This window comes from Amaranthus tricolor, chromosome 10, assembly GCF_026212465.1.
Source record: "Amaranthus tricolor cultivar Red isolate AtriRed21 chromosome 10, ASM2621246v1, whole genome shotgun sequence".
NCBI lineage: Eukaryota > Viridiplantae > Streptophyta > Magnoliopsida > Caryophyllales > Amaranthaceae > Amaranthus > Amaranthus tricolor.
The window spans coordinates 10,753,717-10,825,805 of NC_080056.1; the positions used below are offsets into that span (position 1 = coordinate 10,753,717).

Below are 72,089 nucleotides of genomic sequence, written 5' to 3' on the forward strand. Positions count from 1 at the left end.
TCTTAAAATATTCTCATATACCAAGACTTGCTGCTCTATTCAAGTTTACTATCCTGTCGCGGGGTGTCCTTTACGTCCACGTTCCAGTTATCCTACATTTAAAAAATAAATAAAATATTTTTTTCCATTCTATAAAATTATTCTCATTTGATATTTTAAGTGTCTTATTTGTTGTTTCGATTAAAAATATTTGTATTTATATAACAAATTTTGTTGTTTCGATTAAAAATATTTGTATTTATATAACAAATTTTGGACATAATTAACCGTGTTCATCCTCATTTTAATATTTTAATAATGTTTATGGTCTTCACATATTTTTGACTAACTTTATTTTAACATTTTTTTACATTGCTTATGACCTTCACATGTTTACCACTAACTTTATAATTGTGTTTCTCTTTTTTTTTTTTTGCACTAACTTTATGTTAATACTCCCTCCTATTCATCTTAAATGTCCCATTTACTTTATGCACTCTATCCAATGCACTTATTTAATTCTTAATATATCGAGTTATGTATAATTAAAAATTATAAAAAGTTGATATTAATAATCTTTACATCAAAACAAATCAAATAAGATCCCACATGACTATGTTTTAACTTATAGATAAATAATAAAATGCAATTTAAGAGTGATAGATGAACAGTATCTCAAAAGTAAATGGGACACCTGAGCTGAATAGGAGGGAGTATGTTTTTAGTGCTTATGGTCCTTATTTTTCCTTCATCAAATATATCACTATCTAAAAGATTATCTTTTTTAAAAAATCTAAAAGATTCTAATTTTCTTAATTTATATGAACATTCCTTGTAGGTAAGGAAATATTTATAAGAGAAATAAAAGTCAAATTAAAAAACCGAGGTTATTTATAAAAATAAGAGAATGTTATTGTTGACAAAAGTAAAAAATAACTACAAAGTAATGAAGAATAAGAAATAAAAATTTTAGTACCCTCATTGTCGAGAAAAAGATTTATTTGGACTAATGATATTAAAAATCTAAATTTGGATCATTGACTAATCAGAAATACTGGTAGATTAATAAAAATATTTCTAGGTCTAAATTTGGGTTATTGACTAATCAGAAATTGTATAACAATTTAAAGTAATCACAAATCGGGAAAATTTTCTTTAGACATATTAAAATGGTGGAATATTTTGTAAGTAGCGTATAAAAATTGGTGGAAGACATGGGTATGCTAAATATTAGGGGTTTTCCTAAATACCCGATTCGAATCATTCAACCTATAAAATCCGTATTCTGGTTTTAAAAATCAGATAATTCTATTTTATAAATCGGATGATAAGGACCGGATATCCATTATATATATAATTTTTTAATAAATTTTTTTTTAGGTTGTTAAATTTACTAATATATGCATAGCTAAGTTATTCAAAGTTTAGACTTTTGAAAATTGCAACTAATTTTATGATAAGTTACATAGCTAATTTATTGTTAATTAATTCAAACATTTGAAAATTCAACCATATTTCCAAAATGATTTGTATTTAAAGTTTTAAAAACAAGTTTGAATAAAGAATGAAAACGAACTTAGCTTAAATATTTACGTGTTGAAAAACGTGAATTTGTTAAAGAAGCCAAAAAAATTATGAAAATTGCAACACCGAATATACGATATTTGATCCAGATTGAACCGGGTAACCGGTATCCGATGCATACTAAACCAGATATCCGAAAAGTGGATATCCGATTTTTTCGGGTCAGAACCTAATCATGATTTTCACTATCAAGATATTTGGATATCTAGATTACCAGATTCAGATCGATCCAGTATTCGATTTTGAACACCACTATTAAATATTGTGCAAAATTTCTTAGAAAAAATTACTTAAGCAATCCAAGCAACCTTATCATAATTTTCCTACCATGATTATATACTCAAATATAAAATTACCAATCTCGTCGCTCAAAGTGCCCTGAATCACAATACCTTCGGGTCGTGCCATATTCCTCACTTTGTTTTGTAAAACTCACATGTGTCTTTCAAAAGGATAACACCATCTTAAACTGGATCTAAATGCTTGATTTCACGAACAAGATGGACAATCAGATGAACCATTATGTCAAAAATAGGTGGAAATGCATCTCAAATGTTCACAAGTTAAAGTTTCATTCACATCGATCAAAGAGCACTAACTTTTAAGGGATCAAACACTTTATTAAATATTGTGTTGAAGAACGAACTTTGTTTCGTAATAGCATATCCCACATGTTCTGGCAGCATTCTATAGATTGCAATTGGTAAGGACACTTGCATCATGATATGACAATCGAGATGTTTCATGCTTCTCATAACTTACCATTTTGGGAGACAAATCCTTTTATGTTGGATGAGTATCTCGATGCGACCTTAATGTTATACAAATACTTACAAAAATGCGGTCTTCTTCTTTGGACAATGCGTAGCAAGATGGAGGTAAGTAATCATTTTTAACATCTTTACCAACAACCCTTTTCAATTAGGAATCCATGTAGATTCCATGTCATCGATACAATTTGACATGATTTCTTCACATTGTTCTTTATATCTTGATAAGTTGTCAGATGCTAAAATTTAATTGACGGTGAATAAATGCATTATGTGAACTCCTTATTAGCATGTGCACCAAACACCAAAATTCCTTCATCCCACATCTTTCTCATATCTGCAACGAGAGGTGCAATATATACATCTATATCATTTCCAGGCTATTTAAGATCCGAGATTAGAAGTGAAAGCATTATGTATTTACGCTTCATGCACTATAAAATAATATAGAGTACTAGCCATGTACTATGTTGAGAACTATGATTCCTAAATGGGTTCATTCCATCTATACACAGTGTAAACCTTAAATTACAATCTTTATCCTTAAATATCTTATACAACTTATTAAGAGTCTTCAACCTGGGAGAATCAATGGGATGCATGACCAAATGACCTTGCTTCACCCAACTTGCGTACCACATTAAATTTGACGCATCTTTATTTTAGAAAACAAGTGCTTGAATTGAGGTATTAATTGGATATACCATAACATCTTAGTCGAGGACCCTTTAGCATCCTAAACCCTTTAGGCTTGTAACGCGTTTATGACAAGCATTAATCTTTTAAAACTCTTACTCAAAAGGAAACATGAGATTTTTTTGCATAATATATCAACTTTTAAAGTTCATTTCCATTTGGAAGCATCTCACCTAATGCTTCCATTATGTTGTGAAACTATTGTCACTCCAATTGAACGTTTACTTAATATAATCAATACGGCTGTACCTGTACGTTTGGTGAATTTTGTACATCTAACGTATAAAGACTTTTGAGAAGCCTTTATCAAAAAGTCAAAAACAGTAGGACTTTTGCTTAAACTCATCCTCTATCCCCTCCATAATCTCATCAACACAATTTACGTCTTCATCGACATCTGTTCCTCAGTCTTATACCCATTATTATTCCCTATTGTATAAGCAAAACCTTCTTCTTCGTGCATGTTCTATGGTAGGGTTTTTCCTTTGTAAACTCCCTCCTCACAAAGCCAAACCCAAAAATGATAATATACCATGTTCCATGGTATAGTTATTCCTTGGCACATTGGCAAGAAAAATTGATTCCTCTTTTCTTAACTTGATGTTCGACAACAATATAATATTACAAAATTCCAGGATCTAATTCACCCATTTTGACGATTCAATGGTACGATTTTGTAAATTTATTTTTCAGGAGCAAGAGCGTCAAGGGACGCCCTCTTCGTATGAGTTATTTACTCGTACTTATCAAGCGCAAGCCAAAGATGGTTTCCAATGGGCAACCGAGAAAGCCAAGGCAATAAGAGTATCATGCTGACTTTGTGATGTCTTAATCATAACACTAAAGTGCTCTTCCTTCCCATCAAATGAAGAATGAAAAGCTTGATCATCTGCAGCAGGCCGATTATATGTCAAATTGATAATCGCCTCAAATTCCTTTTTTCGAGATCAACATGAGGCTCTTATGGAGGAGCAACCACAAATAATTCTATTTTTTGAGAGAGGATAATGAGGCTCCATTTTCCGGCAGTATGAGTGTTAGAGTATATAACATATCCTGGGGCCTCAACCATCAGCTTAAACTTTTGGTTGAATTGGTTCCTTGACATGGTATCAGAGCCAACGTGAGAGGTCACGGGTTCGAATCTCAACCACCCCTCATTTAAAGCGGAATATTCAGCGCCTATGCGCATCCACACTTCTAGCCCAATGGGGTCTCGTGTGAGGGGGCGTGTTAGAGTATATAACATATCCTGGGGCCTCAACCACCAGATTAAGCTTTTGGTTGAATTGGTTCCTTGAAAGCTTAAGCTGATGGTTGAGGCCCCAGAATATGTTATATACTCTAACAATGAGCCTCCTCAAACACCCCATCTTAGATTTATCAATCTATTTTTATGTATTTGTTGTATTGTATTTGAAAATTTTATTTTGTTTTATTTAATTATAAAACAATTATTAAGTTAATGAATATTATTATATATATATATGATTAGTTATTTTTATATATAAATTTTGTTTTATATTAGTCGTTTATATGTATAGTTTTATATATCTTTAATTAATATAATATATATATATATATATATATATATATATATATATATATATATATATATATATATATATATATATATATATATATATATATATATATATATATATATTTTATTAATATCATTAATATAATATATTATATTATTAATATATCAAATGAGAATAACATAATATACGTGTAACACCCTGATATTTTCCCGATATTTTTTCTTCCCGATATATTTAATAATTCACTAGTAATATTATTTCTATATATATATTTTATTTATTATTGGGCTTGGTCATGAGATTTGCAATCCTTTTTGGCAATTAGAATTATTTAGCCCAAACTTTTCCTTAAACCATCTTTTATTTTCAAAAAAAAAAAAAGAAAATAGGAGGGACTCTTGGTGGAGCTTGTAACTCCCTTAGGGTAATGAAGGATCAAGGCATTAATCCCATATAATTAACCCTTCTTAATTCCTTAATCATTTTCATTTTGACATCCTTTCATTTCTAAAGTTTCCAAGGACAAAAAAAAAACATATCCTTTCAAAATTCCTCCTAATCCACATTCCTAACTCCATTACATTTGATCATTAGGTGTTTTCCTTTACAATTGTAAGTGTAATTCTTAATCTATATTGATTCTTAAGTTTTAATTTAAAATTCTATGATTATTATATGTTTTATCTTATAATTCATGTTTAATTTAAGAATTTAAAATTTCATGTATGATTTTGGGCTGTATTTTTCTATCTAAATTGATGAAGAATGTTTCTTTTTAGAGTTTTTAGATATGTATATATGTGAAGAATAGGATTGGTTTGTGTGATGGGTGATTTTGAAATTTATATATAAAAATGAATGTTCATGTAAAAAAAATGTGTGTGGTTAAAGAAATTATTGTTGAACAAAGAATTTAATCTCAAAGATAGTTCATAAGAATTATATAAATTTGGTCATTGATATTTAATAGGCAATGTACCATCTGGGCAATGACTAGCAGTAAGTTAAGTTGCAGGTCTGGGGAGTGAGGATTGACCCTCGAAGAAATAAATCTTTAGAATATAGAAGTTTGATAAGAAATAAATCATTAGAATTTCTAGTTAAGTTTGAAGAACATTTGGTTTTTATGAGGCGATTTTCGTTCTCAAGTTGTAATAAGTAGATTTAACCTTTCGTTCTTATCCGCTGCTAAGAATTTCTTATTATCGAGTAATTCTTAATAACGCTAATAGAACTCGATCCGCAAGCTTCCCTAAATTTCAAATCCGTTTTTAACTGCCTTCTAACATCCTGGTTTGACTCGGACGATATATACTTGTTTTTAAAAGGTCATCTTCTCTTTTCGTACGATCCGAGTTATTCCGAGATGTTACAATTGGTATCAGAGCGGGAGTTTTATTTAGTGTTATTTATCTAAATTGATAGACTAACGCAAAAAAAAATGATGACGAGAGTAAAGGGGTAGACATTAAGGGGATATGATGTGTTTTGCTTGGTGTCTTTAAACATGATGTTATGGATAATTTTGTTGTGTGCTTGTTAGATATTTTGTTGATGAATTATGATATTATTTGAGCTTGGAAATTGATTGTTCCTTTGCTCTTTCTTTCATTCGTGAGTCATGGATTACGAACATTTTTTTTTATCTGTCATGGATAAAGGAAAAAGACCTGCTGAAGGGGAAAGTAGTACCCTAGAAGAACCATGGAGAGCCTTAGTAAATGTACCAGTCTGGGCAGAGATAGAAACATTAAAAATTTGGGACAAGAAAGAAGGAGAGAGTGAGCTAGATTATAAGCGCAGGATGGAGATGATCTATAAAAAGTCTCAACAAGTTTATGAGGGAATAATAGCTGAGGAAATTGCGGAGTTGAATGAGAGAATTGCTCAATTGGAGCGAGAGTTTGATAGATGGGATAGAGGAATGGATGTTGTAGACAATGAGAGATGTAAGAATGCTGAGGCTAGTGGGGCAAGGGCTGAGATTGTTGAGGAGGATGTTCCAGTGGTCGACCCTAACTCAGTTCTGCAGATAGATTTTGATAAGGAGGATCCTGAGGAGGATCTAGGAGAAGATCCTGAGGAAGTCCCCGAAGAAGGTCTGGAGGAAAATACTTGGGGAAATTCCGAGGAGGAGGCTGAAGAGTTTTATGAGGATAGTGCGGAAGGGGGATATAATGCTGATATGGAGGTAGAAGTAGATGATAGGGAATATATTATGAGCGAGAGTGATAGTGATATTACAATGTGGGAAGAAATATTACCCGAACCAGAAATTGTTGAGCTTTCAGATTCTGAGGAACAACTAGATATGAGTGACTCCCTACCCATAGAGACACCCACTGATTCTGATAGCACATCCAGTGACGACTCCGGGGATGCTGATTTTGACCCTGACTTATGTGAGGAAGATCGGGACCGTATGGATGCATCGCCTTTTACTATATGATCTTGCTTTTGATTGTAGTATTTATGCTTATGATTTTATATGACTATTTTCACGCTAATAATGATGTATGCATATTCTGTCGAGAAGTTTCTTCTGTTTTGTTTTGACAATATGGTTATGAAGAACGGTGATTATTTGGGATTTTGTACCCAAGTATTTTGGAATTTAATAATATGTTATGGCAGAGTATGCGGGTTGAATTATAATATCATCTTGATTTTCTGTTTAATTATTTATAACCTTTTCTCATTAGCTGAATTTGTGAAGTTTGATATATCATGAATTTTGAAATGTTTTGAATATTGAGCATTAGTATAATTAATTAAAATAATTATTTTTATTTGGTGGAAGCTTAGGAGCTGATTAACAGGCCAAACTTTTTAATTCTACCAACTATTAGGATAGACTTCCTTATCTCTAAGAAGTTATATTAGCCTAAGTTTTGTTTAACCTCGATGATGGAAATAGAATATTTATATATACCTTGTTTATTAAAATGTAGTATACCTTCCATCATGCCTCCATTCTTGAGAAAGAACGAAAATAGAGGTGATTCTTACCGTGTACTTCGGAACCTAGTGAAAGCCCTAGTTGGTACAAGAAACCCCAGACAGAAATCCTTGGAAGAGAGGGCTTCATCGATTAGTAAGAGAATAGCCCAGAGTAAGCCCTTTACTTATGATGGGAAAGGACAACCTTCTGCGCTGGAAAACTAGCTTCGAGAGTTTGACAAACTCTTTAGTGTAGTTCGATGTCCCGCGGAATTTATGGTCGACCAGGCTGCATTTTATCTGGTCGAAGATGATGACTGCTGGTGGACACATAGTAAGGCGAGGCTGATAGAGGAGAATGATGGTGAATTAAGCTGGGAACGTTCTAAGGGAGTGTTAAGGGATCAATTCTACCCCCCCTCACGTGAGGACAGATAAGTCAAACGAGTTTTCTAGGTTTGAAATGGGGAATTTAACAGTGCATGCGTATTATCAGAAATTTACGGAATTTCTGAAGTTTTGCCCTGAGGACGTCACGACTGAAACAAATAAAATGCAACGCTTCGAATTGGGTTTATTGTACGAGATTCAAAAACACATTGAGATCGATAGGTACGATACTTCAGACCGGTTATATAAGAGGGCAGCCCAGATAGGAAATGTTATTAGGAAGGAGCAGGAGAAGTTGGCCCATAGTGGGGACAAAAGGAGGGAACCTATGTTCCAGAATGCAGAGAGCAGGAGTAATCATGCACAAAACCACTTTAAGAAACACAAAACCTATGGGGTTATCAAGAAAAAGTGTACTAGCCAGGACAGTCAAGTAAAGGTGGGAGAGGTTCGATTTTTGCGGCCAGGGTACAGAAACCACTTAATGACCGCAATGGAAAGGAAAGAATTTATAACTGTAAGAGATGCCAGAAAAATCATCCAGGAGAGATTGTCGAGGAGCATTAGTGGACTGTTCATACTGTGGTAAATCGTGTCATAGAATGTATGAGTGTTATGCTCGATTGGGACAACAAGAACCTCAAGGGGGAATCACAGAGGTTTTCCACAACAACGCTTCGGTAATGGTCGGAGTGGCAATAACACGGGAAATGGAAATCAAAACGGTGTTTGTTTTGGTAGAAACCCTGGGGGTGTCTCAAACCTTAGGTTTTAAAGAAATCATGTCGGAATTCAGCAACCTCAAGGGAATGCTAGGATTGAGAACCTTCCTGGACAAGAGGTAGTCAAGAAGGCGCTACCCCAGTCTTTCAAAATAATGGCAGACTATCAGAAGTTAACGCTAGGGAAGCAACACAAGTGTCCGATGTGGTCACAGGTACTTTTTGCATCAATTCAAAGTCTGTTAAAGTTCTTTTTGATTCTGGTGCATCGTACTCGTTTATTTCTAAGTCTAGAATTAATGACTTAGGATTGGAAAATCCCGAGAAAACATCTTTCTCAGACGCTATCCCTTCCGGAGAGACCTTTCATTGTAGTATATTATTTCGTGGGGTGTCGGTCAATATAGGAAAGACAAAATTCTCGAGTGATTTGTTTCTTTGGAAATGGAAGGTCTAGATGTAATCCTTGGGATGGATTGGTTGGGTAGATATAAGGCAGTAATAGATTGTGAGGGGCAATCTGTAACGCTAAGCGGACCCCGAGGAGAGAAAGTTAAATATAGAAAGCTTCCCAAGGACCCAAGGTAAAAATTGTATCGTCATTGAAGGTCCAGAAGTTAATCAAGCAAGGGCAACCGTGGTTTCTGTGTAGTATAGGTAAGGTGAAGGAGCGGGAGGTGCGACTTGACAACATTCCGGTGGTCTGTGATTTTAAGGATGTTTTTCCAGAAGAACTTCCTGGTATGCCGTCAAGAAGGGACATGGACTTTTCGATTGACTTAATCCCTGGGACAGGGCCAATTTCAAAAGCTTCTTACCGAATGGCCCAAAGGGAGATGGAAGAATTGAAAGTCCAATTGGAGGAGTTGTTGGAGAAGGGTTATATAAGACCCAGTGTGTCGCCCTAGGGAGCCCCGATGTTGTTTGTAAGGAAAAAGGACGGAACGATGCGTCTCTGCATTGATTACAGAGAACTTAATAAGGTCACTGTTAAGAATAAGTACCCATTACCACAGATCAATGATCTTTTTGATCAGTTACAAGTGGCAGGAGTTTTTTTTCCAAGATTGATCTGCGGTCATGGTATCATCAGTTACGTATTAAGGAGGAGGATATTAGTAAATCAGCTTTTAGAACCAGATATGGACACTTTGAACTCACCGTGATGCCTTTTGGGTTGACCAACGCACCGGCGGCGTTTATGGGATTGATGAATCGGGTTTTCAACGCGTATCTCGATAAATGTGTGGTGGTGTTCATTGATGATATCTTGGTATATTCTAAGAGCCCAAAAGAACATCGAGAACATTTAAGGATAGTCTTGCAGATTCTGCGAGAGAATCAGTTGTATGCTAAGTTTTCGAAGTGTGAATTTTGGTTAGAGCAAGTGGCTTTTCTAGGTCACATTGTTTCTAAGGAAGGAATTTCCGTTGATCCAGAAAAAGTAGCAGTTGTTCGGGACTGGTCTACACCCCGAAAGGTTACAGATATTCGAAGTTTCTTAGGTTTGGTAGGGTATTATCGTCGTTTTGTGAAGGATTTTTTTTTTCATGCCGGTCGTCCGCTAACATCCTTGATGAAGAGGGAAAAGAAGTTCGAATGGATCGAGGAGTGTGAGAAGACATTTCACTTGTTGAAGGAGAAATTAACTACAGCTCCAATGTTGACCTTACCTGATCCATCTTTGGAATATTCCGTCTACAGTGATGTTTCCAAACATGGATTAGGTTGTGTTTTAATGCAAGATAGGAAAGTAGTGGCGTATGCTTCGCATCAGCTGAAGACTCATGAGGTGAATTATCCAACACATGACTTGGAATTAGTGGTTGTGGTTTTTGCATTAAAAATCTGGCGTTATCATCTCTATGGTGTCAAATGCAAGATCTTCACGGACCATAAAAGTTTGCAATTTTTGTTCACTCAATTCGAGTTGAATTTGCGCCAACGACGTTGGTTAGAACTTATCAGTGATTATGACTTGGATATTGCTTATCATGATGGCCGTGCGAATGTGGTCGCTGATGCTTTGAGCAGAAAATCGAGGCACTCAGTCTCAGCATTAATAACCTCTGAGGAATTGCGTAAGGAGTTTGAGAGAATGAGCTTAGAGATAATCCAAGAAGGGGAGTTGGAAGCCAAGTTGAGTGCATTGTCCATTCAACCTACATTTTTCGAAGAGATTATGGCTAAGCAACTGGAAGACCCCAAGTTCATTAAACTTCGGGAGTAGATCAGTGAAGGGAGAGCTGACGGTTTTACAATTCATGAGGATGGTAGTCTTCGTTTTAAAGGACGGTGGTGTGTACCGGATGGGTGTGACTCTTTGAAGGAAAAATTATTGAACGAAGCTCATAATTCTAGATACTCAGTTCATCCTGGTGGAGACAAGATGTATCAAGATTTAAAATGCATGTTTTGGTGGTCGGGTATGAAAAAAAATATTGCAGAATTTGTTGCTAAGTGCTTGACGTGTCAAAAGGTCAAGAGTGAGCATATGAGACCTCCCGGATTATTACAACCTCTAGAAATTCCGATATGGAAGTGGGACGACATTTCCATGGACTTTGTGTTGGGTTTGCCTCGAACAAGAGCCGGTAATGATACTCTTTGGGTTATCGTGGACAGACTTACTAAGTCGGCAAGGTTTATTCCAATGAATTGTAAGTGGGATATGGAACAACTTGCTTGTGCTTATATTAAGTACGTGATTCGCTATCATGGAATACATCGTACTATTATTTCTGATCGGGATACTCAATATTTGTCACATTTCTGGAAATCACTACAACAAAGCGTTGGGGACCACCCTTCTTCATAGTACATCCTTCCACCCAATGACCGATGGTCAGACGGAACGCGTCAATCAAATACTGGAGGACATGTTGAAAGCAATAGCCATGGAATGGCAAGGTTCATGGGATGAACATTTGGATCTGGTAGAGTTCTCTTATAATAACAGTCACCAAGCTACGATTCAAATGGCTCCGTTTGAAGCACTTTATGGTCGTAAGTGCCGTAGTCCTGTATGCTGGGATGATTTACTGAATCTGTCACCTTAGCACCTGAAATGCTTGTTCAGATGACTGAACAAGTAAAGTTAATTCGCGAGAAAATGAAAGAAGCCCAAGATAGACAAAAGTCGTACGCCGATCTCCGACGTCGGCCTGATGAATTTGAAGCGGGTGACAAGGTTCTACTTCGTGTGTCTCCAATGAAAGGAGTAGTTCACTTTGGTGCTCGTGGAAAGTTAAGCCCACGTTTTATAGGTCCTTATGACATTGTGGAGAAAGTAGGGAAGTTAGCCTATCGGTTAGCATTGCCTAATGCTCTGGGTAAGGTGCACGACGTTTTTCACATTTCTCAGTTGAAGCGTTACGTCGCAGCCTCTTCTCATGTATTAGATCCAGAGCCATTAGAACTTGATGAGAGCCTAACCTATGAGGAACAGCTTGTCCGGATATTGGATAAGAAGGTCCGTAGTACTCGTCGGAGGGATATCACCATGGTTAAAAGTATTATGGTCCAATCACCGCTCACAAGAGGCAACCTGGGAGACGGAAGACTCCATGCGAGAGCAGTATCCTCACATTTTCTCTCGGGATAGTAAGTTACGGGGACGTAACTTCGTTAAGGGGGGTAGAAGGCGATAGGATTTTCGCGCGATTTATGTTTTGGGTTGATTTGTGTATGTGTGTATAGTGATTAAGTTCGTTTTACTTGTTTTGTGGTTATGTGTTATGATAAGTGTGGTTTTGGGGTCAAAACCTTTTTAAGGGGGGTAGTCTGTAACACCCTGATATTTTCCCGATATTTTTTCTTCCCGATATATTTAATAATTCACTAGTAATATTATTTCTATATATATATTTTATTTATTATTGGGCTTGGTCATGAGATTTGCAATCCTTTTTGGCAATTAGAATTATTTAGCCCAAACTTTTCCTTAAACCATCTTTTATTTTCAAAAAAAAAAAAAAGAAAATAGGAGGGACTCTTGGTGGAGCTTGTAACTCCCTTAGGGTAATGAAGGATCAAGGCATTAATCCCATATAATTAACCCTTCTTAATTCCTTAATCATTTTCATTTTGACATCCTTTCATTTCTAAAGTTTCCAAGGACAAAAAAAAAACATATCCTTTCAAAATTCCTCCTAATCCACATTCCTAACTCCATTACATTTGATCATTAGGTGTTTTCCTTTACAATTGTAAGTGTAATTCTTAATCTATATTGATTCTTAAGTTTTAATTTAAAATTCTATGATTATTATATGTTTTATCTTATAATTCATGTTTAATTTAAGAATTTAAAATTTCATGTATGATTTTGGGCTGTATTTTTCTATCTAAATTGATGAAGAATGTTTCTTTTTAGAGTTTTTAGATATGTATATATGTGAAGAATAGGATTGGTTTGTGTGATGGGTGATTTTGAAATTTATATATAAAAATGAATGTTCATGTAAAAAAAATGTGTGTGGTTAAAGAAATTATTGTTGAACAAAGAATTTAATCTCAAAGATAGTTCATAAGAATTATATAAATTTGGTCATTGATATTTAATAGGCAATGTAGCATTTGGAATTCATTTGTTGATGAAATTTTGGTGAATCCCGTAGGGTTAGAAAAATGTTAAAAAAAATCTGTTTTTGGAACATTTTTGCCTTTGAAATTAAGTTAAAAATACTTATACTATGTTATAAATTATGAAAATTGGTACCCGGGGGTTTTGACGCCTTCCGGACGCAACGGTGAAATTGGATTTTCAGTTTGACAATTTTAAGTTGAGTTTCTGGACAGATTGTATAGGCTGTCCGGTTTTGTGTATATACCATGTTATAGTAGGTGATGGATGTTCATGTTGTGTGTAGTATTCTAGGTATGGATGTGATTGTATATGTGTGTTATGGATGATTTGAGGAAAATGTGTATGTGTGCTTATTTTCCGAATACGATTGAACCTTGTAGGAAGTCGATTCGTGACCGGGAATTGATTAAGACGCTTGTGAGTTGGTTATCTTGCTTAAGGTATGTACACGCAGCGTGGTTCGCATTAGTCTGATGTATCATATAATAATGATATACAAAAGTGAAGCATGGATATATAGTACGAATAATGTTATCTTTCGAATCAATAATTTTTAAACATTGTTTTGATAAGTAGAGGTAGTATGACCTCACTAACTTTAAAGTGGACGTAGTATGACGTCAATTGGTGGAAAAGAATTACTCGCAGTATATGAGGGCATTATGAGCCACCGCGGGGGTATGCATACTTAACCATAGGCACCGAAGTAAGGCGAGTGTCTATGGTAGAGACTTGCTTAGGGGTTAGCTCCCCCTAATGTATTGTCTCACTTATGGAGTTTGGAGTGTACCGGCAGTATGGCTGGATAGTACAGCAGTATGGCTGACTAACCTTTACATGAAAATAATTATTCTTAATAAGCATGATCGAAGCGTAAGGTTCTGTGAATTGTCAACTAATAAATTAAAACCTTCTCTTATGTTATTATTTATTTGGTATGCGACGTTTGCTGACGTGTACTTTTGGTCTTAATGACCCTGCGATGATGTTGTTTCCTATCTGGGCAATGACTAGCAGTAAGTTAAGTTGCAAGTCTGGGGAGTGAGGATTGACCCTCGAAGAAATAAATCTTTAGAATATAGAAGTTTGATAAGAAATAAATCATTAGAATTTCTAGTTAAGTTTGAAGAACATTTGGTTTTTATGAGGCGATTTTCGTTCTCAAGTTGTAATAAGTAGATTTAACCTTTCGTTCTTATCCGCTGCTAAGAATTTCTTATTATCTAGTAATTCTTAATAACGCTAATAGAACTCGATCCGCAAGCTTCCCTTAATTTCAAATCCGTTTTTAACTGCCTTCTAACATCCTGGTTTGACTCGGACGATATATACTTGTTTTTAAAAGGTCATCTTCTCTTTTCGTACGATCCGAGTTATTCCGAGATGTTACAATACGTTGATTAATTCTACCGACTTATTTCCGACTAACATTTACAATCAAAGATACTCAATTCTCTTTCCACATGCTGTTTTCCGACTGAAAATTTGTTGGCATTCAGTTGGGAAAAAAATTAGTATTTTAAAATCTGTGTTTTTGAAAATCAGATGAATTTTAGAATTCAAATTTCTCCAACTAAATTTCTACTAAATATTTAGTCGGAATTCAATCGAAAAAAAAATAGTATTTTTGAAAATCAGGTGAATTTTGGATATTTAAAATTTCTGATTGTTTGACTTGTAACTATTAGTCGAAAATTTTCAACTGATTATTAGTAGGAAAACAACTGGAATTTCGATAAAAAAGACAGTCGGAATTTCAACTAAACACTTACAAACAAAATGTTAGTCGGAATTCCGACTAAAATTACGACTGATTAAATTTTCCAACTACAGATCTTCTGACCAACAAAATAAGTTGAAATTTAATTGGTATAGATATTGAGTCTCACAATAAAATATTTTATAATAAAAAAACTAAAATAAACAAACAAATGTTAAGTAGCGCATTTTGTGGGACTACACTTAGGTGGAGTGGCACAAAATGTGCGACTCTATACCTAGGTATACTCGCACAAAATGTGTGATTTTCCCTATGTTGAATATGCAAGTTTTTATGAGTCCATTAGAGAGTTTTCTGTGAAAAACCTTTTTTAATAGTGCTTAATTGTAAAATTGTTAAAAAAAATATCAAGATAATGAAAGCGATTTTTACTTTTCATATAAAGCAATATTTAAATTTTAAAGTGTTTAATAAAAAAAATGCTACCAACAAAATCAAATGGCGAAAGTAGAAGTATAAAGTACGTATGCTTCATGAAATGACACCATTTTTTGGAAAACATGGTGTAAAATATAGTTTAGAGTTGGAATTCTTACTCGTTGTCATTAGCTACTTGTTGACCTGTACTCGCTCCGTAATAAATAAAGTTTTCTCACAGGAATTAAAAAAAATAAAAATTTTTAAATAGTAGATACTCTTTTCATTTCCATTTGTTTGTCCAATATAAACTTTTTTTCATTTTAGGAGAAATAAATTAAAATTTAATTTTTGACCTATATGTTGAAGACAAAATATATTCACGTGGGATTTTATTAGATTCATATTTGAAATGCGTGTAAAAAGTAAAGTGGACAAACAAAAAGGAACGGAGGGAGCATATTATACAATTGAATAATAAATTTGATGAAAGAAAATGAAGGACCTTAAACATACTTCATATGTTCTTCTAAAGTAGAATTTACGAATTTTAGTGTCAAACTTTGACTATGATTTCTTATTGATGTATATGAAAAAACATGAGGACCACACCTTATAAAAAATATTTTTATAAAGTTAGTGGAAAACATGGAGACCATAAAGAATATAAAAATATTAAACTGAAGGTAGTGGAAGTTACCTAGATTTATCAAACATTTTTATGATTTTTCTACAACAATCTCACCAATTGATCAATCATACTTTAAAGGGTATTTTCCTATAATGAACGTGACAATCGGATGACTTAATATAGCAAGTTTTATTTATAAAAAAAAGATAAATTAAAATAAAATGTCGAAAAAATTCTAAACCTCAACTCAATTAAAAAGAAAATATATACAACAATCTACATTTATAATTATAAACCTCAACTCAGCATGCATTTTTTATCAAGTAAATAATTATTTTATCAAATTAAAAAAATATATATACAATAGTCTACATTTATAATTATAATTATAATATACATCATCGAGTTTTTTTTTTTTTTTTTTTTTTTTTTTTTTTTTTTTTTTTTGTCAAAGACTCAATATCATAAACAACACTGATCATGACAGAAAACTCCAGCCGCTTGGAGGTTATATATATTGTGCTAAGATTACATGATTTTTATGAGCACAATCTCTTCTTTATATTTTATCCTATAATTTTATATACAGCTCCCTGAAAATAGCTGATCATGGGCTCCTTGGCAACTCAAATAGGGGAAAACGAGGCGTTCTCTTTCGCCATGGCAGTGGCAACCGGTTCGGTTCAACCCATGGTCCTGCGAGCCATATATGAGCTTGATGTACTTGAAATCATCAAACGTGCAGGACCGGGTGCCCACCTATCCCCTGTCGAGATTGCTGCCCAATTACCTACTAATAACCCGAATGCTGCACCCATGTTAGACCGGATGCTCCGGGTTCTAGCTAGTAATTCCATCCTTTCGTATACAACTCATAACCGGGCTGATGGTCAGGTAGAAACACTTTATGGGCTTACTCCGGTTTGCCAGTTCTTGACTAAGAATGAGGATGGTATTGGTTTACGCAATCTTACTCTTGTTAATACAGATGAGGTTTTAATGGAGAGCTGGTAATTACCCTTTCAGTTGCTCTTCTTTACTTCACGTAACTTAATGCTTATAATTTACAATTAAACTTGTTAAAAAGGTCAGCCAAATGAATTTTAAGTAGTGTAATCTTATAGATCAAAAAGATTTTGAGTTTACTCGAGTTAGGATCGACCCAATGGGTTAATGAATTTAATTTTTTTTAAAAAATTATATTTATTTTTTTTAATAAAATTAGGTAATAAAATGCCGATTTAAAGGCTATAGAGGTGTTTGGCAAAAATTCTTATTAGGCAACTTTAGTTTATTTTGATATAAAAAGAGGGTTTTATGGTCAAATTATCTAATGCTAGTATTTGGCAAATTAGCAGCGAGTTCAATATCAAAATCAGCTGGTCAAACTAGTCAATAAATTAGCTGGTCAAATCAGACAATGTAATCAACTACCAGTTATCAGCTGTTTGTCAAACATCACTCATATAGAAAAACTAGTGACTAAAAATACAAACATTTGATTAGAAACGTAATTAATGGACCCTGATGAAAAAAATATTAATTTGGAACCCAAATAATTGACAAAATAAAGGAAAATGGTCAAAACGGACTGATTAATTTTACAACTAATTTTTACCTAGATTTCTTTTGTATATTTTTTAGCCATGTCATTTCAGGTCAATTTCGAATCGGGACAAAATTTTACATATCCATTTACATATTTAATTAATGTTACATAGAAGTATCAATTACCAAAAAGAATGTGATCCCTAATAACGAACCTTATGTTGTGTGGTAAATTATGTTAATTAGTTTAGTGAAATATTTAATTACATTAGTATTAGCACATGTAGCTACAATCATCCTGAATTTCCTTTAATTTTTAGGTACCACTTAAAAGATGCAGTACTTAATGGAGGGATTGCATTCACTAAAGCCCACAATATGGAGGCATTTGAATATCATGGAATAGATCTTAGATTTAACAAAGTTTTCAACAATGGAATGTTTAACCACTCAACTATTATTATGAAAAAAATTACTGAAACCTACAAAGGATTTGAAGGTGTTTCTACTTTGGTTGATGTTGGTGGTGGCATTGGTGCTTCTCTTAATATGATAGTTTCTAAATATCCAAAAATTAACGGTATCAATTTTGATTTGCCTCATGTTGTTCAACATGCTCCCACTCGTAATGGTAGTACAACTTTTTCCCTCATATTCCACACTCAATTATATTCTAGTTTACTACAACAAAATCATCTTTTAGTAGCATATATTTAGTAGCAATTGAATAAAATATTGATTAGTCGCTATTATTTTAAAAATCACTAAAAGGGCATTTATTTGCATATTATTTGACATTACTGGCATATGCACATGTCAATTGATACTTTAGCATTATTTCTCTTTAGTGACATTTATCAGAAATGTCGCTACTTTTAATATCGCTAAAAGTTTTAGTAGCTTTTTTAATATTTTTGTTAATGAATGTCACTAAAGCTTTTATCGGCGTTAGATTTAGCAGCATTCCCTTAATTGTCGTGATAAACTAAAATAACATTTAAATATGCTATCGATGGATAAATAAAATGCCATTAAATCTTTTTTTAGTGACATTCAAAATTTAAGTCAAATATGTGCAACTAGAAATTTCTATTAGTGACATTTATTTAATATTATTAAATTTATGCCACTAAAAATTAATTTTTTTAGTGGTTTTATGTGAATTATTCTAATATTCAATTTCAAAAATTTTAGCACCTTTTAAATTGTTAAATACTTTGTCTAAAACATTTTAATAAATAAAATTTAATAGTGTATATTTGTTGTTTACTCTCTGCTCTAGGACTGAAACATATAGGAGGAGATATGTTTGAAAGCGTACCAAAAGGAGATGCTATATTCATGAAGGTTAGTGTTCAAATTTATAAATAATTATCATATATTGATATAAAGTCATTGGTGTCTAAGTTCCACTTTCCCTTTCTAATTTATCTCGCACTATTTGTTAAAATTGTTTTTGTTATTTGTTTTCTTTTAAAAACGTGATCCTTTTTATATTGTTTCCAAATAATGCAACACAATATAAATATAATTTAAAAATCAAATTATTCACATGGTACTAGACAAAGTTTGTTTTAATCTGTATAATAATTCGAGGTATAAGAAAGTATTTAATTACCATAATAACAAACAATATTAGAGTTAAAATCAAATTTTCTAATATTATTTCGTTATTGACTTATTCTATTATATTTTTGTATCTTAATATTAGCAGTTTATTTATCCATGTTTTAATTATTAGAGTTTTTTTTTAAAAGGAAATTAAGATGAAGTCATTTCACTTTATAAGCAAATTTTGAATGTTTTTAAAAGGAGTTTTTATCTAATAAAAAAATATAACTTTGTTTGTTATAACAATTTATAACATATAAAATTACATTTTATAAATTAAAGTTGAGTGATACCATAAAAATTAAAAAGAACTTTTGTTCACCATAAAATAATTTGGAATATAACGAGCAGCAATGGGCCCTCCTTTAACTTCCAATTACTTTGTCTTTTAGTTTATTAGTCAATTCATATTTAGTTGGCCATGACATATTACTTCATGAGTTCCTTCTGCCTATATCTAAATTGGGAATATTATTAATTGACACTACATAGTCATACATAGCTAATAAGTTGACCTACCAAAAATCATGGTTTGAGAATTTTATTTTAACCATGTGATAGAATTTTTATTTTTATAATTTACGTGTACGATTAAATCTCTCTCCTCCTTGATCACTAAGGATTGTCTAGCTTTGGATGATTAAATCCATGACCCTATATTAGACCTTTGTGAATTTAGATCTGGCTACGAGCTCAAAAACTTAAATGAGTTTGGGTTTGGGTTCTAGAGTCTTTAGACCTAGATCCAACCCAAACTCTCTTTCTGAACCCATTTAAGATTAAGAATCACTAGTTCCAATAGGCCCGCTAGTTCCAATAGGCCCGCTCTAAACCCAACCTATTATATAATTCAAAATCAACTCTAAGTTTGTTTCAAAACTATTTTTATATTTATTTGGACTCAAATTTCACTTACATACAACTCATTGGTCCATTTTAGTATTAAACTAAGAATAAAATCTTTAAAATGGAAAAATATTTAAAGTATGAATAATTAAATCAAAACTCATTAAAGATTCGTTTAGGACCCTATACCCATCAGATCCAATAAGTCTGAATTCGAATCTAAAATTTTTAAACCATAAGAGTTTGGATCTAAAAATGAGTCCACTAAAAATTAATGGATCTAGATGTGGATCTGATTGGATTCGACTGAGACTTCCCCATAATCATCCATATTGTAGACTATCCCATAAGTAAAAATAAAAGTTGACCTTTTAAAGCATATAGTTGGGGCGAAGTGTTTTCGATCGAGGTATTTTAGTAGAGTTATTTTGGATCTGGCTATTTTTGGGTCCTATTATCTTTGAATTGGATTCTTTTAACGGGTTAGTCTCAAGTGGATGGGTCAAAGATTTTAAAACCATATTTTCTTACTACTAATTTTTTTGAGAAGTATAGCTTTTGGTTTTTATGAAAAAAAAACCCTTATAAAAATAAATATACCAGTATAATACTTTAATTAATTCTTCAAAAAGGTAATTTTGACTGAAAATATAAAAAACAAACGAAAATATATTAAAATCAAAATAAATAATAATGATGTGAAAATGAAAAAATGACAATTGAAGCACATGTGAAATGTGTAGAAATGATCAATTGAATTTGCAAAGTTGACAAAATGTAAAATTATAGAGACTATCCATGTTGACGTTCTTGAATTTACAGTGGATATGTCATGATTGGAGTGACGAGCATTGCATAAAGCTATTAAAGAATTGTTATGCTTCGTTGCCAGACAATGGCAAAGTAATAATGTGCGAGTACGTACTCCCAATCGAACCACAATCTAGCCAACCAGTGCGGACTGTGTTTCAAGTTGATTGCATCATGATGAATAACTACACTGGTGGAAAGGAAAGAACTGAGCAAGAATTCAAGAGTTTAGCCAAAGCAGCAGGATTTTCTGGTTTCAGAGTTGCTTGTTCAGTTTATAATGCCAAGATCATGGAATTCCTTAAAAATAACACCGAAACTAATTCCAACACAACTAATCATGTCGAGGATGATGAAATCTGCGCATTCGCTATGGCGATCACAAGCAGTTCAGTTCCACCTATGGTCCTTAAAGTAGTGATTGAGCTAGATGTATTTGAGATAATTAAAAAAGCTGGGCCGGGTGCCTATTTATCGTCAGCTGAGATTGTGGCTAAATTACCGACAAACAATAATCCTGATGCTGCAAACATGTTAGATAGAATGCTCCGGCTGCTGGCTAGCTTTTCTATTCTTTCGTACTCACTTCAGAGTCGACCTGATGGTCGTGTTGAACGGCTTTATGGACTTCCTCCGGTGTGCCAATTCTTAACCAAGAATGAAGATGGTGTTAGTTTAAGTCCTATTTCTCTTATGATTCAAGATAAGATTCTTATGAAGTGCTGGTAATTTTCTTTTTTCTCTCTTTTTTCTGTTTTTTTTTTCATTAAATATAGGCTTTTGGATGGTAATGTTTGTAGTGGTATTGAGGTTTCTACATCTAGTTGAATTACTTTATGTTAGGATTATAAGTGACAAAAATTCCTCAAGTAATTAAATAGGAATTAGTGGCAGCTTAGATTAGGTGTAAATATTTATAGGATAAATAAAAATCAAAATAGGAAAACAAATTTAGTTAGATAGAAAATTAATGGAATTTTATTCTTAGCGTGGTGAAAGAATTTGTTTAAAGTAATGAAAAAAGGGAAGCAATTATTTCTATCATTTTAGAGTATAAATTTACCGTAGTAGAGGGTGGAAAAATATTTTTCCTCCAAATAAGGAAAATTATCGTTCTTTTTTAGTTTACTTTCATTCTACCTCGAACAACTATTTCAATTACTTCATTTGCAACTCTAATCGCTTTTATTTCATTAGTTTGATTTTTTTACCCCTTTAATATTTAAGCTCAACCCAAGCGGGCCCTTAAGTGTTTTAGTAATTGAAGGGAAGGCCCTAATTGTGTGCACCTAATACACTTGTCCCTTGCAATATAACCATTGGTTGGTTTGAAGTCTTTGAGAGCAAGGCGTGCATCACATATAGGGCATGTGGGCTGGCAAGGGAGAGTATAGGGAATTATGGACCCTTTGCACAAAGCTGAAGAAGCAACAAAACCTGCCAGCCCATTGTGCTCGAACGAGCACAGGCCATCAGCAGCCTACTGCCTCATTGTTCCCTTTGTGTTGATGCCTAACCAATTCATTAATCCTATACCCTATGGATTCCAATAAATACACTAGTCCCAGGTCATTTATTATCAAGTCAAAGTCTCATTGTAAAGCTCTCCGATTGCTTAAGTTATTTCCCTCGTTAGCTCCTTTCTTTTTCGTCAAACTTCCACGGTAATTCCTTCAAGATTGAAGTTTGTCCTTTAAACACAATATTAATACTATCCTAGCTAGATATGGTAGATATAGCATTTATTTGGTGAATTACCTTAAATTTTGTGTTCATTATTACTTTCTTTATAATTTTGCCATATATCACATATTTGCGTATTTATTTCTTATCTTTATACGCACTATAGACATCAAAGTTTTCATCTTTGATGTAGGGGGTGCCTCTCCTATCACTTTGAGTTTATGGTGTGTTTGACAAACAACTTATAGTTGATAGCTGGTAGCTAATTCAAATAACTGATTTGACTAGCTGATTTTATTAACTTATTTGACCAACAGATCTAATTAGTTGGTTATTTAAGAGTGTTTAGTAAAATTATCTGTAAAAAGACATGTAAAAACATAATAAATTTATAATTTTAGTTTAAATTATGTCATGGTTTATTTATGATAATTAGTGAGAAGTATCTTACTTTAAAAATAAAATGAATTTTTTTCATATTCATACAAATAAATAGAAGTAAACAAAGATTGCAAAGTTATTTGAGAATCAATACATATCCAACCAAGTAAAATTGAGAATAAAATTGTAAAGCTTATTTATTCATATTAGAAAATTTACCACGAATAATACAATTATTTGCTTATTTTATACTATAATATCAACTTTTGGTTATAAATGAATAATACTACAACTTAGATGCGTGTTTGCCTTGTAAATCCCTTACATGTTTAAAAAAAACTATAAAAGGTTATTTGACAAAAATAATAAAAGGTAATTGGTGAATAATCAAAGCAGGTATTATTCTAAGAAAACACACTCCTTAATTTGTATTATTCATGATTAATATAAAGTTAGTATGATAGTAAAGAAATAAGCAAATGGTTGGAAGTATTATTTATGATAAACTTTTCGTAGTTTTAAACTCTTAGAATTAATACAGAAAGTACTAAATGAACATTCTACACTCACTAATTGAAAAAAATGAGGGTAATGTTGTCAATAATAATTGCATGTTGAATAAGCTCTTTGAACATGCTCATTTTAGTAGCTTGTTGTAAATTAGCTTATTTAATGTAAATAAGCTGTTTAAATAAGTTATTTTTTCAGATATTATTTTAGCTTGTTTGACCCAAACAACAAGCTAATTCATCCAACCTACTAATTTTTCCCCAATAAGCTCTCTCACCAAACATCCCCTATGTCTACAAGAGTAAATATAAAATGGATAATAATTAATTCTAGGTAGATATCACAATCATGTAATTTGAATTGTTGATTTTTTTTTAACATGAATTTTAAGCAAGTGGTTTTTTTCAAAATAAAATAATTAAAATGCAAATAAATAAAATATAGTACATAGTAATGATTTCTAAAATATCATTTTTTGAGACAATTTAATTGCTATTTATTCTTAAACATAATTTTAATGTTTAATAAATACTCCTTTCGTTCCTTAAAGAAATTTACATTTGCCACTTTGTGGTGTTCTATTTGTTGTTTTCTTAAATAATCTTTCTACTTATATTACAAATTTTAGACAAAAATAACCTTATTTATCCTTAATTTATTATTCAATTAAGTAATATATCCACAATCTAAAACATTACATTTCTCTTAAATTCCGTGAACAATCCTTGTGAGAACTTCGTTAGGAAACAGAGAGAATATATATTATGTTAAATTTATTGAATTATACATTACATAGTTCATATGACAATTTTACAGCACATAATATATTCTTCAAATATTCTTCAAATAACATATATATTATCTTGGCATTGTTTTAGGTATTATTTAAAGGATGCTGTTCTTAATGGTGGCATTCCATTTAACAAAGCCTACGACAAGACAATATTTGATTACTTTGGAACAGATGCTAGATTCAACAAAGTTTTTGACAACGGAATGTCAAACTACTCAGCCATTATAATGAAAAAATTGCTTGAAAATTATAAAGGATTTGAAGGTGTATCTACCTTGGTTGATGTAGGTGGTGATACTGGTGCTACTCTTAACATGATTCTCTCAGCATACCCCACCATCAAGGGTATTAATTTTGATTTGCCTCGTGTTATTGAAGTTGCACCCAATTATAAAGGTAAATTATTTTTTTCTTTTTTACCTGACACTTTTATTAGTGTATATAACATATTTTGGGGCTTCAGTTTTCAACTTAAATTTTTGATTGAGTTAGATCCTTAACATGATATTATAAGTCAGCGTAATAAAAGGTCACGGGTTCGAATCTTAACCACCTCTCATTTAAAGTTGAATATTTAGCGCTAGGTACGGGCAGAGGATGTGCTTCATCCACGCTTCTAGCACAAAAGGCTATTGTGTAAGGGGATGTGTTATAGTATGTAACTTATATTAGAAATCATTAGCTTGAGCTTTTGGTTTAGTTAATTCCTTGCAATGGCTTTTCCTAAAAAAAAAATTGTGATGTCAAAATTATTTTTGTGTAAAATGCACTTCATGGGTTTTGAACCCAATCACTCATGTGAAAAACTATACACTAACCAACTCATCTAGGATATATTTAACTGATGTCAAATGACCTCAATGGCTACACATTAGATCCACCCATGGTTACTTGCCATTATTCACCGTAATTTAAGTCAATTCTTATAATATTTTAGTCATATGGTAGTAGTAAAAGTAGTCCATCAAGATTATATGTTAGTCAACTTCTCACTAAATCAATGATGTGAGATCATATTTTTGTTAGAGTATATAGCATACCTTTGGGCTTAACCATTAGCTTAAGCTTTTGGTTAAGTTGGTTCCTTGACATGGTATCACATGCCAACGTGACAAGAGGTCACGGATTTCAATCTCAACCACTCCTCATTTAAAAATGATACATTTCGCACCATCTATAAGGAGGTATTGTGCTGCATTTACACTTTTATCCCAAAGGGTACGGTTCTCGTGTGAGGGAGACGTGTTTGGATATATAGCATATCCTCGGCCCTCAATCATCAACGTAAACTTTTAGTTGAGTTGCTTCATTGACAATTTTGTTCAACTTGATTTAAGCCAATTCTTATAACATGTTATTCATATGGTAGTAGAGAAAGCAGTCCATCAAGATTATATGTTAGTTAACCTCTTATTGAATCACTAACGTGAGATCACATTTTGGCATTTCCTCAACACAAGTTAACAATTGCTATCTACCCTATCATAGGTGTGGAGCATGTAGGAGGAGATATGTTTATAAGTGTACCAAAAGGAGATGCCATATTCATGAAGGTGTGTATACCAATTCACTACTATGTAAAGCAACACTAAATTAATTTTGTTATGATAATGCTACATGAAGAAATTTCAATTATATTTTTGTAGTTGGTATGCCATTGTTGGAGTGATGAGGAATGCGTAAAGTTGTTGAAGAATTGCTATGAATCCTTGCCAGAAGATCATGGCAAAGTAATAGTGTGCGAGTACATACTTCCAATTGCACCAGAAACTAGCTATGCGGCGAGGATGGTGTTCCAATCTGATGCCATCATGTTGGCTCAAAATGGTGGTAAAGAAAGAACTGAGTTAGAATACATGAATTTGGCCAAAAGAGCAGGATTTAAAGGTTTTAGAGTTGCATCTTCAACTTATGATATTAAGGTCATTGAGTTATTCAAAAATGCCTAATGAACTCTCATCTTTAAATGATGATTGTCAAAGTCTCATTCAATAAATGATGTGTTAGAAGCTTCTTAGATGATTGTAGATGGATTTTCTCTATTTCAAGCAATAAAAGAAGTCTTTGATGTTCATCCAATAATGAAATTGTTAATAAATGTGACTTAGTTACGTATGATTTACTTATATATTTAATATTAGTATAAAAACTCGTGCAATGCACGAAATATATTCAAATATAATTTTAAGAGTTTATATATTATCATTATAAAATTTATAAACGTAAATTATATTGATGTTTGATAAACTTGTATATATATTATAAAAATACAAATAAATATAGAAAAACATATAAATTTTACCTAAGATATATTTTTCATCACGAATATTTCATAAATAAAAAATCAATTGGCTAATTGTGTATACATTAATATGTTCTAACTGAATGATTTTTACTACAAGATAATATTATTTAGCAAGGTTCTATTTTGGTCACTTTAAGACTAATTGACTACATTTCACGTATTGCAACCATTGGGTTGAGTTGGGTCAATTTTATTTTATTAGGTTATGTTGGGTCAATTTTATTTTATTAGGTTATGACCGGTTGACAAATTGCATTCTCCGAATATGTTGATATGAAAATTATATAAGACCCACCAATTTGATGTGTATGAAACATTCATGCAAGGTTGTTAGAATCGGGATTCTACCTAGGAACGTTGAGCGGGTAGGATCGAAATCGGTAGAGTCGGACCGTATAGGATCGTGTGATCCTACAAATATCCATTAATGTGCTTTGGATTATTGATCATCAATCATATTTGTTTTTTTTTTTTAAGTTTTAACGGGTGAATAAAAACTTATTTTCATTCATCTATTAAGTTTTCAAAAATATTACTTTCAACAATCATTTTTAAATTACGAAAAAAAACATGAATTGTATTGTGGTATACTAGTATTGATATATTATTTTGAATATATGTGTATTTATACATAAGTGAAATGTGAATTATATAAATATTTTACGATTGAAACTATCCTTGTAGCTAGGATCGGATCGTTGGATTTTAGGATTAAAGAATCGTGTTATGATCCTACTAGCTAAATTCTTGAGTTAAGTAGGATCGCACGATTCTACAACTTTAGGATCCTATCTATAATCCGGATTGATCGCCTATTTTTAGATTGTGAGATCGTAGAATCATAGATCAGAATTGAGATTCTAATAACCATGCGTCCATTAGATTTCATTATTTGTATTTACTTTAATTTGAAATTTAATTTGATTTGGAAAATTAATCTATTTTAAATTCAATTTTAAAAGCAGCTATTTTTATAAATCATGATTTTTTTATTGAAATTAACTAACTAATTAATTAATTAATTAATTATAATAATAATAATAAAATAATTGAAAAAACCAAACCCCATGTAACCCTCCCCTCCCATAAATCAATTAATTAGTGATTCTCAAGAATTTATGTAAATCTTCAATATTAGGAATCTACTTATTTTGCGTATATCTTGTCATTTAGAATACATACAACTCTATATTCTTGAATCTTCTATTTTAGGTATTAAGAGAGAAAAGTTAATAGTACATATTAGCAAATTGTAATAGTCCGGGTTAAAGCGAACTGGATATTCATATGTAAATATGAATTCCGATTACATGCCGGACGTTTAAGCTAAACCGTTTCTAAGATCGATGACGTTCTAGTGATAAAGAAACAAGTAATCTAAAGAAAACGATAAAAATATAAATCAACAGAAGTCTTTAAGTTTTACAATTTGAGAGCCTAACGGCCTAATCAAAACGAGATAAAGTCCAAACTAGAATATGTTTGCTAACATAGATAATTAAGTTCAAACAATAAAATGGCATTAATACGGATGCGATAGTCAACACGATTACAGATTCTAACTTTTGAATCCTCACACACTCGCCCCACCTGCAATCAACCTGCTAGTCGTCAAGTGACAACATCATCGCAAGCACCAAAGGACACAAACCAATACACGTCAGAGACTTCGTACAATGTATTATACAAGTTACATACAAGCAATGAGTTCATCCAAGCATGCAAAGCCTCTAATAATTTAGATGTCATATTTGACTTTTCTAATCCCAACTCATGTTGTTGCCCGTCCAGTTCAGGTTGCCAAAGTAATATCAAAGTTTGGAGGAATACACATGGGAGAGCTAATCTAAAGTAATATATATATATATATATATATATATATATATATATATATATATATATATATATATATATATATATATATATATATATATATATATATATATATATATATATATATATATATATATATATATATATATATATATATATATATATATATATATATATATATATATATATATATTAGAGGTGATCAAACACCGGGCCGGGCCGAGAGGCAAAAATCTGCCCATTGATGCGGGCTGGGCTGGGCCGGGCTGAAGTGCGGGCCAAAAAGTTCTTGCCCAAACCTGTACTATGCGGGCTTTGCGGGCTTTTGCGGGCTTGCGAACCTATGTTATATATTATTTATATATAATTAAAAACACAAATTACAAATAATTAAAATAAACAAATACAATTGTTGCACATTATACATAATTTAAAACACAAATTACAAATAATTGAAATAAACAAATACAATTGTTACATATTATACATAACATAAAACAAATTTAAAATGCAAAATCATGAACAAGTCATCAAAACAAATTTTTTATTTGACTTTCAAAACAACTTAATTAAAAATAAGTACTAATCCTATAATGTTTCTATCTAGGGCAGGCTACATATAAGGCAATACTACAAAAATATACAAGTCATCAAAGTAATAGTAAGTAGTATATGCTAAATCCTATCCAGCTATATTACTACACAATACCATCTAATGCGTAGGAAGCACGTTTTCGGGCCGCGGCCCGCGGGCCAAACACCAAATCCCAAACCCGTCCCGTAAAAAATCGGGCCACTTATTTTCTACCCAAACCCGCCCATCGGTCCATATTTTGATACCCAAACCCTCACTTTTTCGGGCCGGGTCGGACCGGGCCGCCCATGATCACCTCTAATATATATGTGTGTGTGTGGGGGGGGGGGGTGGGGGGGGGGGGGAATGGAGTGAGTAATCTTTATTTTCGCATTGCCTTATATAACAAAGTCAAATAAATAACATACTCCTTCCTATTCATCTTAACCGTTCCATTTACTTTTTGCATTCTATCCAATGTAATTATTCAATCCTTAATATATCTAATTATGTATAATTAAAAAATATAAAACTTAATATTAATAAACTTTACATTAAAACGAATCAAATAAGATCCCACATGACTTTAGTTTCACTTATAGATTAATAATAAAATACAATTTGAGAGTGATAGATGAATAGTGTCCCAAAAATAAATAGGACACTTAAAATAAATAGGAGGTAGTATTAATATAGGTATTTCTTTGTCCCATTCAACTTGTTGAATTTAATTTTCTCATTTTATAATCCAATAGAAATAGATACATTTTTTATTTTGGAATTGAGCTCACATGTTTCATCGTTTTCCATCGATACGTACATTTAATCTTTCTTATTGTGGCGTATTTTCTTGAAGTCAAACACCAAATTAATAAAGTAGCATACTCTATGTTTTAACATCTTCACTTTTTAAAGCAATTATTTGACGTTGAAACAATAAGAGATAAGAATTTGCTTTGCATAAAGGAGAAAATTAATATGTAGATGAGAATTTAAAAATAAAATGAGCATCATTTTTAATATAAAAACTTACTTTTTCCGGTTTTTTTTTATTTTTCACTTTGGGTTTTTCACACATATTAAGGAAGATAGAATCATTGGGTTGTATTGGGTATTATTTTAATTAAATAGTAGTGTGAAGTAATGATTGTATTGGAAGTATGAGGTTGTAGTTGGTATTATTTTAATTAAATAGTAGTGTGAAATAATAATTGTATTGAATGTATGATAGAGAAAATAATTATAAATAAAAGAAAAGGGGTACATTAAAAGAAAATGAGAGGTTTTAAGGGGTAAAAGTGGGATAAAAACTTTCTAAAAATAGAAAGTATTCTAAAGTGAAAGAACTTTTGAAACTACCCGTTATAGTAATGTGGAAGATCAAAAAAGAACGGAGGGAGTAGTATCTTAATTGAAATAGACAAAATTAGAAAATATAGCAAATTAATTGGAAATAAGGAAGTAAACTTTTGTGTTATATATGAGGAAGTAAACGTATAATTTATTCGTCTTTTCTACATTAAAACTATAATTATTCTTTGAAAGATTTTCATCTATGTATGAAACCCACTAAAATACGCAATTTTTTTTTTTAATTTTTTTTGTCTCATTGTCTTGACGATTAATCTCTGGGGAACATATATACGAGTAACTCTTTTTGAGAATTGAGTCTGTTCTTAGTTTGAAAGCAAATACTAATTTTCTAAATAAGGTTTTGAGTTCAATTATCACCAAACAGTCTCCTTTCCCTGCCGACCCAATGATATTAAAAACAAAAAGTAATTACTCCATTCGTCCCGATAAACTTGCTGTGCTTTTATTTTACTGATGCGTCTCAATAAATTTTCTTTATTTTTATTATTCAACATGGCCTCATCCTATATTTTCTCTTTTATTTCTAAATACCCCATTACTTAACTCACTATATTTAATACCAATGGCATTAATACGGATGCGATAGTCAACACGATTACAGATTCTAACTTTTGAATCCTCACACACTCGCCCCACCTGCAATCAACCTGCTAGTCGTCAAGTGACAACATCATCGCAAGCACCAAAGGACACAAACCAATACACGTCAGAGACTTCGTACAATGTATTATACAAGTTACATACAAGCAATGAGTTCATCCAAGCATGCAAAGCCTCTAATAATTTAGATGTCATATTTGACTTTTCTAATCCCAACTCATGTTGTTGCCCGTCCAGTTCAGGTTGCCAAAGTAATATCAAAGTTTGGAGGAATACACATGGGAGAGCTAATCTAAAGTAATATATATACGCAATTTTTTAATTTTTTTTTAATTTTTTTTGTCTCATCGTCTTGACGATTAATCTCTGGGGAACATATATACGAGTAACTCTTTTTGAGAATTGAGTCTGTTCTTAGTTTGAAAGCAAATACTAATTTTCTAAATAAGGTTTTGAGTTCAATTATCACCAAACAGTCTCCTTTCCCTGCCGACCCAATGATATTAAAAACAAAAAGTAATTACTCCATTCGTCCCGATAAACTTGCTGTGCTTTTATTTTACTGATGCGTCTCAATAAATTTTCTTTATTTTTATTATTCAACATGGCCTCATCCTATATTTTCTCTTTTATTTCTAAATACCCCATTACTTAACTCACTATATTTAATACCAAAATTTTCATGCCATTTTAGGACAATTTTAATCATGTGGATATATAATATTAAAGTTTATGAAAATAAAAGAAAATGATAATGACATTTTCATAAGGTCAAATTGTAACTAAAGATAAAAATGTGTTAATTTCTTAGGACAAAGAGAGTAATCAGAATGCCTAAATAACAATGCCAACTTATTAACAAGAGCACAATGAGCGATGGCTCAGGCCCCGTTATTTTGAAGGGTCTAAATTTTTTGATAAATTTAATTTTTATCTATATATTAAAAAAAGCTATAATATTTTTATATAGAAACTAATAAAGTAATAATATAATGATAATTCATTATTAATGATAATTTGTGGCCTTGTTAATTACTGGTAATTAATTACATGTTATTGGTAGTTAGATATCTTTTTCTTCATAGATAATTTAAGTAAATGAGTAATGATATCTTGAATTTATTATAGTTTTTAGGTTAATTGAGTATATTATTTACTTTGTCTAATTATTAAAATTCGTAGTTTATAGCTTTTTAAGAGCTTAATATTTCGCTTTCACTTTAAACCTAAAAAATGTTTAAAACAGCCCGATAAAATTATCAAATTTTTTTACTAGTAGTCCTAAATTGAAAAAGTATAGCAGTGACTTAATACTTCTAAAAAGTGTACCTAATTTACGACTAAATGACTTACTTTATTTAATCACGTTAGTCAGCTAAATTGTACATAATTACCCTGTATTCAACTAGAATTATACTTAAAATATTCTCATATTCTAAGACTTGCTGCTCTATTCAAGTTTAGTCAGCTAAATTGTGCATAATTACTCTATATTCAACTAGATTTATACTTAAAATATTCTCATATACCAAGACTTGCTGCTCTGTTCAAGTTTACTATCCTGTCGCTGGGGTGTCCTTTACGTCCACGTTCCAGTTATCCTACATTTAAAAAATAAATAAAATATTTTTTCCATTTTATAAAATTACTCTCATTTGATATTTTAAGTGTCTTATTTGTTGTTTCGATTAAAAATATTTGTATTTATATAACAAATTTTGGACATAATTAACCGTATTCATCCTCATTTTAATATTTTAATAATATTTATGGTCTTCACATATTTTTAACTAACTTTATTTTAACTTATTTTTACATTGATTATAACTTTCACATGTTTCCCACTAACTTTATTACAAAAAATTTAATAATTGTGTTTTTTTTTTTTTGCACTAACTTTATTTTAATATGTTTTTAGTGCTTATGGTCCTTATTTTTCCTTCATCAAATATATCACTATCTAAAAGATTCTAATTTTCTTAATTTATATGAACATTCCTTGTGGGTAAGGAAATATTTGTAAGAGAAATAAAATCAAATTAAAAAATCAAGGTTATTTATAAAAATAAGAGGATGTTATTGTTGAAAAAAGTAAAAAATAACTACAAAGTAATGAAGAATAAGAAATAAAAATTTTAGTACCCTCATTGTCGAGAAAAAGATTTATTTGGACTAATGATATTAAAAATCTAAATTTGGATCATTGACTAATCAGAAATACTGGTAGATTAATAAAAATATTTCTAGGTCTAAATTTGGGTTATTGACTAATCAGAAATTGTATAACAATTTAAAGTAATCACAAATCGGGAAAAATTTCATTAGACATATTAAAAAGGTGGATATTTTGTAAGTAACGTATAAAAATTGGTGCAAGACATGGGTATGCTAAATATTAGGGGCTTTCCTAAATACCCGATTCGAATCATCCAACCTATAAAATCCAAATCCGTATTTTGGATTTAAAAATCAGATAATTCTATTTTATAAATCGGATGATAAGGATCGAATATCCATTATATATAATTTTTAATAAATTTTTTTTAAGTTGTTGAATTTACTAATATATGCATAGCCAAGTTATTCAAAGTTTAGACTTTTGAAAATTGTAACTTATTTTATGATAAGTTATATAGCTAATTTATTGTTAATTAATTCAGACATTTGAAAATTCAATCATATTTCCAAAATGATTTGTATTTAAAGTTTTAAAAACAAGTTTGAATAAAGAAAGAAAACGAACTTAGCTTAAATATTTAAGTGTTAAAAAACGTGAATTTGTTAAAGAAGCCAAAAAAATTATGAGAATTGCAACACCGGATTTCCGATATTTGATCCAGATTGAACCAGGTATCCAGCATCTGATCCAGACTAAACCAGATATCCGAAAAGTGGATATCCGATTTTTTCGAGTCGGAACCTGATCATGATTTTCACTATCAAGATATTTGGATATCCAGATTACAGGATTCGGATCGATCCAGTATTCGATTTTGAACACCCTTATTAAATATTGTGCAAAATTTCTTAGAAAAAATTACTTAAGCAATCCAAGCAACCTTATCATAATTTTCCTACCATGATTATATACTCAAATATAAAATTACCAATCTCATCGCTCAAAGTGCCATACCTTTGGGTCGTGCCATATTCCTCACTTTGTTTTGTAAAACTCACATGTGTCTTTCAAATGGATAACACCATCTTAAATTGGATCTAAATGCTTGATTTCGCGAACAAGATAGACAATTAGATGAACCATTATGTCAAAAATAGGTAGAAATGCATCTCAAATGTTCACAAATTAATGTTTCATTCACATCGATCATAGAGCACTAACTTTTAAGGGATCAAACACTTTATTAAATATTGTGTTGAAGAACGAACATAGTTTCCTAATAGCATATCTCACATGTTCTGGCAGCATCCTATAGATTGCAATTGGTAAGGACACTTGCATTATGATATGACAATCGAGATGTTTCATGCTTCTCATAACATACCATTTTGGGAGACAAATCTTTTCATGTTGGATGAGTATCTTGATGCGACCTTAATGTTATACAAATACTTAAAAAAATGCGGTCTTCTTCTTTGGACAATCCGTAGCAAGATGGAGGTAAGTAATTATTTTTAACATCTTTACCAACAACCCTTTTCAATTAGGAATCCACGTAGATTCCATGTCATCGATACAATTTGACATGATTTCTTCACATTGTTCTTTATATCTTGATAAGTTGTCATATGCTAAAAATTAATTGACGTTGAATAAATGCATTATGTGAACTCCTTATTAGCATGTCCATCAAACACAAAAATCCCTTCATCCCACATCTTTCTCATATCCTCAACGAGAGGTGCAAGATATACATCTATATCATTTCCAGGCTATTTAAGATCCGAGATTAGAAGTGAAAGCATTATGTATTTACGCTTCATGCACTATAAAATAATATAGAGTACTAGCCATGTACAATGTTGAGAACTATGATTCCTCAATTGATTCATTCCATCTATACACAGTGTAAGCCTGAAATTACAATCTTTATCTCTAAATATCTTATGCAACTTATTAAGAGTCTTCAACCTGGGAGAATCAATGGGATGCATGACCAAATAACCTTGCTTCACCCAATTTGCGTACCACATTAAATTTGATGCATCTTTCTTTTTAGAAAACAAGTGCTTGAATTGAGGTATTACTTATATATACCATAACACCTTAGTCGAGGGCCCTTTAGCATCCTAAACCCTTTAGGCTTGTAACGCGTTTATGACAAGCATTAATCTTTTAGAACTCTTACTCAAAAGGAAACATGAGATTTTTTTGCATAATATATCAACTTTTAAAGTTCATTTCCATCTGGAAGCATCTCACCTAATGCTTCCATTATGTTGTGAAACTATTGTCACTCCAGTTGAACGTTTTACTTAATATAATCAATACGGCTGTACCTGTACGTTTGGTGAATTTTGTACATCTAACGTATAAAGACTTTTGAGAAGCCTTTATCAAAAAGTCAAAAACAGTAGGACTTTTGCTTAAACTCATCCTCTATCCCCCTCCATAATCTCATCAACACAATTTACGTCTTCATCGACATCTGTTCCTCAGTCTTATACCCATTATTATTCCCTATTGTATTAGCAAAACCTTCTTCTTCGTGCATGTTCTATGGTATGGTTTTTCCTTTGTAAACTCCTTCCTCACAAAGCCAAACCCAAAAATGATACTATACCATGTTCTATGCTGGTATAGTTTTTCCTTGGCACATTGGCAAGAAAAATTGATTCCTCCTCTTAACTTGATGTTCGAAAATAATATAATATTACAAAATTCCAGGATCTAATTCACCCATTTTGACGATTCAAGGTACGATTTTGTAAATTTATTTTTCAGGAGCAAGAGCGTCAAGGGACGCCCTCTTCGTATGAGTTATTTACTCGTACTTATCAAGCGCAAGCCAAAGATGGTTTCTAATGGGCAACCGAGAAAGCCAAGGCAATAAGGGTATTATGCTGACTTTGTGATGCCTCAATCATAACACTAAAGTGCTCTTCCTTCCCATCAAATGATGAATGAAAAGCTTGATCATCTGCAGCTGGCCGATTATGTGTCAAATTGATAATCGCCTAACAATTTCATTTTTCGAGATCAACATGAGGCTCTTGTGGAGGAGCAACCACAAATAATTCCATTTTTTGAGAGAGGATAATGAGGCTCCATTTTTCGGCAGTATGAGCCTCCTCAAACACCCCATCTTAGATTTATCGATCTATTTTTATGTATTTGTTGTATTGTATTTAAAAATTTTATTTTGTTTTATTTAATTATAAAACAATTATTAAGTTAATGAATATCATTATATATATATGATTAGTTATTTTGATATATAAATTTTGTTTTATATTAGTCGTTTATATGTATAGTTTTATATATCTTTAATTAATAAAATATATTTTATTAATATCATTGATATAATATATTATATTATTAATATATCAAATAAGAATAACATAATAAAATACATAATATACGTACGTTGATTAATTCTACCGACTTATTTCCAACTAATATTTACAATCAAAGATACTCAATTCTCTTTCCACATACTGTTTTTCGACTGAAAATTTGTTGGCATTCAGTTGGGAAAAAAATTAGTATTTTAATATCTGTATTTTTGAAAATCAGATGAATTTTAGAATTCAAATTTCTCCAACTGAATTTCTACTAAATATTTAGCCGGAATTCAATCAAAAAATAATAGTATTTTTGAAAATCAGGTGAATTTTGGATATTTAAAATTTCTGATTGTTTGACTTGTAACTGTTAGTTGAAAATTTTCAACTGATTATTAGTAGGAAAACAGCTGGAATTTCGACAAAAAAGACAGTCGGAATTTCAACTAAACACTTACAAACAAATGTTAGTTAGAATTCCGACTAAAATTACGACTTATTAAATTTACCAACTACAAATATTCTGACCAACAAAATAAGTTGAAATGCAATTGGTATAGATGTTGAGTCTCACAATAAAATATTTTATAATAAAAAAACTAAAATTAAAAAACAAATGTTAAGTGGCGCATTTTGTGGGACTACACCTAGGTGGAGTGGCACAAAATGTGCGACTCTATACCTAGGTATACTCGCACAAAATGTGCGATTTGGCCTATGTTGAATCTGCAAGTCTTTATGTGTCCGTTAGAGAGTTTTCTGTGAAAAAACTTTTTTAATAGTGCTTAATTGCAAAATTGTTAAAAAATATATCAATATAATAAAAGCGATTTTCATATAAAGCAATATTTAAGTTTTAAAGTGTGTAATAAAAAAAATGCAACCAACAAAATCAAATGGCGAAAGTAATAGTCTAAAGTACATATGCTTCATGAAATGGCACCATTTTTTGGAAAACATGGTGTAAAATATAGTTTAGAGTTGGAATTCTTACTCGTTGTCGCTAATATCGCTGTAGTTAGAAAATATTAAAGGCTAACAAGTTGCACAAAATAATTTTGTATTTCTGTGGGTCGATTAATATGATTGAAATTCCTCGGGCTAAGATCTCCTGATATTTGTTGGTACAATCACTGCTCCACTTGAAATATTCACAAATCACAAAAGATTGAATTCTTAACCCCTTGTCACTAGCTCGTTGTTGACTTCTTGTACTCGCTCCCTAATTAATAAAGTTTTCACGCGGCAATTAAAAAAAATAAAATTTTTTAAATAGCAGTTACTCTTTTCATTTCCATTTGTTTGTCCAATTTTTTTTTTTTTTTCGCTTTAGGATAGAGAAATTAAAATTTGATTTTTAAAATATATGTTGAAGACAAAATATATTCACGTGGAATCTTGTTAGATTCGTCTTTGAAATGCGTGTAAAAAGTAAAGTGGACAAACAAAAAGGAACGGAGGGATTATATTATACAATTGAATAATAAATTTGATGAAAGAAAAGGGAGGACCTTAAACATACTTCATTCGTTTTCATATGCTCTTCTAAAGTAGAATTTACGAATTTTAATGTCAAACTTTGACTATGATTTCTTATTGATGTATATGAAAAAACTTAAAGATCACACCTCATAAAAACTATTTTTATAAAGTTAATGGAAAACATAGAGACCATAAAGAATAAAAAAATATTAAATTGAAGGTAGTGGAAGTTACCTAGATTTATCCAACATTTTCATGATTTTTCGAAAATAATCTTATTGATTAACCATGAACATCCCAACTTTATAGAGTATTTTCCTATAATGAACGTGGCAATCGGATGACTTAATATAGCAAGTTTTATTTAAAAAAAATGATAAATTCTAATAAAATGTCGAAACAATTCTAAACCTCCACTCAATTAAAAAGAAAATATATACAACAATCTACATTTATAATTATAAACCTCAACTCAGCATGCATTTTTTATCAAGTAAATAATTATTTTATCAATTAAAAAAATATATATACAATAATCTACATTTATAATTTATTATAATATACAGCATCGAGTTTTGTTTTTTTTTGTCAAAGACTCAATATCATAAACACTGATCATGACAGAAAACTCCAGCCGCTTGGAGGTTATATATATTGTGCTAAGATTACATGATTTTTATGAGCACAATCTCTTCTTTATATTTTATCCTATAATTTTATATACAGCTCCCTGAAAATAGCTGATCATGGGCTCCTTGGCAACTCAAATAGGGGAAAACGAGGCGTTCTCTTTCGCCATGGCAGTGGCAACCGGTTCGGTTCAACCCATGGTCCTGCGAGCCATATATGAGCTTGATGTACTTGAAATCATCAAACGTGCAGGACCGGGTGCCCACCTATCCCCTGTCGAGATTGCTGCCCAATTACCTACTAATAACCCGAATGCTGCACCCATGTTAGACCGGATGCTCCGGGTTCTAGCTAGTAATTCCATCCTTTCGTATACAACTCATAACCGGGCTGATGGTCAGGTAGAAACACTTTATGGGCTTACTCCGGTTTGCCAGTTCTTGACTAAGAATGAGGATGGTATTGGTTTACGCAATCTTACTCTTGTTAATACAGATGAGGTTTTAATGGAGAGCTGGTAATTACCCTTTCAGTTGCTCTTCTTTACTTCACGTAACTTAATGCTTATAATTTACAATTAAACTTGTTAAAAAGGTCAGCCAAATGAATTTTAAGTAGTGTAATCTTATAGATCAAAAAGATTTTGAGTTTACTCGAGTTAGGATCGACCCAATGGGTTAATGAATTTAATTTTTTTAAAAAAATTATATTTATTTTTTTTAATAAAATTAGGTAATAAAATGCCGATTTAAAGGCTATAGAGGTGTTTGGCAAAAATTCTTATTAGGCAACTTTAGTTTATTTTGATATAAAAAGAGGGTTTTATGGTCAAATTATCTAATGCTAGTATTTGGCAAATTAGCAGCGAGTTCAATATCAAAATCAGCTGGTCAAACTAGTCAATAAATTAGCTGGTCAAATCAGACAATGTAATCAACTACCAGTTATCAGCTGTTTGTCAAACATCCCTCATATAGAAAAACTAGTGACTAAAAATACAAACATTTGATTAAGAAACGTAATTAATGGACCCTGATGAAAAAAATATTAATTTGGAACCCAAATAATTGACAAAATAAAGGAAAATGGTCAAAACGGACTGATTAATTTTACAACTAATTTTTACCTAGATTTCTTTTGTATATTTTTTAGCCATGTCATTTCAGGTCAATTTCGAATCGGGACAAAATTTTACATATCCATTTACATATTTAATTAATGTTACATAGAAGTATCAATTACCAAAAAGAATGTGATCCCTAATAACGAACCTTATGTTGTGTGGTAAATTATGTTAATTAGTTTAGTGAAATATTTAATTACATTAGTATTAGCACATGTAGCTACAATCATCCTGAATTTCCTTTAATTTTTAGGTACCACTTAAAAGATGCAGTACTTAATGGAGGGATTGCATTCACTAAAGCCCACAATATGGAGGCATTTGAATATCATGGAATAGATCTTAGATTTAACAAAGTTTTCAACAATGGAATGTTTAACCACTCAACTATTATTATGAAAAAAATTACTGAAACCTACAAAGGATTTGAAGGTGTTTCTACTTTGGTTGATGTTGGTGGTGGCATTGGTGCTTCTCTTAATATGATAGTTTCTAAATATCCAAAAATTAACGGTATCAATTTTGATTTGCCTCATGTTGTTCAACATGCTCCCACTCGTAATGGTAGTACAACTTTTTCCCTCATATTCCACACTCAATTATATTCTAGTTTACTACAACAAAATCATCTTTTAGTAGCATATATTTAGTAGCAATTGAATAAAATATTGATTAGTCGCTATTATTTTAAAAATCACTAAAAGGGCATTTATTTGCATATTATTTGACATTACTGGCATATGCACATGTCAATTGATACTTTAGCATTATTTCTCTTTAGTGACATTTATCAGAAATGTCGCTACTTTTAATATCGCTAAAAGTTTTAGTAGCTTTTTTAATATTTTTGTTAATGAATGTCACTAAAGCTTTTATCGGCGTTAGATTTAGCAGCATTCCCTTAATTGTCGTGATAAACTAAAATAACATTTAAATATGCTATCGATGGATAAATAAAATGCCATTAAATCTTTTTTTAGTGACATTCAAAATTTAAGTCAAATATGTGCAACTAGAAATTTCTATTAGTGACATTTATTTAATATTATTAAATTTATGCCACTAAAAATTAATTTTTTTAGTGGTTTTATGTGAATTATTCTAATATTCAATTTCAAAAATTTTAGCACCTTTTAAATTGTTAAATACTTTGTCTAAAACATTTTAATAAATAAAATTTAATAGTGTATATTTGTTGTTTACTCTCTGCTCTAGGACTGAAACATATAGGAGGAGATATGTTTGAAAGCGTACCAAAAGGAGATGCTATATTCATGAAGGTTAGTGTTCAAATTTATAAATAATTATCATATATTGATATAAAGTCATTGGTGTCTAAGTTCCACTTTCCCTTTCTAATTTATCTCGCACTATTTGTTAAAATTGTTTTTGTTATTTGTTTTCTTTTAAAAACGTGATCCTTTTTATATTGTTTCCAAATAATGCAACACAATATAAATATAATTTAAAAATCAAATTATTCACATGGTACTAGACAAAGTTTGTTTTAATCTGTATAATAATTCGAGGTATAAGAAAGTATTTAATTACCATAATAACAAACAATATTAGAGTTAAAATCAAATTTTCTAATATTATTTCGTTATTGACTTATTCTATTATATTTTTGTATCTTAATATTAGCAGTTTATTTATCCATGTTTTAATTATTAGAGTTTTTTTTTAAAAGGAAATTAAGATGAAGTCATTTCACTTTATAAGCAAATTTTGAATGTTTTTAAAAGGAGTTTTTATCTAATTAAAAAATATAACTTTGTTTGTTATAACAATTTATAACATATAAAATTACATTTTATAAATTAAAGTTGAGTGATACCATAAAAATTAAAAAGAACTTTTGTTCACCATAAAATAATTTGGAATATAACGAGCAGCAATGGGCCCTCCTTTAACTTCCAATTACTTTGTTTTTTAGTTTATTAGTCAATTCATATTTAGTTGGCCATGACATATTACTTCATGAGTTCCTTCTGCCTATATCTAAATTGGGAATATTATTAATTGACACTACATAGTCATACATAGCTAATAAGTTAACCTACCAAAAATCATGGTTTGAGAATTTTATTTTAACCATGTGATAGAATTTTTATTTTTATAATTTACGTGTACGATTAAATCTCTCTCCTCCTTGATCACTAAGGATTGTCTAGCTTTGGAATGATTAAATCCATGACCCTATATTAGACCTTTGTGAATTTAGATCTGGCTACGAGCCCAAAAACTTAAATGAGTTTGGGTTTGGGTTATAGAGTCTTTAGACCTAGATCCAACCCAAACTCTCTTTCTGAACCCATTTAAGATTAAGAATCACTAGTTCCAATAGGCCCGCTAGTTCCAATAGGCCCGCTCTAAACCCAACCTATTATATAATTCAAAATCAACTCTAAGTTTGTTTCAAAACTATTTTTATATTTATTTGGACTCAAATTTCACTTACATACAACTCATTGGTCCATTTTAGTATTAAACTAAGAATAAAATCTTTAAAATGGAAAAAAATTTAAAATATGAATAATTAAATCAAAACTCATTAAGAATCCGTTTATGACCCTATACTCATCAGACCCAACAAATCTGAATCCAGGTCTAAAATTTTTAAACCATAAGAGTTTGGATCTAAAAATAAATCTACTAAAAATTAATGGATCCAGATCTAAATTTGATTGGATTCGACTGAGACTTCCCCATAACCATTCATATTGTAGACTATCCCATAAGTAAAAATAAAAGTTGACCTTTTAAAGCATATAGTTGGGGCGAAGTGTTTTCGATCAAGGTATTTTAGTAGAGTTATTTTGGATCTGGCTATTTTTGGGTCCTATTATCTTTGAATTGGATTCTTTTAACGGGTTAGTCTCAAGTGGATGGGTCAAAGATTTTAAAACCATATTTTCTTACTACTGATTTTTTTGAGAAGTATAGCTTTTGGTTTTTATGAAAAAAAAACCCTTATAAAAATAAATATACCAGTATAATACTTTAATTAATTCTTCAAAAAGGTAATTTTGACTGAAAATATAAAAAACAAACGAAAATATATTAAAATCAAAATAAATAATAATGATGTGAAAATGAAAAAATGACAATTGAAGCACATGTGAAATGTGTAGAAATGATCAATTGAATTTGCAAAGTTGACAAAATGTAAAATTATAGAGACTATCCATGTTGACGTTCTTGAATTTACAGTGGATATGTCATGATTGGAGTGACGAGCATTGCATAAAGCTATTAAAGAATTGTTATGCTTCGTTGCCAGACAATGGCAAAGTAATAATGTGCGAGTACGTACTCCCAATCGAACCACAATCTAGCCAACCAGTGCGGACTGTGTTTCAAGTTGATTGCATCATGATGAATAACTACACTGGTGGAAAGGAAAGAACTGAGCAAGAATTCAAGAGTTTAGCCAAAGCAGCAGGATTTTCTGGTTTCAGAGTTGCTTGTTCAGTTTATAATGCCAAGATCATGGAATTCCTTAAAAATAACACCGAAACTAATTCCAACACAACTAATCATGTCGAGGATGATGAAATCTGCGCATTCGCTATGGCGATCACAAGCAGTTCAGTTCCACCTATGGTCCTTAAAGTAGTGATTGAGCTAGATGTATTTGAGATAATTAAAAAAGCTGGGCCGGGTGCCTATTTATCGTCAGCTGAGATTGTGGCTAAATTACCGACAAACAATAATCCTGATGCTGCAAACATGTTAGATAGAATGCTCCGGCTGCTGGCTAGCTTTTCTATTCTTTCGTACTCACTTCAGAGTCGACCTGATGGTCGTGTTGAACGGCTTTATGGACTTCCTCCGGTGTGCCAATTCTTAACCAAGAATGAAGATGGTGTTAGTTTAAGTCCTATTTCTCTTATGATTCAAGATAAGATTCTTATGAAGTGCTGGTAATTTTCTTTTTTCTCTCTTTTTTCTGTTTTTTTTTTCATTAAATATAGGCTTTTGGATGGTAATGTTTGTAGTGGTATTGAGGTTTCTACATCTAGTTGAATTACTTTATGTTAGGATTATAAGTGACAAAAATTCCTCAAGTAATTAAATAGGAATTAGTGGCAGCTTAGATTAGGTGTAAATATTTATAGGATAAATAAAAATCAAAATAGGAAAACAAATTTAGTTAGATAGAAAATTAATGGAATTTTATTCTTAGCGTGGTGAAAGAATTTGTTTAAAGTAATGAAAAAAGGGAAGCAATTATTTCTATCATTTTAGAGTATAAATTTACCGTAGTAGAGGGTGGAGAAATATTTTTCCTCCAAATAAGGAAAATTATCGTTCTTTTTTAGTTTACTTTCATTCTACCTCGAACAACTATTTCAATTACTTCATTTGCAACTCTAATCGCTTTTATTTCATTAGTTTGATTTTTTTACCCCTTTAATATTTAAGCTCAACCCAAGCGGGCCCTTAAGTGTTTTAGTAATTGAAGGGAAGGCCCTAATTGTGTGCACCTAATACACTTGTCCCTTGCAATATAACCATTGGTTGGTTTGAAGTCTTTGAGAGCAAGGCGTGCATCACATATAGGGCATGTGGGCTGGCAAGGGAGAGTATAGGGAATTATGGACCCTTTGCACAAAGCTGAAGAAGCAACAAAACCTGCCAGCCCATTGTGCTCGAACGAGCACAGGCCATCAGCAGCCTACTGCCTCATTGTTCCCTTTGTGTTGATGCCTAACCAATTCATTAATCCTATACCCTATGGATTCCAATAAATACACTAGTCCCAGGTCATTTATTATCAAGTCAAAGTCTCATTGTAAAGCTCTCCGATTGCTTAAGTTATTTCCCTCGTTAGCTCCTTTCTTTTTCGTCAAACTTCCACGGTAATTCCTTCAAGATTGAAGTTTGTCCTTTAAACACAATATTAATACTATCCTAGCTAGATATGGTAGATATAGCATTTATTTGGTGAATTACCTTAAATTTTGTGTTCATTATTACTTTCTTTATAATTTTGCCATATATCACATATTTGCGTATTTATTTCTTATCTTTATACGCACTATAGACATCAAAGTTTTCATCTTTGATGTAGGGGGTGCCTCTCCTATCACTTTGAGTTTATGGTGTGTTTGACAAACAACTTATAGTTGATAGCTGGTAGCTAATTCAAATAACTGATTTGACTAGCTGATTTTATTAACTTATTTGACCAACAGATCTAATTAGTTGGTTATTTAAGAGTGTTTAGTAAAATTATCTGTAAAAAGACATGTAAAAACATAATAAATTTATAATTTTAGTTTAAATTATGTCATGGTTTATTTATGATAATTAGTGAGAAGTATCTTACTTTAAAAATAAAATGAATTTTTTTCATATTCATACAAATAAATAGAAGTAAACAAAGATTGCAAAGTTATTTGAGAATCAATACATATCCAACCAAGTAAAATTGAGAATAAAATTGTAAAGCTTATTTATTCATATTAGAAAATTTACCACGAATAATACAATTATTTGCTTATTTTATACTATAATATCAACTTTTGGTTATAAATGAATAATACTACAACTTAGATGCGTGTTTGCCTTGTAAATCCCTTACATGTTTAAAAAAAACTATAAAAGGTTATTTGACAAAAATAATAAAAGGTAATTGGTGAATAATCAAAGCAGGTATTATTCTAAGAAAACACACTCCTTAATTTGTATTATTCATGATTAATATAAAGTTAGTATGATAGTAAAGAAATAAGCAAATGGTTGGAAGTATTATTTATGATAAACTTTTCGTAGTTTTAAACTCTTAGAATTAATACAGAAAGTACTAAATGAACATTCTACACTCACTAATTGAAAAAAATGAGGGTAATGTTGTCAATAATAATTGCATGTTGAATAAGCTCTTTGAACATGCTCATTTTAGTAGCTTGTTGTAAATTAGCTTATTTAATGTAAATAAGCTGTTTAAATAAGTTATTTTTTCAGATATTATTTTAGCTTGTTTGACCCAAACAACAAGCTAATTCATCCAACCTACTAATTTTTCCCCAATAAGCTCTCTCACCAAACATCCCCTATGTCTACAAGAGTAAATATAAAATGGATAATAATTAATTCTAGGTAGATATCACAATCATGTAATTTGAATTGTTGATTTTTTTTTAACATGAATTTTAAGCAAGTGGTTTTTTTCAAAATAAAATAATTAAAATGCAAATAAATAAAATATAGTACATAGTAATGATTTCTAAAATATCATTTTTTGAGACAATTTAATTGCTATTTATTCTTAAACATAATTTTAATGTTTAATAAATACTCCTTTCGTTCCTTAAAGAAATTTACATTTGCCACTTTGTGGTGTTCTATTTGTTGTTTTCTTAAATAATCTTTCTACTTATATTACAAATTTTAGACAAAAATAACCTTATTTATCCTTAATTTATTATTCAATTAAGTAATATATCCACAATCTAAAACATTACATTTCTCTTAAATTCCGTGAACAATCCTTGTGAGAACTTCGTTAGGAAACAGAGAGAATATATATTATGTTAAATTTATTGAATTATACATTACATAGTTCATATGACAATTTTACAGCACATAATATATTCTTCAAATATTCTTCAAATAACATATATATTATCTTGGCATTGTTTTAGGTATTATTTAAAGGATGCTGTTCTTAATGGTGGCATTCCATTTAACAAAGCCTACGACAAGACAATATTTGATTACTTTGGAACAGATGCTAGATTCAACAAAGTTTTTGACAACGGAATGTCAAACTACTCAGCCATTATAATGAAAAAATTGCTTGAAAATTATAAAGGATTTGAAGGTGTATCTACCTTGGTTGATGTAGGTGGTGATACTGGTGCTACTCTTAACATGATTCTCTCAGCATACCCCACCATCAAGGGTATTAATTTTGATTTGCCTCGTGTTATTGAAGTTGCACCCAATTATAAAGGTAAATTATTTTTTTCTTTTTTACCTGACACTTTTATTAGTGTATATAACATATTTTGGGGCTTCAGTTTTCAACTTAAATTTTTGATTGAGTTAGATCCTTAACATGATATTATAAGTCAGCGTAATAAAAGGTCACGGGTTCGAATCTTAACCACCTCTCATTTAAAGTTGAATATTTAGCGCTAGGTACGGGCAGAGGATGTGCTTCATCCACGCTTCTAGCACAAAAGGCTATTGTGTAAGGGGATGTGTTATAGTATGTAACTTATATTAGAAATCATTAGCTTGAGCTTTTGGTTTAGTTAATTCCTTGCAATGGCTTTTCCTAAAAAAAAAATTGTGATGTCAAAATTATTTTTGTGTAAAATGCACTTCATGGGTTTTGAACCCAATCACTCATGTGAAAAACTATACACTAACCAACTCATCTAGGATATATTTAACTGATGTCAAATGACCTCAATGGCTACACATTAGATCCACCCATGGTTACTTGCCATTATTCACCGTAATTTAAGTCAATTCTTATAATATTTTAGTCATATGGTAGTAGTAAAAGTAGTCCATCAAGATTATATGTTAGTCAACTTCTCACTAAATCAATGATGTGAGATCATATTTTTGTTAGAGTATATAGCATACCTTTGGGCTTAACCATTAGCTTAAGCTTTTGGTTAAGTTGGTTCCTTGACATGGTATCACATGCCAACGTGACAAGAGGTCACGGATTTCAATCTCAACCACTCCTCATTTAAAAATGATACATTTCGCACCATCTATAAGGAGGTATTGTGCTGCATTTACACTTTTATCCCAAAGGGTACGGTTCTCGTGTGAGGGAGACGTGTTTGGATATATAGCATATTTTCGGCCCTCAATCATCAACGTAAACTTTTAGTTGAGTTGCTTCATTGACAATTTTGTTCAACTTGATTTAAGCCAATTCTTATAACATGTTATTCATATGGTAGTAGAGAAAGCAGTCCATCAAGATTATATGTTAGTTAACCTCTTATTGAATCACTAACGTGAGATCACATTTTGGCATTTCCTCAACACAAGTTAACAATTGCTATCTACCCTATCATAGGTGTGGAGCATGTAGGAGGAGATATGTTTATAAGTGTACCAAAAGGAGATGCCATATTCATGAAGGTGTGTATACCAATTCACTACTATGTAAAGCAACACTAAATTAATTTTGTTATGATAATGCTACATGAAGAAATTTCAATTATATTTTTGTAGTTGGTATGCCATTGTTGGAGTGATGAGGAATGCGTAAAGTTGTTGAAGAATTGCTATGAATCCTTGCCAGAAGATCATGGCAAAGTAATAGTGTGCGAGTACATACTTCCAATTGCACCAGAAACTAGCTATGCGGCGAGGATGGTGTTCCAATCTGATGCCATCATGTTGGCTCAAAATGGTGGTAAAGAAAGAACTGAGTTAGAATACATGAATTTGGCCAAAAGAGCAGGATTTAAAGGTTTTAGAGTTGCATCTTCAACTTATGATATTAAGGTCATTGAGTTATTCAAAAATGCCTAATGAACTCTCATCTTTAAATGATGATTGTCAAAGTCTCATTCAATAAATGATGTGTTAGAAGCTTCTTAGATGATTGTAGATGGATTTTCTCTATTTCAAGCAATAAAAGAAGTCTTTGATGTTCATCCAATAATGAAATTGTTAATAAATGTGACTTAGTTACGTATGATTTACTTATATATTTAATATTAGTATAAAAACTCGTGCAATGCACGAAATATATTCAAATATAATTTTAAGAGTTTATATATTATCATTATAAAATTTATAAACGTAAATTATATTGATGTTTGATAAACTTGTATATATATTATAAAAATACAAATAAATATAGAAAAACATATAAATTTTACCTAAGATATATTTTTCATCACGAATATTTCATAAATAAAAAATCAATTGGCTAATTGTGTATACATTAATATGTTCTAACTGAATGATTTTTACTACAAGATAATATTATTTAGCAAGGTTCTATTTTGGTCACTTTAAGACTAATTGACTACATTTCACGTATTGCAACCATTGGGTTGAGTTGGGTCAATTTTATTTTATTAGGTTATGTTGGGTCAATTTTATTTTATTAGGTTATGACCGGTTGACAAATTGCATTCTCCGAATATGTTGATATGAAAATTATATAAGACCCACCAATTTGATGTGTATGAAACATTCATGCAAGGTTGTTAGAATCGGGATTCTACCTAGGAACGTTGAGCGGGTAGGATCGAAATCGGTAGAGTCGGACCGTATAGGATCGTGTGATCCTACAAATATCCATTAATGTGCTTTGGATTATTGATCATCAATCATATTTGTTTTTTTTTTTTAAGTTTTAACGGGTGAATAAAAACTTATTTTCATTCATCTATTAAGTTTTCAAAAATATTACTTTCAACAATCATTTTTAAATTACGAAAAAAAACATGAATTGTATTGTGGTATACTAGTATTGATATATTATTTTGAATATATGTGTATTTATACATAAGTGAAATGTGAATTATATAAATATTTTACGATTGAAACTATCCTTGTAGCTAGGATCGGATCGTTGGATTTTAGGATTAAAGAATCGTGTTATGATCCTACTAGCTAAATTCTTGAGTTAAGTAGGATCGCACGATTCTACAACTTTAGGATCCTATCTATAATCCGGATTGATCGCCTATTTTTAGATTGTGAGATCGTAGAATCATAGATCAGAATTGAGATTCTAATAACCATGCGTCCATTAGATTTCATTATTTGTATTTACTTTAATTTGAAATTTAATTTGATTTGGAAAATTAATCTATTTTAAATTCAATTTTAAAAGCAGCTATTTTTATAAATCATGATTTTTTTATTGAAATTAACTAACTAATTAATTAATTAATTAATTATAATAATAATAATAAAATAATTGAAAAAACCAAACCCCATGTAACCCTCCCCTCCCATAAATCAATTAATTAGTGATTCTCAAGAATTTATGTAAATCTTCAATATTAGGAATCTACTTATTTTGCGTATATCTTGTCATTTAGAATACATACAACTCTATATTCTTGAATCTTCTATTTTAGGTATTAAGAGAGAAAAGTTAATAGTACATATTAGCAAATTGTAATAGTCCGGGTTAAAGCGAACTGGATATTCATATGTAAATATGAATTCCGATTACATGCCGGACGTTTAAGCTAAACCGTTTCTAAGATCGATGACGTTCTAGTGATAAAGAAACAAGTAATCTAAAGAAAACGATAAAAATATAAATCAACAGAAGTCTTTAAGTTTTACAATTTGAGAGCCTAACGGCCTAATCAAAACGAGATAAAGTCCAAACTAGAATATGTTTGCTAACATAGATAATTAAGTTCAAACAATAAAATGGCATTAATACGGATGCGATAGTCAACACGATTACAGATTCTAACTTTTGAATCCTCACACACTCGCCCCACCTGCAATCAACCTGCTAGTCGTCAAGTGACAACATCATCGCAAGCACCAAAGGACACAAACCAATACACGTCAGAGACTTCGTACAATGTATTATACAAGTTACATACAAGCAATGAGTTCATCCAAGCATGCAAAGCCTCTAATAATTTAGATGTCATATTTGACTTTTCTAATCCCAACTCATGTTGTTGCCCGTCCAGTTCAGGTTGCCAAAGTAATATCAAAGTTTGGAGGAATACACATGGGAGAGCTAATCTAAAGTAATATATATATATATATATATATATATATATATATATATATATATATATATATATATATATATATATATATATATATATATATATATATATATATATATATATATATATATATATATATATATATATATATATATATATATATATATATATATATATATATTAGAGGTGATCAAACACCGGGCCGGGCCGAGAGGCAAAAATCTGCCCATTGATGCGGGCTGGGCTGGGCCGGGCTGAAGTGCGGGCCAAAAAGTTCTTGCCCAAACCTGTACTATGCGGGCTTTGCGGGCTTTTGCGGGCTTGCGAACCTATGTTATATATTATTTATATATAATTAAAAACACAAATTACAAATAATTAAAATAAACAAATACAATTGTTGCACATTATACATAATTTAAAACACAAATTACAAATAATTGAAATAAACAAATACAATTGTTACATATTATACATAACATAAAACAAATTTAAAATGCAAAATCATGAACAAGTCATCAAAACAAATTTTTTATTTGACTTTCAAAACAACTTAATTAAAAATAAGTACTAATCCTATAATGTTTCTATCTAGGGCAGGCTACATATAAGGCAATACTACAAAAATATACAAGTCATCAAAGTAATAGTAAGTAGTATATGCTAAATCCTATCCAGCTATATTACTACACAATACCATCTAATGCGTAGGAAGCACGTTTTCGGGCCGCGGCCCGCGGGCCAAACACCAAATCCCAAACCCGTCCCGTAAAAAATCGGGCCACTTATTTTCTACCCAAACCCGCCCATCGGTCCATATTTTGATACCCAAACCCTCACTTTTTCGGGCCGGGTCGGACCGGGCCGCCCATGATCACCTCTAATATATATGTGTGTGTGTGGGGGGGGGGGTGGGGGGGGGGGGGGGGGGGAATGGAGTGAGTAATCTTTATTTTCGCATTGCCTTATATAACAAAGTCAAATAAATAACATACTCCTTCCTATTCATCTTAACCGTTCCATTTACTTTTTGCATTCTATCCAATGTAATTATTCAATCCTTAATATATCTAATTATGTATAATTAAAAAATATAAAACTTAATATTAATAAACTTTACATTAAAACGAATCAAATAAGATCCCACATGACTTTAGTTTCACTTATAGATTAATAATAAAATACAATTTGAGAGTGATAGATGAATAGTGTCCCAAAAATAAATAGGACACTTAAAATAAATAGGAGGTAGTATTAATATAGGTATTTCTTTGTCCCATTCAACTTGTTGAATTTAATTTTCTCATTTTATAATCCAATAGAAATAGATACATTTTTTATTTTGGAATTGAGCTCACATGTTTCATCGTTTTCCATCGATACGTACATTTAATCTTTCTTATTGTGGCGTATTTTCTTGAAGTCAAACACCAAATTAATAAAGTAGCATACTCTATGTTTTAACATCTTCACTTTTTAAAGCAATTATTTGACGTTGAAACAATAAGAGATAAGAATTTGCTTTGCATAAAGGAGAAAATTAATATGTAGATGAGAATTTAAAAATAAAATGAGCATCATTTTTAATATAAAAACTTACTTTTTCCGGTTTTTTTTTATTTTTCACTTTGGGTTTTTCACACATATTAAGGAAGATAGAATCATTGGGTTGTATTGGGTATTATTTTAATTAAATAGTAGTGTGAAGTAATGATTGTATTGGAAGTATGAGGTTGTAGTTGGTATTATTTTAATTAAATAGTAGTGTGAAATAATAATTGTATTGAATGTATGATAGAGAAAATAATTATAAATAAAAGAAAAGGGGTACATTAAAAGAAAATGAGAGGTTTTAAGGGGTAAAAGTGGGATAAAAACTTTCTAAAAATAGAAAGTATTCTAAAGTGAAAGAACTTTTGAAACTACCCGTTATAGTAATGTGGAAGATCAAAAAAGAACGGAGGGAGTAGTATCTTAATTGGAATAGACAAAATTAGAAAATATAGCAAATTAATTGGAAATAAGGAAGTAAACTTTTGTGTTATATATGAGGAAGTAAACGTATAATTTATTCGTCTTTTCTACATTAAAACTATAATTATTCTTTGAAAGATTTTCATCTATGTATGAAACCCACTAAAATACGCAATTTTTTTTTTTAATTTTTTTTGTCTCATTGTCTTGACGATTAATCTCTGGGGAACATATATACGAGTAACTCTTTTTGAGAATTGAGTCTGTTCTTAGTTTGAAAGCAAATACTAATTTTCTAAATAAGGTTTTGAGTTCAATTATCACCAAACAGTCTCCTTTCCCTGCCGACCCAATGATATTAAAAACAAAAAGTAATTACTCCATTCGTCCCGATAAACTTGCTGTGCTTTTATTTTACTGATGCGTCTCAATAAATTTTCTTTATTTTTATTATTCAACATGGCCTCATCCTATATTTTCTCTTTTATTTCTAAATACCCCATTACTTAACTCACTATATTTAATACCAATGGCATTAATACGGATGCGATAGTCAACACGATTACAGATTCTAACTTTTGAATCCTCACACACTCGCCCCACCTGCAATCAACCTGCTAGTCGTCAAGTGACAACATCATCGCAAGCACCAAAGGACACAAACCAATACACGTCAGAGACTTCGTACAATGTATTATACAAGTTACATACAAGCAATGAGTTCATCCAAGCATGCAAAGCCTCTAATAATTTAGATGTCATATTTGACTTTTCTAATCCCAACTCATGTTGTTGCCCGTCCAGTTCAGGTTGCCAAAGTAATATCAAAGTTTGGAGGAATACACATGGGAGAGCTAATCTAAAGTAATATATATACGCAATTTTTTAATTTTTTTTTAATTTTTTTTGTCTCATCGTCTTGACGATTAATCTCTGGGGAACATATATACGAGTAACTCTTTTTGAGAATTGAGTCTGTTCTTAGTTTGAAAGCAAATACTAATTTTCTAAATAAGGTTTTGAGTTCAATTATCACCAAACAGTCTCCTTTCCCTGCCGACCCAATGATATTAAAAACAAAAAGTAATTACTCCATTCGTCCCGATAAACTTGCTGTGCTTTTATTTTACTGATGCGTCTCAATAAATTTTCTTTATTTTTATTATTCAACATGGCCTCATCCTATATTTTCTCTTTTATTTCTAAATACCCCATTACTTAACTCACTATATTTAATACCAAAATTTTCATGCCATTTTAGGACAATTTTAATCATGTGGATATATAATATTAAAGTTTATGAAAATAAAAGAAAATGATAATGACATTTTCATAAGGTCAAATTGTAACTAAAGATAAAAATGTGTTAATTTCTTAGGACAAAGAGAGTAATCAGAATGCCTAAATAACAATGCCAACTTATTAACAAGAGCACAATGAGCGATGGCTCAGGCCCCGTTATTTTGAAGGGTCTAAATTTTTTGATAAATTTAATTTTTATCTATATATTAAAAAAAGCTATAATATTTTTATATAGAAACTAATAAAGTAATAATATAATGATAATTCATTATTAATGATAATTTGTGGCCTTGTTAATTACTGGTAATTAATTACATGTTATTGGTAGTTAGATATCTTTTTCTTCATAGATAATTTAAGTAAATGAGTAATGATATCTTGAATTTATTATAGTTTTTAGGTTAATTGAGTATATTATTTACTTTGTCTAATTATTAAAATTCGTAGTTTATAGCTTTTTAAGAGCTTAATATTTCGCTTTCACTTTAAACCTAAAAAATGTTTAAAACAGCCCGATAAAATTATCAAATTTTTTTACTAGTAGTCCTAAATTGAAAAAGTATAGCAGTGACTTAATACTTCTAAAAAGTGTACCTAATTTACGACTAAATGACTTACTTTATTTAATCACGTTAGTCAGCTAAATTGTACATAATTACCCTGTATTCAACTAGAATTATACTTAAAATATTCTCATATTCTAAGACTTGCTGCTCTATTCAAGTTTAGTCAGCTAAATTGTGCATAATTACTCTATATTCAACTAGATTTATACTTAAAATATTCTCATATACCAAGACTTGCTGCTCTGTTCAAGTTTACTATCCTGTCGCTGGGGTGTCCTTTACGTCCACGTTCCAGTTATCCTACATTTAAAAAATAAATAAAATATTTTTTCCATTTTATAAAATTACTCTCATTTGATATTTTAAGTGTCTTATTTGTTGTTTCGATTAAAAATATTTGTATTTATATAACAAATTTTGGACATAATTAACCGTATTCATCCTCATTTTAATATTTTAATAATATTTATGGTCTTCACATATTTTTAACTAACTTTATTTTAACTTATTTTTACATTGATTATAACTTTCACATGTTTCCCACTAACTTTATTACAAAAAATTTAATAATTGTGTTTTTTTTTTTTTGCACTAACTTTATTTTAATATGTTTTTAGTGCTTATGGTCCTTATTTTTCCTTCATCAAATATATCACTATCTAAAAGATTCTAATTTTCTTAATTTATATGAACATTCCTTGTGGGTAAGGAAATATTTGTAAGAGAAATAAAATCAAATTAAAAAATCAAGGTTATTTATAAAAATAAGAGGATGTTATTGTTGAAAAAAGTAAAAAATAACTACAAAGTAATGAAGAATAAGAAATAAAAATTTTAGTACCCTCATTGTCGAGAAAAAGATTTATTTGGACTAATGATATTAAAAATCTAAATTTGGATCATTGACTAATCAGAAATACTGGTAGATTAATAAAAATATTTCTAGGTCTAAATTTGGGTTATTGACTAATCAGAAATTGTATAACAATTTAAAGTAATCACAAATCGGGAAAAATTTCATTAGACATATTAAAAAGGTGGATATTTTGTAAGTAACGTATAAAAATTGGTGCAAGACATGGGTATGCTAAATATTAGGGGCTTTCCTAAATACCCGATTCGAATCATCCAACCTATAAAATCCAAATCCGTATTTTGGATTTAAAAATCAGATAATTCTATTTTATAAATCGGATGATAAGGATCGAATATCCATTATATATAATTTTTAATAAATTTTTTTTAAGTTGTTGAATTTACTAATATATGCATAGCCAAGTTATTCAAAGTTTAGACTTTTGAAAATTGTAACTTATTTTATGATAAGTTATATAGCTAATTTATTGTTAATTAATTCAGACATTTGAAAATTCAATCATATTTCCAAAATGATTTGTATTTAAAGTTTTAAAAACAAGTTTGAATAAAGAAAGAAAACGAACTTAGCTTAAATATTTAAGTGTTAAAAAACGTGAATTTGTTAAAGAAGCCAAAAAAATTATGAGAATTGCAACACCGGATTTCCGATATTTGATCCAGATTGAACCAGGTATCCAGCATCTGATCCAGACTAAACCAGATATCCGAAAAGTGGATATCCGATTTTTTCGAGTCGGAACCTGATCATGATTTTCACTATCAAGATATTTGGATATCCAGATTACAGGATTCGGATCGATCCAGTATTCGATTTTGAACACCCTTATTAAATATTGTGCAAAATTTCTTAGAAAAAATTACTTAAGCAATCCAAGCAACCTTATCATAATTTTCCTACCATGATTATATACTCAAATATAAAATTACCAATCTCATCGCTCAAAGTGCCATACCTTTGGGTCGTGCCATATTCCTCACTTTGTTTTGTAAAACTCACATGTGTCTTTCAAATGGATAACACCATCTTAAATTGGATCTAAATGCTTGATTTCGCGAACAAGATGGACAATTAGATGAACCATTATGTCAAAAATAGGTAGAAATGCATCTCAAATGTTCACAAATTAATGTTTCATTCACATCGATCATAGAGCACTAACTTTTAAGGGATCAAACACTTTATTAAATATTGTGTTGAAGAACGAACATAGTTTCCTAATAGCATATCTCACATGTTCTGGCAGCATCCTATAGATTGCAATTGGTAAGGACACTTGCATTATGATATGACAATCGAGATGTTTCATGCTTCTCATAACATACCATTTTGGGAGACAAATCTTTTCATGTTGGATGAGTATCTTGATGCGACCTTAATGTTATACAAATACTTAAAAAAATGCGGTCTTCTTCTTTGGACAATCCGTAGCAAGATGGAGGTAAGTAATTATTTTTAACATCTTTACCAACAACCCTTTTCAATTAGGAATCCACGTAGATTCCATGTCATCGATACAATTTGACATGATTTCTTCACATTGTTCTTTATATCTTGATAAGTTGTCATATGCTAAAAATTAATTGACGTTGAATAAATGCATTATGTGAACTCCTTATTAGCATGTCCATCAAACACAAAAATCCCTTCATCCCACATCTTTCTCATATCCTCAACGAGAGGTGCAAGATATACATCTATATCATTTCCAGGCTATTTAAGATCCGAGATTAGAAGTGAAAGCATTATGTATTTACGCTTCATGCACTATAAAATAATATAGAGTACTAGCCATGTACAATGTTGAGAACTATGATTCCTCAATTGATTCATTCCATCTATACACAGTGTAAGCCTGAAATTACAATCTTTATCTCTAAATATCTTATGCAACTTATTAAGAGTCTTCAACCTGGGAGAATCAATGGGATGCATGACCAAATAACCTTGCTTCACCCAATTTGCGTACCACATTAAATTTGATGCATCTTTCTTTTTAGAAAACAAGTGCTTGAATTGAGGTATTACTTATATATACCATAACACCTTAGTCGAGGGCCCTTTAGCATCCTAAACCCTTTAGGCTTGTAACGCGTTTATGACAAGCATTAATCTTTTAGAACTCTTACTCAAAAGGAAACATGAGATTTTTTTGCATAATATATCAACTTTTAAAGTTCATTTCCATCTGGAAGCATCTCACCTAATGCTTCCATTATGTTGTGAAACTATTGTCACTCCAGTTGAACGTTTTACTTAATATAATCAATACGGCTGTACCTGTACGTTTGGTGAATTTTGTACATCTAACGTATAAAGACTTTTGAGAAGCCTTTATCAAAAAGTCAAAAACAGTAGGACTTTTGCTTAAACTCATCCTCTATCCCCCTCCATAATCTCATCAACACAATTTACGTCTTCATCGACATCTGTTCCTCAGTCTTATACCCATTATTATTCCCTATTGTATTAGCAAAACCTTCTTCTTCGTGCATGTTCTATGGTATGGTTTTTCCTTTGTAAACTCCTTCCTCACAAAGCCAAACCCAAAAATGATACTATACCATGTTCTATGCTGGTATAGTTTTTCCTTGGCACATTGGCAAGAAAAATTGATTCCTCCTCTTAACTTGATGTTCGAAAATAATATAATATTACAAAATTCCAGGATCTAATTCACCCATTTTGACGATTCAAGGTACGATTTTGTAAATTTATTTTTCAGGAGCAAGAGCGTCAAGGGACGCCCTCTTCGTATGAGTTATTTACTCGTACTTATCAAGCGCAAGCCAAAGATGGTTTCTAATGGGCAACCGAGAAAGCCAAGGCAATAAGGGTATTATGCTGACTTTGTGATGCCTCAATCATAACACTAAAGTGCTCTTCCTTCCCATCAAATGATGAATGAAAAGCTTGATCATCTGCAGCTGGCCGATTATGTGTCAAATTGATAATCGCCTAACAATTTCATTTTTCGAGATCAACATGAGGCTCTTGTGGAGGAGCAACCACAAATAATTCCATTTTTTGAGAGAGGATAATGAGGCTCCATTTTTCGGCAGTATGAGCCTCCTCAAACACCCCATCTTAGATTTATCGATCTATTTTTATGTATTTGTTGTATTGTATTTAAAAATTTTATTTTGTTTTATTTAATTATAAAACAATTATTAAGTTAATGAATATCATTATATATATATGATTAGTTATTTTGATATATAAATTTTGTTTTATATTAGTCGTTTATATGTATAGTTTTATATATCTTTAATTAATAAAATATATTTTATTAATATCATTGATATAATATATTATATTATTAATATATCAAATAAGAATAACATAATAAAATACATAATATACGTACGTTGATTAATTCTACCGACTTATTTCCAACTAATATTTACAATCAAAGATACTCAATTCTCTTTCCACATACTGTTTTTCGACTGAAAATTTGTTGGCATTCAGTTGGGAAAAAAATTAGTATTTTAATATCTGTATTTTTGAAAATCAGATGAATTTTAGAATTCAAATTTCTCCAACTGAATTTCTACTAAATATTTAGCCGGAATTCAATCAAAAAATAATAGTATTTTTGAAAATCAGGTGAATTTTGGATATTTAAAATTTCTGATTGTTTGACTTGTAACTGTTAGTTGAAAATTTTCAACTGATTATTAGTAGGAAAACAGCTGGAATTTCGACAAAAAAGACAGTCGGAATTTCAACTAAACACTTACAAACAAATGTTAGTTAGAATTCCGACTAAAATTACGACTTATTAAATTTACCAACTACAAATATTCTGACCAACAAAATAAGTTGAAATGCAATTGGTATAGATGTTGAGTCTCACAATAAAATATTTTATAATAAAAAAACTAAAATTAAAAAACAAATGTTAAGTGGCGCATTTTGTGGGACTACACCTAGGTGGAGTGGCACAAAATGTGCGACTCTATACCTAGGTATACTCGCACAAAATGTGCGATTTGGCCTATGTTGAATCTGCAAGTCTTTATGTGTCCGTTAGAGAGTTTTCTGTGAAAAAACTTTTTTAATAGTGCTTAATTGCAAAATTGTTAAAAAATATATCAATATAATAAAAGCGATTTTCATATAAAGCAATATTTAAGTTTTAAAGTGTGTAATAAAAAAAATGCAACCAACAAAATCAAATGGCGAAAGTAATAGTCTAAAGTACATATGCTTCATGAAATGGCACCATTTTTTGGAAAACATGGTGTAAAATATAGTTTAGAGTTGGAATTCTTACTCGTTGTCGCTAATATCGCTGTAGTTAGAAAATATTAAAGGCTAACAAGTTGCACAAAATAATTTTGTATTTCTGTGGGTCGATTAATATGATTGAAATTCCTCGGGCTAAGATCTCCTGATATTTGTTGGTACAATCACTGCTCCACTTGAAATATTCACAAATCACAAAAGATTGAATTCTTAACCCCTTGTCACTAGCTCGTTGTTGACTTCTTGTACTCGCTCCCTAATTAATAAAGTTTTCACGCGGCAATTAAAAAAAATAAAATTTTTTAAATAGCAGTTACTCTTTTCATTTCCATTTGTTTGTCCAATTTTTTTTTTTTTTTCGCTTTAGGATAGAGAAATTAAAATTTGATTTTTAAAATATATGTTGAAGACAAAATATATTCACGTGGAATCTTGTTAGATTCGTCTTTGAAATGCGTGTAAAAAGTAAAGTGGACAAACAAAAAGGAACGGAGGGATTATATTATACAATTGAATAATAAATTTGATGAAAGAAAAGGGAGGACCTTAAACATACTTCATTCGTTTTCATATGCTCTTCTAAAGTAGAATTTACGAATTTTAATGTCAAACTTTGACTATGATTTCTTATTGATGTATATGAAAAAACTTAAAGATCACACCTCATAAAAACTATTTTTATAAAGTTAATGGAAAACATAGAGACCATAAAGAATAAAAAAATATTAAATTGAAGGTAGTGGAAGTTACCTAGATTTATCCAACATTTTCATGATTTTTCGAAAATAATCTTATTGATTAACCATGAACATCCCAACTTTATAGAGTATTTTCCTATAATGAACGTGGCAATCGGATGACTTAATATAGCAAGTTTTATTTAAAAAAAATGATAAATTCTAATAAAATGTCGAAACAATTCTAAACCTCCACTCAATTAAAAAGAAAATATATACAACAATCTACATTTATAATTATAAACCTCAACTCAGCATGCATTTTTTATCAAGTAAATAATTATTTTATCAATTAAAAAAATATATATACAATAATCTACATTTATAATTTATTATAATATACAGCATCGAGTTTTGTTTTTTTTTGTCAAAGACTCAATATCATAAACACTGATCATGACAGAAAACTCCAGCCGCTTGGAGGTTATATATATTGTGCTAAGATTACATGATTTTTATGAGCACAATCTCTTCTTTATATTTTATCCTATAATTTTATATACAGCTCCCTGAAAATAGCTGATCATGGGCTCCTTGGCAACTCAAATAGGGGAAAACGAGGCGTTCTCTTTCGCCATGGCAGTGGCAACCGGTTCGGTTCAACCCATGGTCCTGCGAGCCATATATGAGCTTGATGTACTTGAAATCATCAAACGTGCAGGACCGGGTGCCCACCTATCCCCTGTCGAGATTGCTGCCCAATTACCTACTAATAACCCGAATGCTGCACCCATGTTAGACCGGATGCTCCGGGTTCTAGCTAGTAATTCCATCCTTTCGTATACAACTCATAACCGGGCTGATGGTCAGGTAGAAACACTTTATGGGCTTACTCCGGTTTGCCAGTTCTTGACTAAGAATGAGGATGGTATTGGTTTACGCAATCTTACTCTTGTTAATACAGATGAGGTTTTAATGGAGAGCTGGTAATTACCCTTTCAGTTGCTCTTCTTTACTTCACGTAACTTAATGCTTATAATTTACAATTAAACTTGTTAAAAAGGTCAGCCAAATGAATTTTAAGTAGTGTAATCTTATAGATCAAAAAGATTTTGAGTTTACTCGAGTTAGGATCGACCCAATGGGTTAATGAATTTAATTTTTTTAAAAAAATTATATTTATTTTTTTTAATAAAATTAGGTAATAAAATGCCGATTTAAAGGCTATAGAGGTGTTTGGCAAAAATTCTTATTAGGCAACTTTAGTTTATTTTGATATAAAAAGAGGGTTTTATGGTCAAATTATCTAATGCTAGTATTTGGCAAATTAGCAGCGAGTTCAATATCAAAATCAGCTGGTCAAACTAGTCAATAAATTAGCTGGTCAAATCAGACAATGTAATCAACTACCAGTTATCAGCTGTTTGTCAAACATCCCTCATATAGAAAAACTAGTGACTAAAAATACAAACATTTGATTAAGAAACGTAATTAATGGACCCTGATGAAAAAAATATTAATTTGGAACCCAAATAATTGACAAAATAAAGGAAAATGGTCAAAACGGACTGATTAATTTTACAACTAATTTTTACCTAGATTTCTTTTGTATATTTTTTAGCCATGTCATTTCAGGTCAATTTCGAATCGGGACAAAATTTTACATATCCATTTACATATTTAATTAATGTTACATAGAAGTATCAATTACCAAAAAGAATGTGATCCCTAATAACGAACCTTATGTTGTGTGGTAAATTATGTTAATTAGTTTAGTGAAATATTTAATTACATTAGTATTAGCACATGTAGCTACAATCATCCTGAATTTCCTTTAATTTTTAGGTACCACTTAAAAGATGCAGTACTTAATGGAGGGATTGCATTCACTAAAGCCCACAATATGGAGGCATTTGAATATCATGGAATAGATCTTAGATTTAACAAAGTTTTCAACAATGGAATGTTTAACCACTCAACTATTATTATGAAAAAAATTACTGAAACCTACAAAGGATTTGAAGGTGTTTCTACTTTGGTTGATGTTGGTGGTGGCATTGGTGCTTCTCTTAATATGATAGTTTCTAAATATCCAAAAATTAACGGTATCAATTTTGATTTGCCTCATGTTGTTCAACATGCTCCCACTCGTAATGGTAGTACAACTTTTTCCCTCATATTCCACACTCAATTATATTCTAGTTTACTACAACAAAATCATCTTTTAGTAGCATATATTTAGTAGCAATTGAATAAAATATTGATTAGTCGCTATTATTTTAAAAATCACTAAAAGGGCATTTATTTGCATATTATTTGACATTACTGGCATATGCACATGTCAATTGATACTTTAGCATTATTTCTCTTTAGTGACATTTATCAGAAATGTCGCTACTTTTAATATCGCTAAAAGTTTTAGTAGCTTTTTTAATATTTTTGTTAATGAATGTCACTAAAGCTTTTATCGGCGTTAGATTTAGCAGCATTCCCTTAATTGTCGTGATAAACTAAAATAACATTTAAATATGCTATCGATGGATAAATAAAATGCCATTAAATCTTTTTTTAGTGACATTCAAAATTTAAGTCAAATATGTGCAACTAGAAATTTCTATTAGTGACATTTATTTAATATTATTAAATTTATGCCACTAAAAATTAATTTTTTTAGTGGTTTTATGTGAATTATTCTAATATTCAATTTCAAAAATTTTAGCACCTTTTAAATTGTTAAATACTTTGTCTAAAACATTTTAATAAATAAAATTTAATAGTGTATATTTGTTGTTTACTCTCTGCTCTAGGACTGAAACATATAGGAGGAGATATGTTTGAAAGCGTACCAAAAGGAGATGCTATATTCATGAAGGTTAGTGTTCAAATTTATAAATAATTATCATATATTGATATAAAGTCATTGGTGTCTAAGTTCCACTTTCCCTTTCTAATTTATCTCGCACTATTTGTTAAAATTGTTTTTGTTATTTGTTTTCTTTTAAAAACGTGATCCTTTTTATATTGTTTCCAAATAATGCAACACAATATAAATATAATTTAAAAATCAAATTATTCACATGGTACTAGACAAAGTTTGTTTTAATCTGTATAATAATTCGAGGTATAAGAAAGTATTTAATTACCATAATAACAAACAATATTAGAGTTAAAATCAAATTTTCTAATATTATTTCGTTATTGACTTATTCTATTATATTTTTGTATCTTAATATTAGCAGTTTATTTATCCATGTTTTAATTATTAGAGTTTTTTTTTAAAAGGAAATTAAGATGAAGTCATTTCACTTTATAAGCAAATTTTGAATGTTTTTAAAAGGAGTTTTTATCTAATTAAAAAATATAACTTTGTTTGTTATAACAATTTATAACATATAAAATTACATTTTATAAATTAAAGTTGAGTGATACCATAAAAATTAAAAAGAACTTTTGTTCACCATAAAATAATTTGGAATATAACGAGCAGCAATGGGCCCTCCTTTAACTTCCAATTACTTTGTTTTTTAGTTTATTAGTCAATTCATATTTAGTTGGCCATGACATATTACTTCATGAGTTCCTTCTGCCTATATCTAAATTGGGAATATTATTAATTGACACTACATAGTCATACATAGCTAATAAGTTAACCTACCAAAAATCATGGTTTGAGAATTTTATTTTAACCATGTGATAGAATTTTTATTTTTATAATTTACGTGTACGATTAAATCTCTCTCCTCCTTGATCACTAAGGATTGTCTAGCTTTGGAATGATTAAATCCATGACCCTATATTAGACCTTTGTGAATTTAGATCTGGCTACGAGCCCAAAAACTTAAATGAGTTTGGGTTTGGGTTATAGAGTCTTTAGACCTAGATCCAACCCAAACTCTCTTTCTGAACCCATTTAAGATTAAGAATCACTAGTTCCAATAGGCCCGCTAGTTCCAATAGGCCCGCTCTAAACCCAACCTATTATATAATTCAAAATCAACTCTAAGTTTGTTTCAAAACTATTTTTATATTTATTTGGACTCAAATTTCACTTACATACAACTCATTGGTCCATTTTAGTATTAAACTAAGAATAAAATCTTTAAAATGGAAAAAAATTTAAAATATGAATAATTAAATCAAAACTCATTAAGAATCCGTTTATGACCCTATACTCATCAGACCCAACAAATCTGAATCCAGGTCTAAAATTTTTAAACCATAAGAGTTTGGATCTAAAAATAAATCTACTAAAAATTAATGGATCCAGATCTAAATTTGATTGGATTCGACTGAGACTTCCCCATAACCATTCATATTGTAGACTATCCCATAAGTAAAAATAAAAGTTGACCTTTTAAAGCATATAGTTGGGGCGAAGTGTTTTCGATCAAGGTATTTTAGTAGAGTTATTTTGGATCTGGCTATTTTTGGGTCCTATTATCTTTGAATTGGATTCTTTTAACGGGTTAGTCTCAAGTGGATGGGTCAAAGATTTTAAAACCATATTTTCTTACTACTGATTTTTTTGAGAAGTATAGCTTTTGGTTTTTATGAAAAAAAAACCCTTATAAAAATAAATATACCAGTATAATACTTTAATTAATTCTTCAAAAAGGTAATTTTGACTGAAAATATAAAAAACAAACGAAAATATATTAAAATCAAAATAAATAATAATGATGTGAAAATGAAAAAATGACAATTGAAGCACATGTGAAATGTGTAGAAATGATCAATTGAATTTGCAAAGTTGACAAAATGTAAAATTATAGAGACTATCCATGTTGACGTTCTTGAATTTACAGTGGATATGTCATGATTGGAGTGACGAGCATTGCATAAAGCTATTAAAGAATTGTTATGCTTCGTTGCCAGACAATGGCAAAGTAATAATGTGCGAGTACGTACTCCCAATCGAACCACAATCTAGCCAACCAGTGCGGACTGTGTTTCAAGTTGATTGCATCATGATGAATAACTACACTGGTGGAAAGGAAAGAACTGAGCAAGAATTCAAGAGTTTAGCCAAAGCAGCAGGATTTTCTGGTTTCAGAGTTGCTTGTTCAGTTTATAATGCCAAGATCATGGAATTCCTTAAAAATAACACCGAAACTAATTCCAACACAACTAATCATGTCGAGGATGATGAAATCTGCGCATTCGCTATGGCGATCACAAGCAGTTCAGTTCCACCTATGGTCCTTAAAGTAGTGATTGAGCTAGATGTATTTGAGATAATTAAAAAAGCTGGGCCGGGTGCCTATTTATCGTCAGCTGAGATTGTGGCTAAATTACCGACAAACAATAATCCTGATGCTGCAAACATGTTAGATAGAATGCTCCGGCTGCTGGCTAGCTTTTCTATTCTTTCGTACTCACTTCAGAGTCGACCTGATGGTCGTGTTGAACGGCTTTATGGACTTCCTCCGGTGTGCCAATTCTTAACCAAGAATGAAGATGGTGTTAGTTTAAGTCCTATTTCTCTTATGATTCAAGATAAGATTCTTATGAAGTGCTGGTAATTTTCTTTTTTCTCTCTTTTTTCTGTTTTTTTTTTCATTAAATATAGGCTTTTGGATGGTAATGTTTGTAGTGGTATTGAGGTTTCTACATCTAGTTGAATTACTTTATGTTAGGATTATAAGTGACAAAAATTCCTCAAGTAATTAAATAGGAATTAGTGGCAGCTTAGATTAGGTGTAAATATTTATAGGATAAATAAAAATCAAAATAGGAAAACAAATTTAGTTAGATAGAAAATTAATGGAATTTTATTCTTAGCGTGGTGAAAGAATTTGTTTAAAGTAATGAAAAAAGGGAAGCAATTATTTCTATCATTTTAGAGTATAAATTTACCGTAGTAGAGGGTGGAAAAATATTTTTCCTCCAAATAAGGAAAATTATCGTTCTTTTTTAGTTTACTTTCATTCTACCTCGAACAACTATTTCAATTACTTCATTTGCAACTCTAATCGCTTTTATTTCATTAGTTTGATTTTTTTACCCCTTTAATATTTAAGCTCAACCCAAGCGGGCCCTTAAGTGTTTTAGTAATTGAAGGGAAGGCCCTAATTGTGTGCACCTAATACACTTGTCCCTTGCAATATAACCATTGGTTGGTTTGAAGTCTTTGAGAGCAAGGCGTGCATCACATATAGGGCATGTGGGCTGGCAAGGGAGAGTATAGGGAATTATGGACCCTTTGCACAAAGCTGAAGAAGCAACAAAACCTGCCAGCCCATTGTGCTCGAACGAGCACAGGCCATCAGCAGCCTACTGCCTCATTGTTCCCTTTGTGTTGATGCCTAACCAATTCATTAATCCTATACCCTATGGATTCCAATAAATACACTAGTCCCAGGTCATTTATTATCAAGTCAAAGTCTCATTGTAAAGCTCTCCGATTGCTTAAGTTATTTCCCTCGTTAGCTCCTTTCTTTTTCGTCAAACTTCCACGGTAATTCCTTCAAGATTGAAGTTTGTCCTTTAAACACAATATTAATACTATCCTAGCTAGATATGGTAGATATAGCATTTATTTGGTGAATTACCTTAAATTTTGTGTTCATTATTACTTTCTTTATAATTTTGCCATATATCACATATTTGCGTATTTATTTCTTATCTTTATACGCACTATAGACATCAAAGTTTTCATCTTTGATGTAGGGGGTGCCTCTCCTATCACTTTGAGTTTATGGTGTGTTTGACAAACAACTTATAGTTGATAGCTGGTAGCTAATTCAAATAACTGATTTGACTAGCTGATTTTATTAACTTATTTGACCAACAGATCTAATTAGTTGGTTATTTAAGAGTGTTTAGTAAAATTATCTGTAAAAAGACATGTAAAAACATAATAAATTTATAATTTTAGTTTAAATTATGTCATGGTTTATTTATGATAATTAGTGAGAAGTATCTTACTTTAAAAATAAAATGAATTTTTTTCATATTCATACAAATAAATAGAAGTAAACAAAGATTGCAAAGTTATTTGAGAATCAATACATATCCAACCAAGTAAAATTGAGAATAAAATTGTAAAGCTTATTTATTCATATTAGAAAATTTACCACGAATAATACAATTATTTGCTTATTTTATACTATAATATCAACTTTTGGTTATAAATGAATAATACTACAACTTAGATGCGTGTTTGCCTTGTAAATCCCTTACATGTTTAAAAAAAACTATAAAAGGTTATTTGACAAAAATAATAAAAGGTAATTGGTGAATAATCAAAGCAGGTATTATTCTAAGAAAACACACTCCTTAATTTGTATTATTCATGATTAATATAAAGTTAGTATGATAGTAAAGAAATAAGCAAATGGTTGGAAGTATTATTTATGATAAACTTTTCGTAGTTTTAAACTCTTAGAATTAATACAGAAAGTACTAAATGAACATTCTACACTCACTAATTGAAAAAAATGAGGGTAATGTTGTCAATAATAATTGCATGTTGAATAAGCTCTTTGAACATGCTCATTTTAGTAGCTTGTTGTAAATTAGCTTATTTAATGTAAATAAGCTGTTTAAATAAGTTATTTTTTCAGATATTATTTTAGCTTGTTTGACCCAAACAACAAGCTAATTCATCCAACCTACTAATTTTTCCCCAATAAGCTCTCTCACCAAACATCCCCTATGTCTACAAGAGTAAATATAAAATGGATAATAATTAATTCTAGGTAGATATCACAATCATGTAATTTGAATTGTTGATTTTTTTTTAACATGAATTTTAAGCAAGTGGTTTTTTTCAAAATAAAATAATTAAAATGCAAATAAATAAAATATAGTACATAGTAATGATTTCTAAAATATCATTTTTTGAGACAATTTAATTGCTATTTATTCTTAAACATAATTTTAATGTTTAATAAATACTCCTTTCGTTCCTTAAAGAAATTTACATTTGCCACTTTGTGGTGTTCTATTTGTTGTTTTCTTAAATAATCTTTCTACTTATATTACAAATTTTAGACAAAAATAACTTTATTTATCCTTAATTTATTATTCAATTAAGTAATATATCCACAATCTAAAACATTACATTTCTCTTAAATTCCGTGAACAATCTTTGTGAGAACTTCGTTAGGAAACAGAGAGAATATATATTATGTTAAATTTATTGAATTATACATTACATAGTTCATATGACAATTTTACGGCACATAATATATTCTTCAAATATTCTTCAAATAACATATATATTATCTTGGCATTGTTTTAGGTATTATTTAAAGGATGCTGTTCTTAATGGTGGCATTCCATTTAACAAAGCCTACGACAAGACAATATTTGATTACTTTGGAACAGATGCTAGATTCAACAAAGTTTTTGACAACGGAATGTCAAACTACTCAGCCATTATAATGAAAAAATTGCTTGAAAATTATAAAGGATTTGAAGGTGTATCTACCTTGGTTGATGTAGGTGGTGATACTGGTGCTACTCTTAACATGATTCTCTCAGCATACCCCACCATCAAGGGTATTAATTTTGATTTGCCTCGTGTTATTGAAGTTGCACCCAATTATAAAGGTAAATTATTTTTTTCTTTTTTACCTGACACTTTTATTAGTGTATATAATATATTTTGGGGCTTCAGTTTTCAACTTAAATTTTTGATTGAGTTAGATCCTTAACATGATATTATAAGTCAGCGTAATAAAAGGTCACGGGTTCGAATCTTAACCACCTCTCATTTAAAGTTGAATATTTAGCGCTAGGTACGGGCAGAGGATGTGCTTCATCCACGCTTCTAGCACAAAAGGCTATTGTGTAAGGGGATGTGTTATAGTATGTAACTTATATTAGAAATCATTAGCTTGAGCTTTTAGTTTAGTTAATTCCTTGCAATGGCTTTTCCTAAAAAAAAAAAATTGTGATGTCAAAATTATTTTTGTGTAAAATGCACTTCATGGGTTTTGAACCCAATCACTCATGTGAAAAACTATACACTAACCAACTCATCTAGGATATATTTAACTGATGTCAAATGACCTCAATGGCTACACATTAGATCCACCCATGGTTACTTGCCATTATTCACCGTAATTTAAGTCAATTCTTATAATATTTTAGTCATATGGTAGTAGTAAAAGTAGTCCATCAAGATTATATGTTAGTCAACTTCTCACTAAATCAATGATGTGAGATCATATTTTTGTTAGAGTATATAGCATACCTTTGGGCTTAACCATTAGCTTAAGCTTTTAGTTAAGTTGGTTCCTTGACATGGTATCACATGCCAACGTGACAAGAGGTCACGGATTTCAATCTCAACCACTCCTTATTTAAAAATGATACATTTCGCACCATCTATAAGGAGGTATTGTGCTGCATTTACACTTTTATCCCAAAGGGTACGGTTCTCGTGTGAGGGAGGCGTGTTTGGATATATAGCATATCCTCGGCCCTCAATCATCAACGTAAACTTTTAGTTGAGTTGCTTCATTGACAATTTTGTTCAACTTGATTTAAGCCAATTCTTATAACATGTTATTCATATGGTAGTAGAGAAAGCAGTCCATCAAGATTATATGTTAGTTAACCTCTTATTGAATCACTAACGTGAGATCACATTTTGGCATTTCCTCAACACAAGTTAACAATTGCTATCTACCCTATCATAGGTGTGGAGCATGTAGGAGGAGATATGTTTATAAGTGTACCAAAAGGAGATGCCATATTCATGAAGGTGTGTATACCAATTCACTACTATGTAAAGCAACACTAAATTAATTTTGTTATGATAATGCTACATGAAGAAATTTCAATTATATTTTTGTAGTTGGTATGCCATTGTTGGAGTGATGAGGAATGCGTAAAGTTGTTGAAGAATTGCTATGAATCCTTGCCAGAAGATCATGGCAAAGTAATAGTGTGCGAGTACATACTTCCAATTGCACCAGAAACTAGCTATGCGGCGAGGATGGTGTTCCAATCTGATGCCATCATGTTGGCTCAAAATGGTGGTAAAGAAAGAACTGAGTTAGAATACATGAATTTGGCCAAAAGAGCAGGATTTAAAGGTTTTAGAGTTGCATCTTCAACTTATGATATTAAGGTCATTGAGTTATTCAAAAATGCCTAATGAACTCTCATCTTTAAATGATGATTGTCAAAGTCTCATTCAATAAATGATGTGTTAGAAGCTTCTTAGATGATTGTAGATGGATTTTCTCTATTTCAAGCAATAAAAGAAGTCTTTGATGTTCATCCAATAATGAAATTGTTAATAAATGTGACTTAGTTACGTATGATTTACTTATATATTTAATATTAGTATAAAAACTCGTGCAATGCACGAAATTATTAGTAAGAAGATATATTCAAATATAATTTTAAGAGTTTATATATTATCATTATAAAATTTATAAACGTAAATTATATTGATGTTTGATAAACTTGTATATATATTATAAAAATACAAATAAGTATAGAAAAACATATAAATTTTACCTAAGATATATTTTTCATCACGAATATTTCATAAATAAAAAATCAATTGGCTAATTGTGTATACATTAATATGTTCTAACTGAATGATTTTTACTACAAGATAATATTATTTAGCAAGGTTCTATTTTGGTCACTTTAAGACTAATTGACTAAATTTCACGTATTGCAACCATTGGGTTGAGTTGGGTCAATTTTATTTTATTAGGTTATGACCGGTTGACAAATTGCATTCTCCGAATATGTTGATATGAAAAATATATAAGACCCACCAATTTGATGTGTATGAAACATTCATGCAAGGTTGTTAGAATCGGGATTCTACCTAGGAACGTTGAGCGGGTAGGATCGAAATCGGTAGAGTCGGACCGTATAGGATCGTGTGATCCTACAAATATCCATTAATGTGCTTTGGATTATTGATCATCAATCATATTTGTTTTTTTTTTTTTAAGTTTTAACGGGTGAATAAAAACTTATTTTCATTCATCTATTAAGTTTTCAAAAATATTACTTTCAACAATCATTTTTAAATTACGAAAAAAAACATGAATTGTATTGTGGTATACTAGTATTGATATATTATTTTGAATATATGTGTATTTATACATAAGTGAAATGTGGATTATATAAATATTTTACGATTGAAACTATCCTTGTAGCTAGGATCGGATCGTTGGATTTTAGGATTAAAGAATCGTGTTATGATCCTACTAGCTAAATTCTTGAGTTAAGTAGGATCGCACGATTCTACAACTTTAGGATCCTATCTATAATCCGGATTGATCGCCTATTTTTAGATTGTGAGATCGTAGAATCATAGATCAGAATTGAGATTCTAATAACCATGCGTCCATTAGATTTCATTATTTGTATTTACTTTAATTTGAAATTTAATTTGATTTGGAAAATTAATCTATTTTAAATTCAATTTTAAAAGCAGCTATTTTTATAAATCATGATTTTTTTATTGAAATTAACTAACTAATTAATTAATTAATTAATAATAATAATAATAATAAAATAATTGAAAAAACCAAACCCCATGTAACCCTCCCCTCCCATAAATCAATTAATTAGTGATTCTCAAGAATTTATGTAAATCTTCAATATTAGGAATCTACTTATTTTGCGTATATCTTGTCATTTAGAATACATACAACTCTATATTCTTGAATCTTCTATTTTAGGTATTAAGAGAGAAAAGTTAATAGTACATATTAGCAAATTGTAATAGTCCGGGTTAAAGCGAACTGGATATTCATATGTAAATATGAATTCCGATTACATGCCGGACGTTTAAGCTAAACCGTTTCTAAGATCGATGACGTTCTAGTGATAAAGAAACAAGTAATCTAAAGAAAACGATAAAAATATAAATCAACAGAAGTCTTTAAGTTTTACAATTTGAGATCCTAACGGCCTAATCAAAACGAGATAAAGTCCAAACTAGAATATGTTTGCTAACATAGATAATTAAGTTCAAACAATAAAATGGCATTAATACGGATGCGATAGTCAACACGATTACAGATTCTAACTTTTGAATCCTCACACACTCGCCCCACCTGCAATCAACCTGCTAGTCGTCAAGTGACAACATCATCGCAAGCACCAAAGGACACAAACCAATACACGTCAGAGACTTCGTACAATGTATTATACAAGTTACATACAAGCAATGAGTTCATCCAAGCATGCAAAGCCTCTAAT

At 30.7% G+C, this 72,089-nt stretch overlaps 3 protein-coding genes across 3 annotated transcripts; all 3 read left to right on the top strand.

Annotated features, from left to right (window-relative positions):
* The first annotated feature begins 16,522 nt into the window (after nt 1–16,522).
* LOC130825451 (caffeic acid 3-O-methyltransferase-like) lies at nt 16,523–26,242 on the top strand. The gene is made up of 7 exons (XM_057690691.1): nt 16,523–16,991; nt 17,850–18,160; nt 18,812–18,876; nt 20,809–21,521; nt 24,249–24,559; nt 25,652–25,716; nt 25,810–26,242. The coding sequence occupies exons 1-7, from the start codon at nt 16,591–16,593 to the stop codon at nt 26,110–26,112; spliced, it is 2,169 nt and encodes a 722-aa protein (XP_057546674.1). The 5' UTR covers nt 16,523–16,590; the 3' UTR covers nt 26,113–26,242.
* Nucleotides 26,243–38,472: 12,230 nt separating this feature from the next.
* LOC130825452 (caffeic acid 3-O-methyltransferase-like) lies at nt 38,473–48,194 on the top strand. Its single transcript, XM_057690692.1, has 7 exons — nt 38,473–38,941; nt 39,801–40,111; nt 40,763–40,827; nt 42,761–43,473; nt 46,201–46,511; nt 47,604–47,668; nt 47,762–48,194. The coding sequence occupies exons 1-7, from the start codon at nt 38,541–38,543 to the stop codon at nt 48,062–48,064; spliced, it is 2,169 nt and encodes a 722-aa protein (XP_057546675.1). The 5' UTR covers nt 38,473–38,540; the 3' UTR covers nt 48,065–48,194.
* Nucleotides 48,195–60,417: 12,223 nt separating this feature from the next.
* On the top strand, nt 60,418–70,141 carry LOC130825453 (caffeic acid 3-O-methyltransferase-like). The gene is made up of 7 exons (XM_057690693.1): nt 60,418–60,886; nt 61,746–62,056; nt 62,708–62,772; nt 64,706–65,418; nt 68,146–68,456; nt 69,551–69,615; nt 69,709–70,141. Exons 1-7 carry the CDS (start codon nt 60,486–60,488, stop codon nt 70,009–70,011), a joined length of 2,169 nt encoding a protein of 722 aa, XP_057546676.1. The 5' UTR covers nt 60,418–60,485; the 3' UTR covers nt 70,012–70,141.
* Nucleotides 70,142–72,089: the final 1,948 nt, after the last annotated feature.

Coding starts and splice junctions, on each gene's coding strand:
- LOC130825451 (XM_057690691.1), top strand. CDS start 16,591: ATGGGCTCCTTGGCAACTCAAATAGGGGAAAACGAGGCGTTCTCTTTC. Junction 18,161..18,811: donor ACATGCTCCCACTCGTAATG/GTAGTACAACTT, acceptor TCTCTGCTCTAG/GACTGAAACATATAGGAGGA. Junction 21,522..24,248: donor AAGATTCTTATGAAGTGCTG/GTAATTTTCTTT, acceptor GCATTGTTTTAG/GTATTATTTAAAGGATGCTG.
- LOC130825452 (XM_057690692.1), top strand. CDS start 38,541: ATGGGCTCCTTGGCAACTCAAATAGGGGAAAACGAGGCGTTCTCTTTC. Junction 43,474..46,200: donor AAGATTCTTATGAAGTGCTG/GTAATTTTCTTT, acceptor GCATTGTTTTAG/GTATTATTTAAAGGATGCTG. Junction 46,512..47,603: donor AGTTGCACCCAATTATAAAG/GTAAATTATTTT, acceptor ACCCTATCATAG/GTGTGGAGCATGTAGGAGGA.
- LOC130825453 (XM_057690693.1), top strand. CDS start 60,486: ATGGGCTCCTTGGCAACTCAAATAGGGGAAAACGAGGCGTTCTCTTTC. Junction 60,887..61,745: donor GAGGTTTTAATGGAGAGCTG/GTAATTACCCTT, acceptor TTTAATTTTTAG/GTACCACTTAAAAGATGCAG. Junction 65,419..68,145: donor AAGATTCTTATGAAGTGCTG/GTAATTTTCTTT, acceptor GCATTGTTTTAG/GTATTATTTAAAGGATGCTG.